The sequence below is a fragment of the Gossypium hirsutum genome, chromosome A04 (assembly GCF_007990345.1).
Source record: "Gossypium hirsutum isolate 1008001.06 chromosome A04, Gossypium_hirsutum_v2.1, whole genome shotgun sequence".
Classification (NCBI taxonomy): Eukaryota; Viridiplantae; Streptophyta; class Magnoliopsida; order Malvales; family Malvaceae; genus Gossypium; species Gossypium hirsutum.
This window is the reverse complement of record NC_053427.1, coordinates 44379975-44452063: the sequence shown is the minus strand read 5'-3', so window position 1 is coordinate 44452063 and position 72089 is coordinate 44379975. Positions and strand designations below refer to the sequence as shown.

General features: G+C 33.2%; 2 protein-coding genes and 1 pseudogene across 11 annotated transcripts; 1 reads left to right on the top strand and 2 right to left on the bottom strand.

Annotated features, from left to right (window-relative positions):
• The first annotated feature begins 10631 nt into the window (after positions 1 to 10631).
• Positions 10632 to 12104, top strand: LOC107948445 (probable F-box protein At2g36090). The gene has a single exon (XM_016882992.2). The coding sequence runs from the start codon at positions 10831 to 10833 to the stop codon at positions 11932 to 11934; it is 1104 nt and encodes a 367-aa protein (XP_016738481.2). The 5' UTR covers positions 10632 to 10830; the 3' UTR covers positions 11935 to 12104.
• Positions 12105 to 51549: 39445 nt separating this feature from the next.
• Positions 51550 to 60190, bottom strand: LOC107947853 (mRNA-decapping enzyme-like protein; annotated as a pseudogene).
• A 1154-nt stretch (positions 60191 to 61344) lies between these two features.
• Positions 61345 to 65274, bottom strand: LOC107948444 (uncharacterized). Of its 10 annotated transcripts, none has more exons than XR_005925512.1 (8): positions 64890 to 65261; positions 64351 to 64441; positions 63898 to 64037; positions 63751 to 63808; positions 63599 to 63647; positions 62339 to 63226; positions 62112 to 62262; positions 61345 to 61584 (listed from the first exon to the last, which is right to left on the bottom strand). XR_005925512.1 is itself a non-coding variant. In XM_016882989.2 (8 exons), the coding sequence occupies exons 2-6, from the start codon at positions 64409 to 64411 to the stop codon at positions 63185 to 63187; spliced, it is 345 nt and encodes a 114-aa protein (XP_016738478.2). In that variant the 5' UTR covers positions 64412 to 64441; positions 64890 to 65274; the 3' UTR covers positions 61345 to 61584; positions 62112 to 62262; positions 62339 to 63184. The 10 variants fall into 10 exon arrangements, 5 of the variants coding, with proteins under 5 accessions (XP_016738478.2, XP_040966988.1, XP_040966991.1 ...); XR_005925511.1 differs by having other exon boundaries at positions 61345 to 61580; positions 63898 to 64061; positions 64890 to 65260; XR_001697389.2 differs by having other exon boundaries at positions 63898 to 64061; positions 64890 to 65259.
• Between the last annotated feature and the right edge of the window lie 6815 nt (positions 65275 to 72089).

The following is a 72089-nucleotide window of genomic DNA, read 5'->3' as shown; positions in this document are numbered from 1 at the left end:
TGTCCCAGAGGGCGGTGTAGTAACATCGATGAATTTAGATTTTGCCTCCCTAAGCATTAATAGAGCAGATCGAAGATGGCAAATCTTATCTTCCCGAGGTAACATGAGAGTAGATTTTAGCCACCAGTCTTATCTCTCTTAGGTAGCAAGAGAACAAGTTGAAGATTGTAGTCTTATCTTCCTGAGGTAGCAAGGAAGCAGACTGAAGATCATATTTATTATTTCCCTAAGCAGTAGTGGAGCAGATAGAAGATGGCGACTCTTATCTTCCAGAAGTAGCAGGGGATCAAATTTTAGCCACCAACCTTATCTTTTAGAGGTAGTAAGAGAACAGGTTGAAGATTGTAGTTTTATCTTCCTGTGGTAGCAAGGAAGCAGATTAAAGATTGTAGATCTTATCTCCCTGAGATAGCAGTGGAGCAGATCAAAGACAGCGAATCTTATCTTCCCAAGGTAGTGGGGGAGCAGATTTTAGATACCAAGCCTATCTCCTTGAAGTAGCAGTAGAGCAGACTAAAGACAGTGATTCTTATCTCCTTGAAGTTCCAGCGGAATATATTAAAATTACAAATCTCTTCTCCCTAAAATTTTATTAGAGCGAAGCACCAATTCCTATCCCTGAAGACACAGTGGGTTAGAATAGGGCTACTTGAAGAAAATGACTGCCAAGAAGCCAAGATTTAGTAAGACCGGGAAAAATTGGTCCTTTAAAGGTCTTTGCTTCATTCTCGTTACACGACAATGAGCAAAGAGGGGCAGCTGTAGAAGGTTTAATATGCCCGGGCCCGTTATAGAAAAGAAAAAATTAATAAAACCAAAATAATAAAAATCCATAAGTCCATCATTACAAACCAATGGCCCAAACCCGAGACCCAAATTGAAACCCAAAATACAGCCCAAATCTATTGACCTAGACTAACCCAAATAGCCCAAAATACCCCAGGCCCAAAACACCAATCCAATTTTTGGCAGAAACCTTAGGTCACCCCCTGAGCCGCAGCCAACAGCTTCGTACGGTTGCCCTCGCCCTCACCTCATGCGCGCCACCATGTGCATCTCCGTACGGCCTTAGAACCTACGAGAAGCAGCAAAAACAATACCAATAACTAAAAATAGACCAGCAAATGTATAGCAAAAAAATCGTGATTTATATTTTTTCCTTTATTCTGTAAATCGGTTATAAAAAGCCAAAGAATCGGTGTAAAGTTTTTACGCATACTGAATACGAAAAAGGCACACAAACAAAATCAATTCAAACAAGATCTTTTGAAGGTGATTTCAAATATGGCTATTTTTTTCCTTTAATTTTTCTCCTTTAATTTTTTATCTTGTTGCATGTTAAAAAAAAAACAAAAAGGAGGGATTTACTTTAGTGATCAGAGCCCATCTTCTTCGTCGCAATTGAAGTATGGATGGGATTTCAAAGTCGAAGCGGGCAACCCTCGAGGTTTGGTCCTTCATGGCACCTCTGCGTTTCGCCAACCACCGCTTAAAGTGGTGTAAGAGCGTCTGAATGAGGGACTGTTGAGTCAGCCAAACGGAGAAAAGAGTTGGGTTGTTTTTATTTTTTTCATTTCATGTGTGTTTTAGGGGTTTTTTTGTTTATAAAAGAGGTGAAACGGTACCGTTTGAAGCCTATTCCAGTGGCTCAAAACGGTGTCACACAGGCGTCATGACCCGAGGACCCAACCTAGACACAGCCAGATCCGCGTGTTTTGGTCTTTGAGGGTTATTTGCGCTATTAATCATTCCCTTTCGTGTTGGCATTTAATTAGGCCTGCTTCAGATTTTCTTTGTTTTTAAATTTCCCCCCCCATAATTTGTGCGCTAATTCAACTTGGTCCACGCCTAAACGTTACGTTTTTGAATTTGGGACATTTGCTTTTTTAATCCTCGGACATTAGTGCGCTTTGTGTTTTAATCCTTAATTCTATTTTATTACTTTATTTATTTATAAATTGTCTCTTTGGTTTTATTTTTATTTCAATTGAGTATTTTTTTTGAATTTCAGCTTATGTTTTTATTCTTTGTAATTCTTTTTTTTAATCTATTTGTTATTCATCTTTTAACATATTATCTTGGATTATTTTATTAATTTTGCATGGTCCTAGTTTGTTATTTTATTCTTTCATTTATTTTTTTTACAATTTATTTATTTAAAATTTTCTTTTATATATATTTCTACGTTTAAAGATTTATATGATATTTAACCCAATACTATTATACATTCATATACATAACTTATATTAAATTATTTTTACTCTAATTACACATTATTGATTTCATATTATTTTATGTAAATATTTTCTTTTAAATCTATTTATGTATATATATATATTTTTTTCTTTTAAATTTATTTATGTATATAATTTGTTTCTTTTAAGGACCCTATTTTAAATTGTATATTTTATTTATTTTAAACGCTTTCATATATTAGCATCTTTGTATATACATTATTTATATTAAGTTTTCATTTTCATATATATCATAAGTTAAATCAATATGTTTTATTTGAAATTATTTTGTATATTATTTATTTCAAATTTTTTCTTACATAATATCTATTTTAATAATCATTCATAAATTATTAGTTTCATTATTTTTATACATGTAAACTATTTCAAACCCTAGCATGTGTTGTTCATTTGTAAGTTTTCATATATTTAATAGTTTTTAAATTGTTTTATATCACATTGACTCTTGGTTTTCATATTGTTTTGTATATTACGTGTCGTTTTTGGTTTTCATATTGTTTCATATTGTTTATTAGTCTTTTGTATTATTATTTTAATTTTAATCTTCTATGTTTGAAAACTTGTTATATTTTATTCTAATCTGTTTTTAGTTAGCCTTATTTTTAGTTTTCATTATTTTTTATTATTTATGTAAGTTTTTCAAAATAGGATGTGAGTTCATTGCTATTATGTGTATCTTAATTTGTTCTTTTTTATGTTTATACTATTTTCATTCATTTGTAGAGTATTTTATTCATGTATATTATTCCATGTATATAATTTCGCCTTTCATTCACGAATGTCGCATTATAATTGAAATTTTCAACTTATTGGTCCAAAATTGGTCATTCCATTTTACTTCAAACAAATCGAATAATTGTATTTCATCGTTTTATAATCGCTCCTATTTAAAAACTTTTCAAAACAAAGTAATATTTCATGTTTGGTGATTCGAGAAATTGTGCCATAACGTGCTGAGTTTCTATTTTCCGTTTGACTGAATAACTAAATATACTTTCGAAATTTCGTCCATGTTTTCTTAAATTAAAAAAAAAACAAAGTAATACTTCATGTTTGGAAGTTCAAGAAATCATGCCCTAATGTGTTGGGTTTCGATTTTTCATTTGACCAAACGGCCACGTATCCCTTTTGAGTTTTCAACGCATGAGTTTCGAAAATCAAGAGATGATCTTAATTCCGAGGGTTTAAAAGGTCATGTCCTAACATGCTGGATATGATATTTTATTTCCTTGGAACAAGAGAATCTTAACATCTAATTCAAGTAATTCAAATTTTTTAGAAATTATATTTAAAAATCTTTTCAAATTTTCGATATTAGGAGATTAATCAATCAATTAGGTACCAATTTTGGATGTTGCGAGGTTGCTAATCCTTCCTCGTACGTAACTGACTCCCGAACCTGTTTTCTTGAATTTCGAAGGCCAAAATCAATATTTTAAAATGAAATATTTTATTAGGTGATCCGATCACACCTAAATAAAAAGGATTGGTGGCGACTCCATAATTCGTTTTAAAGTTGATCCCCGTTTTTCAAATAAAAAATGGTTTCGACAAATTGAGTAAGTTCTCTTGTCCCGTTTTTAGTAATTTTGGTATTTTTAAAACCGGGATATCTTAATCTCTCTATTTGAGGGATTAATTTGAAAAGTTATCAAGGTATGAAAAATGGGTCATGGATGTATATTAGAAGTTTATGGTAGAAAATGAAAGATTATTGATAGATAAACAACTTTTACAAAGTGATTTTTGATGAAAACATGATTTAGGGACTAAAATGAAAAGTTGTAAAATTTGATGAAAAATTCTGAAAATTTATGAATACATGTGCTAAAAAATTTGTAATTGGGCTTTGGTTAGGCTTGGAATAGGGAGTAATTTGCATGAGTTTCATTTTCCGGGCTTAGTGACAAAATCAGAATTTATGAAAAAGTTAGGGGCAAAATGGTAATTTTGCCTAGGATGTAAATTGAGTCCATTTAAATATGAAATGTGTGAAATTGATAGTCAAATTCATTTATATAGATCCAGACAACACTAATTCGAGGTTAGATCGAGGAAAAGAAAAGGTTTCGGATTAGTAGACTTTTTACGCAAACGAGTGTCGAGGTAAGTTCATGTAACTTAATTCGGCATGTAATTATGTTAATTGAATGCTGTGTTTGTATGTAATGTGATTTATGTTGATGTGCTTTACTTGTATGCTATGATGGAAAATTAATACATGCTTGAAATGATGACAAAGGGTTAAGTCTCGATTGAATGTGAATTCCGATGATTATACGCGTTTTCCCAAAACTAAGAAGGTCTGGCATTTGTTGCGGACGGGATTTAGGTCGAACGAGTCCCATTGACCTTGTTATAGAAAAGATTTAGCCTGGACAGGTAATCCCGATATAATACCTTTCGAGCGTACGTTATGATTAGGGTTTAGCCTAGACTGGTAATCCTAATCGAGCTCCTCTGAGCTTACATTATATAAAGGATTTAGCTTGGACTAGTAATCCTGTTATACGATATGTGGCTCGAGAGAGTGTTTCCTAGTTAAGTCCCCTAATGTGTACCCTTGAATAAGGAATTGACGGATTATTGAATCGTACACTTCGAGTGTACTACTTAAGCTTCCATCAGAATTCAATGATTCAATGGACATGAAACTCTTGACATGGCATGGAAGTCTTGAGATGATATGATAATCACTTGAAAGAATATTGCTTGATGAGCTCATCTATGTTACTTGATTGATATGAAGATTTTGGCGACTAACATGTTTGATTGAATGTATGTGATTAGGCAATTAGCCAAATGGATGGAAACATAACATTGTATGCTTAGATTTAATAAGTAAGATTGGTAAGTTTAGTTTCTGTTATATGAACTTACTAAGTATGTAATGCTTACTCCGTTTATTTTTCCCCTATTTTATAGTGCTCGGAAGCTCGCGAGGGTTCGAGATCGTTGGAGCATCGTCACACTATCAACTAGTCATTTTGGGTATACTTAGTAAAATCATTTTGGTATAATGGTATGTATAGGATAACTTGGCCAATAGTGGCTTGAAATGTTATTTTGTAACCTAACCATTAGAATGGCTAGTAATTGTTCATTTTGGTATTACTGAGTAGATTATCATGATATATATTTACACATGAGATATGTTAAGAATATGTGATTAATGTTGTGTAATGCCTAAGTTCATCCAGGGTAAGTTTACAACCACATATGCATGTAATGGTATGCTATGATGAATGATAGAATTGTCTATTTTGAATGGTTGGATTGATTGGTACTGGATGTGTGTTTCATATGCAGGTCTTGGGTAAAAATTTGGGTGAGAAATAGAGCTAGAAATGGCTTCATTTTGTCCACAGGGGCATGTATCTAGACCGTGTGTGACACATGGCCTGGTAACATGGGCATGTGGTTAAACCGTGTGTGACACACAGCCTGGTACATGGGCTTGTGGTTGACAATGTATGACATAAACCTGGTAACATGGGCACGTGGTTAGGCCGTATGTCCCCTGCACCTTAATTTTAAGAAACAGAATGCTCAGAATTGAGCACACGGGCAAAGATATGAGTGTATGTCTCATCCGTGTGTGCCACACGGTCTAGAACACTGGCGTGTGTCTTGGCCGTATGAAACCTGCACCTATTTTTGAATCGAATTAATTAACCACACGGCCTAGCACACAAATGTGTGGCATGGCCGTGTGTGCAAATCAGAGAGTTACACGGGGTCGAACACGACCTCCAACACGGGCTCGAACACGACCTCCAACACGGGCATGTCCCAAGGTCGCACGAGCGTGTCCCTTGGACCACACGAGCGTGTGAGCCCTGCACCTTAGAAAAATTTTATAATTTCGCGAAAAATTCTTAGAGGTCCTGATTAAGTCTTGATTCAATTCTAATGCTCGTATTGGGTCTCAAGGGCCGATCAAGGGACGTTATGGTTGATCTCGATAAATGAATAGTAATTTACGTAGATTAATGAAAAATATTCTGAATGTTCTAGTAATACTTCGAAACCCTGTTCTGACAACGGGTGCGGGTTAAGGATGTTACAATAAAGTTGAAGAACAAAAGAAAATGAAGCAGCTATGTTTTTATGAGATAAATAAGTTAATACATTAAACCCAAATAAAAGAAAATTAATTTTGTTTTAGTAATTTTTTTATTTACAAATAAAAGTAATTTTCTCATGGGAATCACTTTGGTATAATTAAAAGTTATCACTTTCCAAGGGATTTAATTAATCGGGATTTGTAATTTCATTTTATTAAAGAATTTAATTTTTTTGAGATGTTATTTCAATTTTTGTAATTTCGAAATTAACTTTTCTAAGAATGTAAGTTTTTTGGGGAGTTGCTTTCCCACCAATAATTATAAAGTGATTCTCTTTATGATCAGTGGCAAATGGGAAAGTGAAAAAGAATTGTTAAAATTTATTCATCTAAAAAACCATAGATTCTACTCAATTCTGTTGTTCTCTGATCGTTACAACTTCAAATCGTTGTTAATTTCTGTGTAAAAACACTTACGTTATGAAACCATCAGTCATTATTAAAATATTACTATCCCTCCACACGTATAAACTCGTACCAAAATCAAATTATATATTTGCAATTCCACTTATAGTCACTAAATTATGATTTTAGTTTTATTTTAGTCATTAAACTATTAATTTTTATAATTTAGTTATTAACTTTTTCGAAATTAAATATTTTAGTTACTTACTTATTAGTTGTTGTTAGATGAATGACAGGAAATTGATGTGAGTTTTTTTATTGGTTTAGTACCTCTAATGTTTATAAAATTTGTCATTTTAGTTCAAATTCTAAAAAAAATCAATAAATTTAACTTTAAACATTTACAAAATTTATCAATTTAATTCTAACTCTAAAAATTTCAAAAAGAAAAATAGAATTTAAAAAAAAAATCCATATTGAGCCCTTTAGCTCACCCTTTGATTTTTTAGGTGAGCTAAAATCAAAATCAGAACAGGAAGTGTGTCACCGAGGAACAGATTCATTCATATATTTTCTTCTCTGTGTTAAGGTAATTTCACCATATTAATTTAATTGATTTTGTGATTATTTTTTGAAACTCTCTTTCTCTCTTTTGTAATTTTGAAGTATTTTCTGTTAATTGACATCTTTGAGGTCAAGGTGGTGTTATTGCAGTAGATTTGCCATCGATGGTGTTGTACTACCCTAAATTCATTCACCGGCTAGCTGGGACTTGTTTATCTTCGAATTAGGAAAAAAAAAATTTAGAAAAATGCTTCATTAAGTTTTTATTGGTTAGCTTCAAAGGTTTTAAATGATGCTAAAAAAATAAAGCTGACTTAAAAGGGCTAAATTTTTTTTTATTTTTAGAATTAGAAATAAATTGATGAATTTTATAAATGTTTATAGCTAAATTTATTGATATTTTTATATTTTGAACTAAAATGATAATTTTTGTAAACATTGATGACTAATTTTATTTTTTTATATTTAGAATTAAATTAATAGGATGAGTAAACATTAAAAGATTAATTTTATTATTTAACTAATAAAAAGAAAATTATGTCAGCTTCTCATCACTCATTTAATAGCAACTAACATAAAATAATTAAAATAATTAATTTTAAAAATTAATAATTAAACTATCAAAATAAAATGAAAGATATAATCGGTTAACTTTTTTTTTTTTGCAATTTACCCATTATATTAAATCCACAAAATAAAAAATTATCTTACAAAAAACTCACTCCCAACTCAAAACAAAATCTGAATTCCATTAAATTATAAAATAAATAAAAGGGAATGTCAACATCAATCTGAAATTTTTTTTATATGAAAGGCTAATTGTTTGACGTCACAAAAGCAGACAAATTGGAATCCCGTTCAAAACACCTAACCAAAAGCCACTTGATTTAATGTTGAAATTCTACCATTAAACTTTATACCTTGCGTAAGTTGTAAAATTAGTATTTATATTTTAATTTAATAATTTCAGTTTTTATATTTTTAAAAATTAAAAATTTTAGTCTCGACTAAATAATAATTTTTAAATTTATTAAGTTTAATTTTATTTTTTTAAAATTTAATATATCAAACATATTATTATATATGTAATGTTATATTTGTTTACTATTTTTACATATTACTAAAAAAATTAGTTAATAGATTTAATGATTATAGTTTGCGTTAAGACTAAAATTTAAAAATTTAAAAAAAAATAGTGACTAAGAATAATCTAAGTGGTAAACTGGACTAAATCTATAAATTTAGACATAATATAAAACTAATAACATAATTTAATCAAATAAATTTAATTGTTACCATTTGAGTGAGAATTAAAATTTTAAAATTTGAAAAACACAAATGGATGAATTTAAAGTAAAAATATTAAATCAATAATTTAGTAGAATTTGAACTGATTTAGTTCACTATATGTATCTCCATTGCTTAATTTAACCTCTTTAAACCATTAAATTTACACAACTGATTTCTTCTAAGAATATATCCCACTCGAAATTTAAGGTTGAATCTAACATCTGGGTGTGATTTTAATTTGTCGGTTGTGAATTCAAACTTAATAACATAATTAATTACTAAACAAATAATTTCCCCAATGTGGTGAAGTTGGCTTGTAATTTCCTTCAACGTTTATGCTTGTTATTTATAATATTTATTTGACTCCTAAAAATACCCTACTCCCACTGTAATTCATATGTGTTAATAATTAATTATTTTTTTTAAAAGAAAAAAGAAAAAAGAAAAATCAGGATAATTAATTATTCCTCCTAATACGTCATGTTGTACGATAGATAATTAATTATTTGATAATGGAATGGTTAGGAAAATGTCAAACATAAAGATACAAAATAAAAGATAAATGAAAATGATGTTTTTGTTAAATTATCATCCTCTTTTTTACTTTATTATATACAATATCTTTCACGCGTTATATTAACTGAATGAAAATAATTAGATTTTTTTTATTATTTAAGAAAACTGCCATTCTTCTAAGTTAGTTGCGGGTGTTCAAACTTCTAATTAACTTAATTTATTAGATGCTGCTGAGAATATAACAGTAAAAGAAATACCTGAAATGATGTGACATTACTTCTAACATTATATCATGAATGGGAATTATTTTCTTCCTTTACTTTTTCTTTTTATTTGATTTGTACCAAATACAAGTTAAATTTTAGGTTTGTTTTTTAAATTTACGTTCACCTTAAAAATGGGTTTAATTTTTTTTTAATTTTAATCTAGATAAAAATATTAAATTCAAGTTTGATCCGTCCACTTGTATTAATATTTTTATATAAAAATATAATACATCATTTTAATAGTTTATATCTTTATAATTTTTAAAAAATTAAATTAAATTTTTATTATTTTGAAGTTAAAGTACAATATTATCATTACTAATTTAAAATTTTATAAATTATAAATGGTCTAAATGAAAAATTTTCCATTTTAGGGGAGATTGGACCCGGTCAGTCTCCTAGATTCGCTCATGGCTTTTTTGATACATTTTGACAATTCAAATACCCGATTGAGTGTAAAAAAAAAGAGGATTTAATTGTTTTTTTTAAAAGCTTGAGGGCCTTTTTTAGTACATTTTAAAATTTTAAATACTCAATTGAGTGAAAAAAAGAAACTTAATTGCTTTTTTAAAAGAATTTGAAGAATTTTTATACCTTTAAGCCTTAATTTTATTAATATTCTCTTAAAAGACATATGACAATATTTTAGCCGAAGTTTTTTTAATTCCTCTAATAATGGACTAATTATTTTTTTTTCATTTTAGTTTTTTATTAAAATTTAATTTTATGACTTTGATGTGTCATAACTTTTAGAAAAATAATGATAAGAAACATAAATTGTAAAATGTAGGAGGAACAAAGTAGGTTCTATAGAAAAATGAGATATTTAAATTGGCTCTGGTGCTTTTGTGATGGCCTTCTAGAGCTTTGCCAAAGCAGTTATTGACAAACTAAAGGAAAACAGTTTGTAATCGTTATGCATATTTAATTACACTTCTTTTTAATCTTCAATTTTATAAACCAATTAATTTGCACCACAAAATAAAAATGAATTAATAATTTGTCTTAATATTTTTCATTTAATAAAAGTATGCACATTGAAATATTAGCTAAAAGCTTATTATTCAAAATTAATTTTTTGTAATATTTAAAAGGTGGAATTAAGCAATTAATCTTTGTACGTGATTCCGCCTGAGAAATTAATCTTAATTTTAATATAAATATATTTTAGGTGTTGGTAACTTTCACTAAATTATACAAATATCTTTAAAATGGATGATATTAGTTAAAATTGGAAATCTCAGAAAGACAGAAATTATAAGATGGCTAAAATTAAGTTTTATTAAAAAAAAAAAAACCTTTTCGCAAATTGCATGTATCAAGAACAACCGATAAAAGAGCAGGTACTAGTCAAACTACCTGCTAATATATAATCATTTTAAAATTTTAAATGGCACATTTGTTATTTATTGCAAAATAGAGGGCATTTTATAACTTTTGCAGAAATTAGTCCTATATAAACTTCAAGATGCAAAATGCTCTGCTGCAAACACGGAAAGGCTCAAAAACCATGGCCACTACTTCCTCCGCATCGCCACCATTATCTGCATTCTGCTCCCCAGCAATCACCATCGTGGATCAGAACAACGCATCGACCATCTCTACTGTCCATCAAGACATCATAGAGACTCACATATTCACACGACTAGATGGCCCAACTCTCGCATCCGCCTCCTGTGCCTCCACTCACCTCCATGCACTTGCGTCGCAGGAAAACCTCTGGACCGATATTTGTCATTCCACGTGGCCTTCCACCACCTCTTCACGTGTTCGCCACGTCATCTCTAACTTCCACAACGGTCCCCGCTCCTTCTTCTCCGACGCCTTCCCATTAACTATCGAACCCGTGAGCTTCGGAAACTCGTCGGAGAATCCTCCTGATCTTCCAACGGAAATAATCTCGGCCGTCGATATCTATTACAAGAAGGAGCAAATTTTCAGCAAAGTCGTCGAAACGGAAACTGTAAGCGCTTGGTTCAAATGCTCACCGTTTCGGGTAGATTTATTAGATCCCAAAGAAGCTGTTTCCACCCGGATACCAAACCCGGACAAGGACGACACATGCAGGGATCTGGAGGAAGACATGGAGTTGAGCTGGATCATAATCGACCCCATAGGGAAACGAGCGATGAATCTCTCGAGTCAAAGGCCGGTGAACGTACACCGGCACTGGCTGAGCGGGGAGGTGCAGGTGAAGTTCGCATCGGTAGTGGGCGGAGGAGGAATTGGGGCAGCGACAGAATTGGTGCAGTGCGGGGTGGTGGTCACGTGCGGGGGTTCGGCGAAGGGGGAGATGCACGTGAGAGAGGTGAGTTTGCAGTTGGAGGACATGGATGGAATGTATCTGAATGGGAGGGAGAGTTTGGTAATGTTGAGGAGAGGATTGGCGGGTAAAAGGCGAAGAGGGAAGAAGAGGGAATCGGAAAGGAAGAAGGAAGTGGAGGAGTTTTTGGAAAGGAAAAGAGAAAGGAAAGAAAGGAAAATGAGAAGGGAAGGGACCTTAGATACGCTTTGCGTTGCGTTTGGAGTTTCCGCGTTTGCTTCCTCCCTATTATTTCTTTTGTTCAGATAAAAACAGAGAATGTGTATATATCAACAAGTTTAACTCCATTAAATATTAACCTATATTGATGCAACACAAAGGATTAGCTAAATAGCAGACTTAATTTTAGTTTAAGCAAAAATGTAGTTACCTTGTATTAAATATATATATTTCAAATTTTAAAATCAATATTACTTACACTTATTAACGTGCCATTTAGAGAAAAAAGGAAGAAGCTTCATTTAAGTTTTTTATATATTTATTATTGATTTACACAGCGACTCACATATATATGCGTTCTTGTAGCTGTGAAAAAATTGAAGCTAAAATTTAATATTAAATTTAGGCGAATTAATACTGCATTCAACTTCCAATGTCCATTCGGTACTATGGTGCATTAGTGAGGGAAGAGTCGTGTCCATTCGGGAGATTGATTACCGCCTTTATTATTGTACTACGATATTAATAACCATTGAAAAGTTGTTTTTTTAATGAAGACATAAAAGATATAATATTCTCGCTTCAAATGAAAAGTTGTGTTTTAATGAAGAAATTTTAATTTTTTCGAGATAAATTTTTAAAGTATTATTTATTTAGAGTTGACAGTTTTAATATATTTGGTATTATTTTAAGTTGAGATTTTGTGCTATCTTAAGTTGAGATTTTATCTCTCGACTTCATTAAGAAGCACTTGAGATTTCTAGAGTAAAATGACTTTATCCAATCGAATCATGCATGGTACATAATCACCTATTGAAGGGATGTGAGATTTGCATGATTGATAGGGTTTGAACCCTTGCCCACTATATAACATCTAAGGGCACATATGCTACCACTTGGCCTTGAACAAAGTGAGTTTGGTTTAGAATTCGTCCTAAGCACAACAGTGGTGAAGTTTGGGGCTGGAAAATAGAAAGTTTTTCATTTAAACCTTTTAAAATTTATAAAATTTTAAATTAAAAATAATAAAATTACACTTTGATCCCTCCAAAATTTATTGTTAATATTTGGACTGATACTCTTATTGATTTATGATCTAATCAGTTCAATTGGTCAATCTAAATCATTTCCAACAACATTAAAAGACTACGTCATTTTAAGTATAACTCCTAAATTTTCAAATAAGAGGAACATCCAAAATTTCAACTTATAAATTACAATTAAAAATTATAATCTTTGTAATAATTTTTTAAAAAATATGTATCAAAATTAGAATAAATATTTAAAAAGTAGAATATCAATAACTTTTAGAAAGTACTAGTCCTCCTTTATTCCATTGAATTTATGTTAATTTTATAGATTAATTTATTTAATATTTATGAATTTGAGTCGAATGAAATTATGTTTTGAGTTTGGATTTTAGATAATGTATTATTTTTATTTGGGTTTGAGTTTTAGAGAGTACATTCAAGTGTGGATATAATATAATTGAATTTGAATTTAGATATACATATATTAATTAATCCAAAATCAAAATCGACTTAACTCAATCAATTTAATTAAATTATGAAATTGGCTCAATTTGTCAATTAAGTCAATTTTAATCTTTAATTGTAATATATTATATATTACTACATAATATAATAAACTACACATATATAATAATCAATATGTTATGTATTAGTATTATAGTATAGATATAATATTACATAATATGATAATATATTTTATAATTATTAATATATATATACAATTCTTCATATTATTAATATTTTAACAATTTGATTGTTGAATTTATCAGTATATTTTTACTTGACAACACTTAAAATTTCAAAACAATTCAATATATTTATCATATTGATCGAGAATATCGTCTTTATTAATATATACTCCACGATTGAAAGATTTTTTATATTAAACAAATTTTTAAAAAATTTTAATATATTCAAAACTTTACATTAATGATCTATATGAATAGAATATAAAATTTAATGACTAAAATTGTTAAAACATTAATCATATAATGGGTTGTAAAAGTGTGTAAAACTGATTTTGTTTTATACTAATATAATTGAATCCCCTTTACATAATATAATAAACTTAGATAATTAACAACATAACTGTTAATATATATATACATATATATAACTATAACTATTAATATAGATATAACATAGTAATATATTTTATAACTATTAATGTAACTTTTAATACATACATTATATAGTGTTAAATTTTTTTTATCTAAATTCAGTTAAATTGTTAATAATTTTATAATGTTAATATATATCAAATTTTTATGAAGTCTATATAATGATATACATTTTATTAATTATAAATAATACAAATATGAGTATGCACAATGTATTACATACTATATTAATATACATTATAATATCAATAATTATATGTAATTTAGTATATTACATGTATATAAAATAAATATTATTGAAAATTTAATATCTCAATAAAATATATTTTTATTAAATTAAATTTTAGATTGGGTTTTTAACTTTTACAAATTGTATTTGAGTTTTGGGTTCAATTCCTTTTTATTTTGAACTTTAGATTTGGAATTTAATTAGTTCATTTTGGGTTTGAGCTTATAATATATTTTAAATTTAAAATAAATATTTTAAAATATGAATATTAGAGTTATAAACTTAATAAGAAAGCTAAAAGTTATTGAATTATCGGTATAGTTAATAAACAACAAAAAGATATATTCGTCAATTTAGAACATTTTTTCCAAACTTGTACTTTTTCTATATATTATTATAAAAATTTATGCTAATCATATAATGATATTAATTATATTTATAAAATTCATATACATAGCATATAATTATAAATTTTATATATAATAAGCACTTTAATTATTTTATACAAAAAATCTTTATTATATATAATTTATGCTTTTATAAGACAAATTTGAATTGTATTATCATCATAAAAAAGTACAATGAATTATTACATTCAAAATTAAAATAATTGTAACTTAGAAAGTACAAAATTATTTGAATCCATCATAGGTCGTCTAACTTGAACTAATCTAAAATAATCTGAACTCGAAAGAACCTAAACCTATAAAGGCTTAAACCCTAAAAAATTTGAGCATGAGCCTAAGTTGATTCAAGTCTAAAAAAATATGAGGCCGAAATAATCCAAATTTGAAGAAAGTCCAATCTGAGCTTGGCCAAATGCTTATTTGCCACCTTTATGCAGAATGTTCCTTCTCCCTCACTTCAAGTGCAAAAGACCACCAAATATAGAAGCAAGGCCAAGTAAAAAAGTTCCTGAAGAGTCGAAGGCAATAATTCCATGAGAGTAAGACCCTTTACCCCTCTTGATGATCGGTACGAATAGATGATACCACGTTAATCAAATGATTACTTAAAGAAAATTTCTCTCCATCAAAAACAATATTTGGCCATATAATAAATTTTAATAAAATGAATTTCAAAACTTGCAAAGATTTAAACACATTTTAAAATCACTTAACATTATTTTTCTGGGGATAAGATAAGTGTAAACAAAAAAAAATCTTTTGAAGCACTATTATGACTCAAAATGTAACTTTTCAAATTAATTCAAGTAAGAAAATATAACTCCCCAAACCCGATCAGATGAACCGGACTTGAATCTAGGGTGTTATTGCTAAGTACATATGTAACTCATTCAATTACACAAATTTACATCTGATTACAATTGTTTAATTATAAATTCCTCTAAGAAATACATCAGTGTGAATGATACAAGAATTCAATTGGTATACACAGAGAATTTATTCATAGCTATGATTGAATTGATGTCATTGTCTATCATGATTAATCCATGTAAAAGACTTCTATAAAACAACTCATACTCGAACACACCAACAAGCTTGCTCTGTATGCATAATGACCCATGGCTCCACTTCTTCGGCGCAGCCCTGGTGTCGCCCCTCCAGGTGAAGACCCTTAAAACCCACCTAAAACATAACATACAAAGATAAGTTCAACGGAACTTAGTGAGGTAAACACTATTTACCTGAATCATACTTGCACGCCGCATTTAATGTTTCAAAAACCATCTTATTGCTCTTATTCTTCATCTATTCTCTAACAAAAGCTGCATCCATTTCCATTTCTTTATTCACTTTCGTTATCATAGCTTACTCTAAGGCCCTTTTTCATCAGTGCCTTTGAGACCTTACCTACATTCTTCAATCACTAAGCCACAACTCCATTAAGTTTCATAAAGAGACCCACACACAGATGATCAATGCTTCGTTTAGAGCATACCATGTTTACATTCATTTCCAGAATATATTTTCATTACTTCGCTATTTCTCTTTAATTACCTAAATCTATACAAGTCTTAATCATACTAAATACCTTACCCTTATGCCCATGGATACATCTCGTACCTACTGGTCTTACTATTTGCATTTAGGGACAATGTAGGATATTCCAATTCGTAGTACAAGGTCCATCGTAAAAGCGTCTTTCATGGTGTATCATTGGAAGCCTTTCTAAACTATGCCATCGGGGTAGCCCATTTGGTGTGCACCATAAAAACCTTCATTATAGGAGTCACCATAGAGGTTGTTCCTTCACAATTCACCACAATGGAATTTCCTTCATAAATTGCTACTAAGACTTTAAATTTCAAAGATTAGCTTTCATATTGTTTCTTCAGAACCTGTAAAAATTTCTTTTCTTTTAGAGTTCGTCATTTATTCCATTTCTTTTATTCAGGGTCTGCCATAAAGGCGTTCCTTTATATGGTTGCCACAAGGGTCATTCTTTCAAACAATGCCATGAAAGCTCTCATTTCAGATACACCACGAAGGCTTCCATTTCAGATACGGTACAAAGGCTTTCATTTCCTGACATGTTCATGATAGGGATTTGCCTAGATTCACATTTCGTGAGGTTTGGCCCTCATCGTCCTGGGTCACCAGAAAACCCCATTAGGTAATAACTTTCCTTTAGTTTTTTTTATATGATGTCATAACCCAAGCTATGGTCTTACACGATATGGTGCCATGGCAATGGACTCTTCTTCTTAGAGATCGCATTTAAAGTCTCGACAGACCCCTTTTTAACTACGCCGCGGTGAACAGACATAGACACTTATTAGACCTTTCATGCATTAGCACTTTAACATACATCTCAACTTACACGTTCCAGACATGTTTTCACAGTCATATCTTTGACTCCAAATTTCTTATCACATACTCTACACTTGTCAGATTCTTACAAACTATACATGTAAATCTTATCCAACATTCATATATTAGCATATTCATCATACCATTCTTTTCTAATATCAGTTCATGGTTCACACAGTTCGTCATTAGAGTATCTAGATTAAACGAGTATATACACAAGAGTCAGCTTTGGGACTCACCTGATTTTCACCTATAATAGTTCCAAACTCCAGATCCAAACTTCCCTTGTAAGATCAGCAGCAACTTTTACTACAGATAATAAAAACTCATCAGGATCTATTCAAATACCCCCACCCCTTCTTACCATCATTTCTAACACCAAAAATCCCCAAAAATGCCTTGTATAATCCATCTTATGGATCTACGGAGTTAATAGATTTACTCTTTCACAACATAATATGGAGGGTAAAGAATTTTACCTTATCATGAAACATTCACAGGTGAAGATCCAGATCTACAACTTAGCTTAAGTGAAAGAAGGAAATACTCTAAGTTCCTTTAAATCTAGACAAAAATACTTCTTGAAAAAAAAGAAGAAAAAAATCCCCTTTTCTAATCCTAATTATCTAGATATACGACCTTTGTCCCTATGGAAACTTGACACATGTCATAATCCTAATCAATTTGTCGTATATGTGGTTTACAATTGTAGAGAAACGTGTACAAAAACCCAACATAGATATATTTACATATATATAACAATTTCATTGCTTATTTCTTTCCACCCTGTTAGAACGTAACCAATACCGTGACTAACCAAACTTGGCGTACAATATTTTATGGTGATAACCCAATTACCTAAAATTCTTTAATTCATTACCAAGCTCCTCTTATTAACAATTCATACTTTTGTAAGATAATTCCTCTCAATAATCCAATGCCTACCATGCCCCCACTTAACACACCAAGAGCATCAGTTGGGTGGATAGCACTAAGTCGTTCAAAATACTATTTGATTGAACCCAGCAAATTCAGAACTTGCCAAAATTAGGTGTTACAGAAAATGTTAATTCCAAATTCAAAATCAACCTTCAATTTTAACATCTTTTCTATCATTTTTGAGGCCTTAAAATTCATTTTAGACCCTTCCTGAATCCCCATTACGAAATGAAAATGTTCAAGTATCATTCGAAGTTATTTTGGAGCCTAAAATACATTTTGTGGTGTAAGGTAGCATGTCTTGAGACATACACCCTATGCTTTGAGACGTGGAAAAGAGCCTATAGAAAATTAGCTATTGTCTTGACTAGAAGGAGAAGAAATGGTGGTAATAAGAGGAATGCTGGGTGAAAGCTCAAACGAACTAATTTTAATTGGTCTATGACTAGAAGCGGATATTTGCTTTGGCTTCTTTATTGACCTCTTTGTAACACCCCTTACCCGTACCCGAGACCGGGACAAGGTATAAGGTATTATCAGAAAATACGGGTTATAAAATTTCATTTCAATTTAAAACCAACCAAACAGAATCGTATTGTCCCAATTATGGACCTATGAGGTCCAAAACATGTATTAAAAGTGATCCGGGAATAAACAGAGAACTTTAGAAAACTTTAGGAAATTTCTAGGTTTAAGCCTCATACGCCCGTGTAAAGGTAATGCATACGCCCGTGCCCCTTACCTGTGTTGAATTATTGGAATTTATTTTTTATTTCGAACTTGCAGGGGTTTTCAAACTGCCGAACACACGTCCGTGTCTCTCACACGGCCTAGACACGCCCGTGTCCAAAAACCTGGACATTCTATTTATGACGTCATCATCCATCTAGGGGCACACGACCAAGGCACACGCCCTTGTGTAAGGTCATGTCCTCCACACGATTTAGACAAAAGGCTGTGTCTTTACTCGTGTGTTTACTACCATGCATACTGACCTAAAAATTCAAGGTGCAGGGGACACACGACTGAGCAACACGCCTAAAGGGCAGGCTGTGTGTCACACACGGCCTAGACACATGCCCGTGTGTCTACTCGTGTGTACCTTCTTAAAGGCTATTTTCCAAGCCAATGGTCACCCTCAACATCCATACACATTTATAAACTTCAATGGTATTTAACATGGCCTAAATATGTCCACAACCCACCTTGGCATAGTCTATTGCATGTTAACCTTATCTCATTGGTTTAGAACATGCTAGGTTATCCTTTTTGTATTAAGGATTACCACTTCAATAATCACATTTTATACTTGGCTCATTTTATAACTCATTTCCAATTATGACCTAACCATCTCCAAATGATTTGGCCATATTTCACATGTTCATTCATGACATACCACATTTAACCGTCACATGAAACATTTAAGCATAACCATGCACAATTAGTAGGTTTACAACCTACATTGAAATGGGTCATATCCCATGTCCATATACAAAATGAATAAGTATATCATTCAAGCCCTTATATTGGTTAGCCAAATGACACATATAACAAAATGATCAAGAATCCTATACATGCCATTATAACAAAATAAAAGTTTCTATATACCCAAGCAAGACAAGTTGATAGTGTTGACAATGCTCCAACCGTCTTCCAATCTTTACGAGTCTTCAAGCTCTGTAAGACAAGCAGAAATGAAATGGGGGTAAGCATTTACATGCTTAGTAAGTCCGAATAACAGGAAGGTAAACTTACTGGTTGTTTAGCATACAACCATATTAGATATTCATGCCAACATGCATAGTATAATTTCCCTATCACATACACTCAATCATTATGTTAGTTTCATGTCAATACAATTAACATTAATCTTAGATAAGCTCATCATTTCAAGCATTTCTATTTTCATTCCTCATTTTAATCCCATTGAACTTCTCGAAATCTCAATAGATATCTCATTTACCATCAAATCGTGTGAGTGATCATTTTAAATACACACTCCCATGAACCTCGCTCTTACGGCGGGATTACCAATCTAGGCTAAATCCCCCGAAATGTAAGCTCATAGAGTAATGTCGGGATTACCAGTCCAGGCTAAATCCCTTACAATGACATGTACTCTAATAAGCTCAGATCTGAATTACCAGTCCAACCTAAATTTAGACCCTAATCGGATTACTCGTTCGGGCTAAATCTATTTCAGCACACTTATTCTTCGGGAGGCTCGATCACTAAGGGAACACCCGTCTGGGCTAGATCCTTTTTACCTCAATTCATTTCGAGAAATCCATCAAATATCCTTTTATTTCAATCAGGAAATTTCAATTCTCTTTTAAACTATACTATTACAATTCATGGATTATCATGCAATGAATGTCTAAATTGTCATACATTCAAATATATACATTTTGTGTATATTAAGAGTTTACTTCGAGTTTCATGAACTTACCTGGTAATTGCTTTGGGTTCGTATTTCAATTATTCTAAAACCTTTCATTTTTCATGGTCGACCTCTGGAATTGGTTCCTCGAGGTTATCAAGCTTGAAATGTTGAACCAAAACCCTAGCTATGGCTATAGAGAATTTCAGTAGCCACAAGGAAGATGATGGCTAATTTTAGCTATCTTTTTCCCTTTTTATTTCATTTATTACCAAATGCCCAAATTGCCCTTCCTTAATAACCTTTCAAATTTTTCCATGCATGCCCCTTTTTGTCCAAAAACTTAGAAATTGGGAAAATTGCTATTTAAGGCCTCCTAATTAATAATCCATATCAATTTCATACTAATTGCTTCTAGAACCCAAGTTTTTCAATTTATTCAATTTGGTCCCTAATTTCCAATTAGATATATTACACTTAAAATTTCTTCATGAAACTTTAACACATGCTTATTTTCATATCCTAGACCTCACAATAATCATAAAACAAATATTTTAATGTCGAATTTGTGGTCCCGAAACCACTATTCTGACTAGGCCCAATTTTGGGATGTTACACTACTCACCAGCATAAGCCATATTGGAGAACTCCTTTTGCTGCCAAAATACTCTTCCAGGTAAAATAAGGTATATTTCCTAACCTTGCACTCAAGAAATCGATCTCCAGATAATACTTTGCTTTCAAAGTACACACAAGTAATGAATTTGGATAATTAAACAATCTCCAACCCTATTTAGTAAGTAAAGATAAATTGAATTGAGTAAAACTACGAAAGCCCAAACCCCAGTTCTCTTTTGAGATAGACAATTGTTTCCATTCAAACTAGTGAATTCCTTTTTTCCTCGTTCCTTTCACCCATAAAAAATTCACACAAATACTTTCCATCTCATAACGCAACTATTTCGACAATAGAAAACATGCCATCGAATAAGTTGGTTGTGACATCCCGAATTACGGTCTAGTCGAAATAGTAGTTTTGAGACCACAAATATAAAATAAAAATAATTATTTTTTGATTTTTTTATGATCTATGATATGATTGCATATTTGTGTGAAATTTTCATGAAGGAATTTTATGCCTAAAGTGTCCAATTTGACTTTAGGGGCTAAATTGAATAAGGTGTAAAACTTGTGTTCTAGAAGCTTCAGGCATGAAATTGCGCTTGATTATTAGTTAGAGGTCTTTAAATAGAAATTTGACCAAGTTCTAAAATTTTGGACAAAATGGGCATGAATAGGAAAACTTTGAAAAAAAAGCTTTAAGGGCATTTTGGTCATTTGGTTAATAAAAGAATAAAAAGGAAAAAATCAAGCAAAAATCTTGTCCATCTTCTCCGACCTTAGCCAAAATTTTCAAGGGTTCCATAACTAGGTTTTTCAACATTTTCAAGCTTGATTGTAAGTTCTCCCAAGTCTCGTTTTTAATGTTCTTTACATTTTTGAGATCCTTGAAGCATGATCTATCCATTTCTAGCCATATTTTGAAGTAGGGTTCATGTATGAAACTTGAACCATGTGTGGCATGGTTTTATTTTGATGTTTAATGGGGGAATATGAATTTTTGATGTCTGATAAACATCTTTTGCTAAGTGATTTTTAGTGAAAACACCTAAAAAGGACTTGTTTGAAAAAGGTGTAAAAATGAGTAGTAGAAATGTGAAATAAAAGAAAATGTGGGCTGATATGAGTTAGAATATGAATCGGCTAGGATTGGGTAACCAAGAAATTTCATGCATTTCATTTTACAAGCTTAGGGCCTAAAGTGTAAATAAGTGAAAAGTTAGGGGTAAAAAAGTAATTTTACCAAAGTATTGTTATGGGTCTATAGGAGCAATGTATGTATTGAACAAGTTGAATTTGGCATTATAGATAAAGGAAAATGTGATTCGGGTCTTGATCGGGGGAAAAATGAAGTTTACGATGATTAGGCTCATTTCTATCATTTTGTACCGAGGTAAGTTCATTTGCAAATTATGCAACATCTACCATACTTTAAATGCTTTAATATTGCATGTATGGTAAGTACATACATATTTAATGTAATGTTGTATGATGAGTTTATTGCCTAAACTGTATTATGGATTATGCTTGACAATTCCATGAATATGTGATTGGTGCTCTGAGTATTGAACTCGACGTTACGAGCAAGTTCGATAGAAATGTGGTATCGAAGAATCCCGTTTGAACCTTAAGAATAGTTTAAGATACAAGTAACATGTCACTAGGAACTATGTGATCTGAACTCATTGAGTTGTGGTTTGAGTTCATGATATATGTGACATCTGAACTCACTGAGTTGTGGTCTGAGTTCAAGATGTATGTGACACATGTTTTGGCGTCCGGGTACTGGTCTCATATATTCTACCGGTGGCTGGGTAATTCGGTATGTGTTACGGATGCTTAGAAGCCTATGTGAGCAGACCAGTTAGTAGCTCAAAAGTGAGCCAGATATGATATGTGATATGAGGTAGCGTTGGCTACATATGAGGCACCTAGGTGCGAGATTCCAATGTATCTGATAGTATTTCGAGTGTTCAATGGGTAGTTCTAAATGAAGTTCAAAGAGTAATCTTGATGAATACGTCAAAGACGAGAAAGTAATTTATTATGTGCAAGTGGTACAGGTATGTACATCGAATTCATGTGAATGACATGAGATATGATAGACTTATGGTAATAATATATATATGAAGAATGAGTTTAAAAGATTTGATAATATGCAAGATCATGTTCATTATGTTAAATGTATGATTAATACTTGTTTAAGTTGCATTTTATTTGCATGTGAACTTACTAAGCTCTAATGCTTACCCTTTTTCCTTTCTCTTTCTTATAGTGTTGCCAAGCTAGCTCAGGGATCGAAAGACATCGGAGACTCGATCACATTATCAAATGAATATTTGGGTATAACTAGTCTCATCATTTTGAATATGGCATGTATAGGGACTTGGTCTTTTTGTTATATGTCATATTGATTAGCCAAATGAGTTGGCTCATGAAAGTATTATGATTATTTTGTCTATATCCATGAGAGGTGGCTCATATTGATTATTTGGGTTGTAACCCTAATTATTGGTGCATGCATACAAATGTGTTCATGTTTTAATGTGGTTTTGGTTGCTTATGGTTAATAAGTGTGATGGATGGCATGTATGATTGGTTTATAAAGTACGATTAATGTGTATGACAATAAAGGTGATGCAAGTATGAAACTTGAAAGTAGGTTAGTAAAGATGATAAACAAATACGCAATTGGTGTGGAATTCCATATGAAAGCATGATAGTTTAAATAGGTAATATGTTGACATTACCAAGTCATAATTTAACCATGAATGTGAATGCTTGAATAGCCAAGTGTGCTATGTTGCATGCCATCAAGTGAGTGCAAGTATGCGAGTGTTTAAGGGTGACAAATGGCTTGGAAAATAGCCTAGAAATTTTCCACACGGTTAGGCACAAGGGCATGTGCCTAAGGCCGTGTGTGACATAGGGTGTAATACCTTATACCCGTAACCCAAACTGTAACGGGATACGAGGCATTACCTAACTCGATCTCATGCATACAATCGTTCCCCAAATCACCAAGACTTGGTCCAATTTAGAACTTCTTCAATTTCTACTTTAAACCTCTTATTATGGGCTTACGAGCCCCAAATTAACCATTGAAAAGTACCCGAGATCACCCCAAGTCCTTAAATCATCTGTAGAAAATTTGACTTTGAAACAGGGTACACGCCGTGTGGAAGGGCGACACGCCCGTGTGACCAACTTGACATGGTCATGCTGATGGCCCGTGCAGCTCATATGGCCTAAGCAATACATGGACACGCCAGTGTCCTTCGCCCGTGTGGAATTAATTCTAAATGCACACCTATAGGGGTTTTCACACAGCCTGGCACATGCTAGTGTCCCTGGCCCGTGTCCTTCACACGGCCATGACACGCCCGTGTCCTAGCCCGTGTGCAAAAACATAGACATTCTGTTTCTAACATCAACATCCCCATAATGTCACACAGCCAAGAAACACGCCCATGTGCTAGGCCGTGTTCCCCACACGGCTGAGACATACGGCCGTGTCTCTACCCGTGTGTTTACTAACATGCATACTAACTTGAAATTTTTTCGTGTAGGGGATACATGACCGGACCAGACGCCCATAGGGCAGACCGTGTGTCACACACGGCCTAGACACACGCCCGTGTGTCTACCCGTGTAGACAATATAAGGCTTTTTACCAAGCCTATTTGTCACCCTTGTAACAGCCTAATTTTCAGTGGTGTCGGAACAGTGATTCGAGATCACTAAATCCGACAAATGAGTAGGAAATATTATTAATTTAGTGAGTATAAGTTAAATGTGAAGTTAGGAAAAATTTTGAAATAGTGAAATGTACATAAAATATATATATTAAAATAATTAGAATTAAAAACGAGGTATCGAGACCTCAAGAATTTTAAATCGAGCCATAAATATTTTTATAAATATTTATGGAGTGTTAATAAGTTAGTATTAAAGTTTCGTCAAGAAAATTTAAAGTACTGATAGCTAATTGAACAAAAAGGACTAAATTGTATCAAATACAAAATTGTGGGAAATGATTAAATAGCTTAAATGATAAAAGAAAGAGGGTTTAAAAGGCAAATAGACCCGAGGTCTATTTGGGCTGGACGACAAGAGCATGAAATCACCAAGAAAATAAGGGAAAAATTGGAAAATTGTAAAATTTACTTAATAAAGCTAGGACTAAAGTGGAATTATCTAGATTTCTCTTTATTTTTCTGCATTCTTATCAGCAAAAACACCATGGAAGAGTTCCCTTAAGCTGGTTTTTCATATTTTTACTTCAAGTAAGTTCAATTCTTGACTAATTCTTGAAATTTTTGTGTTTTTGTGACTTTTACAACTAGGTCCATTTGTTGAATTCATTAGTTCTTGATTCTATGAAAGAAATTGAAAGTTTCTATGAATATGTGCTGGAAGTATATGATGATTTGACATAGAATTAGAGCTTTAAATTATTTATATGCTGATTTTATTGAAAGAATTGAATAGAAAGTGAATGTTTGGGACCTAAATTGTAAAAGAGTTTGAAGTTAGAGTTTTATGTGGAAATTCTGAATTTCAATAGTTATGAAATAACTTATAATGTCTAGAAAAATTATTAATTGAGAAAATTATCTTAATTGAAGGGTTAATTGAGCAAGGACTGAATTGTATGAATTGTGAAATTTGGGGTAAAATGGAAATCAACATTTTGCACTAAAACTGTTTTGGGCAGCAGCAGTAGTTTAAATTTGAAAAATCACCAAAAATTGTATAAATAGAATTAGAGGATGAATAAAATATGAAATTAAAGATTATTGAGTCTAGATTCTTATAAAATAAATTATGTAAGCAATGGAATTGTAAATAATGAGATACAATAACTTTTGTGAGACAAGGTCAGAATGATTTCGGGTTCCCCTGTTCTGACTTTGGAAAATCATAAAAAAATGGAGAAAAATAATTAAGGGATTAAATTTATATGTTTAAAATCCTTAAAGAGTCTATTTTCAATATAAATAAGAGGGAACATCATCCTAATCACGTACGATGAGATAATTAATTCTTAGTGAAGAAGGGTCGGAACTGTCAGATAGCAGAACAGGGGCAACTTTAAAGAATAAACTGTACTTATTGGCTAAACCAAAAATTCTGAAAATTTTATGGTAGTAAGATAATTAAGTCTAGTTTCAGGGAAAATTAGTGGATCTTAATTTTTAGTTCTGTAGCTTAAGATATAAATTATTTAGTGACTATGATGCAAATGGACAATTTTGAATATATATAAGTAAATAGTGAAATTATTGATAATGTTACTTGTTGCATGTTATATAAATTAAGGATGTGGAATGGAGAGGAGGAAGAGGAAAATATGTATGAATATTCAGCTAGCATGGCTAATTTGTATGTTTTAGGCTCATGGACTAAATTGAATAAAAGTAAAATTTTATGGGCAAATTTGTAAAAAAAATGTTAGAAATGACCAATTTGCATGAAGTGGATTATTTTATTATTTAAATTACAAAATTTAATGAAATTATTAATTTAGCTCAAGATCAGGGAAAAACATGTTTTAAGGATTAAATTGAAAAGTGTTGAAATTATGGAAAATTCTAACATTTTATAGAAATCATAGGTTGTTATCAATTTGTGTGAGAATAACTGGTGGAAATAAGGATTAAGTTGCAATAATTTTATTTTATTTTAACCTAAGGATGAAATCGTCATTAATTAAAAGTTTAGGGGTAAAATGATAATTTTGTTTAGAGCATTAGTTGAATGTATTATAACATGAAATAAATGAAAACGACGATCAAATTTCTTTATAAAGATCTGGATGACTTGAATACGAGACTTGAACGTGGAAAAGAAAAGATATCGGATTAATGAAATATCTGATAAATGAACCGGTAACTCAGGTAATGCTCCGTAACTCTATTCCGGTGACGGATTCGAGTTAGGGGCGTTACAACCCTAATATAGACAACCTACACATAAGCAACCAAAACCAATACAAGACTATCTCATGCAACCAAATCAACCACAACAAACAATATTACATTAGTGCATTTTACTCATCCATGAAAATAACATCTTTGCAAATAAATCAAAATGAATATTAGCTATCATTTAAAGCTTAATACAAAATAAAGGGTCTCCCATCTAAGCCAACACATTTTTCCAACTCTCAATGACACATAAATAAGTATACAACAACAACTTTACCATTTATCAACAAGCTCATGGTACAAAGGAGGGCATAAGCATAACTTACTCATCACTATCCACACAAATCACATAGCATATACCTTGAGCTCACATTTTATACATACCAATTAGTACTTGTACCACTCATAACACAGTTATTCATTAAGCCTCAAACGTGGGTAAGGTGCTGATGCCATGCCCCAGACATGTCTTACACAAGCTCTAGCATATTTGTGCCAATGCCATGTCCCGGACATGGTCTTACACTGACATATCTCGTGGCCGTTGCATGTCCCAGATGTCTTACACTGGCTTACATCTTGAGGCTGATGCATGTCCCAGACATGTCTTACATAAGCACTTGTCTCAATGTTGGTGCCATGTCCCAAACATGGTCTTACACCGGCTCTCATAATGTGGCTGATGCATGTCCTAGACATGTCTTACACTAGCTCACAATAACCCATATGTTATGGCATGAATATCCGATTTATTTCCTAGGTTCACACGGGAACTCTGTTATCTCTATTACCGTCATGCTTTCTCAATTTTACAATCAAGCAATTCATGCTATATTAAATTCAAGTACAATTCAATACATACATTAGCAATGTAGTTGTATTATTTACATACAACTTACCTCGGATTACAAAATGTGGCGATTAATCGATTTAGTCGATTTGCTTGGCTTTCCCCTGGTCTAGGTTTAGATTTGGTAATTCTTGATCTATAATAGCAAAAATGTACTTATTTAGTCACTAAATAAAATTAGGCAATCGAAAATTCACATTTTTGGTAAAATGACCATTTTGTCCCTAAGCTCAAAAATCGATTTTCATCGAACTTCTTCGTATCTTAAGCTGAGCCGAACCCTTTTTACTCTTTTAGTAACTCCAAATTTTCACTATTTCACATACTTAACATCTATTTTACAACTTATGCAATATAGTCCTTTTAGGTGTTTTCATGCTAACACCTTTCACAAAAATTGTTCATAATACACCCATGACTTATTTTCTTCCATAAGAAATCAGCAAACTCTACAAACCCTTTCATGGCAAAGCCCTACACGCTTGATCATTTTACAAAATAGTACCATCATTTGAAAGCTCGTGTTTCAAGGGTCTCAAAAGTACAAAAATATTCAAGAAAAGCCATAAAAATCACTTACTTGCAAGAGGAATGAGTTGCTAAAATTTTTGAAGCTCAAAACCCCTAACAATGGCTGAAAATCAGTGGTAAAGAAGAAAGAATGAAAGAAAAAGATGATAGCTAGGCTTAGGGTATTATTATATCATACATTATGTCATTAACTTACCTAATGTTGACTTTTTAACATTTTTACCTCCCATGGCCGGTGAAGCTATCACAATAGGGTCTAATTGCCCTTTAAAGACCTCAAATTTTTATTCTCTAGCTATTCGACTCCTTTAGCTATCAATTTAGGACTTTTGCATTTTATACGATTTAGTCATTTTTCCCAGTTGGACTTGCAAATGTTAAAATTACTTCACCAAATTTTCCATGGATTCATATAATCATGCTATAACATCAAAATAATAATGGAATAATTTATTCAACTTCAAATTTGTGGTCCCAAGACCAATATTCTAATTAGGCCCAAAATCGGGTTAATCGGTTGTTACACACGGTCTGCCCCATGGACGTGCGATTTGGCCGTGCGTCCCCTGCACTCTAATTATGTAAAACAGATTGCCCAGTAGTAAACACACAGGTAAAGACGTGGCCGTGTGTTTCAGCCATGTGAAGGACACGACCTTAAGACATGGGCGTGTGCCTAGACCGTGTGAAGTCTGCATTTAATTTTTGGAATTTAATTCGCCACACGACTTAAGTACACAGGTGTGTGACTTGGCTATGTGACCTTACTTGGTTGCTGACATCATAGTCAGAGAGTTACACGAGCTGAGGACACAGGTGTGTGTGACCACACGGCCTACCCCCACGGGCGTGTGACTCCCCAAAGTTGGAAATTTTTCTAAGTTATCTTAAAGTTTTCTAAAGTTCTCGGTTTAGTCCCTAATCACCTTTGATGTATATTTGGGGTCTCGTAGGCCCATAAAAGGGATAATTTGAATATGTATGAAGGAAATTAATTTGAACGAAAATTTTATGGCTCGATTTTATATGTGTGCTTGTGTTAAAGTCCAATAACGCCTCGAATCCTGTCTCAATTTTGGATACGGGTAAGGGGTGTTATATTTAGTGGTATCAGAGTTACGGTTTAGTCTGTTCTCGGGGTACGTAGCATGTATTTGAGTCTAGCTATACATGCCATATATAAATCGTGATAGTGTAACGACTCCTGATGATTTTAAATTGTATTTTTCATATAGTAATGGATCTCGACAAAGCAGTGGCGGATAATATTGAAAGTAACGCGCCTGCTCCCGCTGAAGGAGTAGTGCCGTCTGATAGTAGATCCACAATTGTTAGTAGAGGAGAAAGAGGTAGAAAAGTCTTTCCCTATATGATGGATGCCTGGTACACGGAGTTTGTTTGAATGAACCTAAACGATCAACCTCCTTCACCCCCTCTAAATCCCCAACCCGTACCCCAAGTGCCTCAAGGTATGAACTTTATGAGATTTTATAGAACCCTAGTTGATAAAATTTGAAAGTAAGGAGTCGAGGCTGAGGCTAGAGATATAAAGAAGAGGTCGATGAGCAAATCACTTCCATCCCAGTCTAAGAAATCCAGAGATATGTATTCCCATTCTTATGTTTTGGCTAGGCATTCGTACATAAATCGTAAGAAGCAAAGTTCAGGTTTTAAGTTTCAGGCTATATCTGTGGCTAGTATGGGTAATGATAGAGCTTCCAGATCTGAGTGCCAACAATGTGGTAAAGGTCATCTTGGTAAGTGTAGAGTGAGCGATGGATCTTGTTTCAGATATGGTTCTCAAAGTCAATATATTAAGGACTGTCCTGAGATGGTCGAGAAAGAAAAATTTCAGAATACAAAGTCGGGTAGTACAGCTACAAAGGGGAGACCCTCGAGAAATGTCGGTAATACGGCTAGTAGTAAAAACGTAACAAGGGATAAAACAGTGAGATCCAAGCTAGAGCTTCGGCTAAGGCCTATGCCGTAAGTGTGCGCGAGGACGCATCTTCTCCCGACGTGATTACGGGTACTTTTTCTCTCTATGACACTTCTGTTATTACCTTGATTGACCCTGGTTCTAATTATTCATATGTGTACATGAAATTGATATCTAGTATGAATATGACTGTTGAGTCTACGAAATTTATGATTAAAGTGTCAAACCCGTTAGACAAGCATGTTTTAGTTGATAAGGTATGTAAGAAATATCCTTTGATGATTAGAGATCATTCTTTTCCAGCAGACTTGATGTTATTACCATTCGATGAATTTGACGTTATATTGGGTATGGATTGGTTGACACTTCATGATACTATAGTAAATTGTAGACAAAAAGTTATTGAATTGAAATGTAAAAGTGGTGAAATTCTACGAGTTGAATCAGATGAGTCAGCTAAGTTGCCAATTGTGATTTCTTCGATGTCTGCTTAGAAATGTATTAGAAAGGTATGTGAAGCTTATTTGACTTATGTGTTGAATACAAGAAAGTCTGAGTTGAAGATTGAATCAGTGCCTGTTGTATGTGAGTATCCGGATGTGTTTCCGGAAGAGCTGCCTGGATTACCTCCTATTAGGGAAGTTGAGTTTGGTATTGAGTTAGCCCCTGATATAGCACCTATCTCAATTGCTCCTTATAGAATGACCCTGATTGAATTGAAAGAATTAAAGTCACAATTGCAAGAATTGACCGACAAGGGTTTTGTGAGACCGAGCTTTTCACCGTGGGGTGCTCCGGTGTTATTCGTGAAAAAGAAAGGCGGATCTATGAGGTTATGTATAGATTACTGACAACTCAATAAGATAACGATTAAGAACAAGTATCCTTTGCCACTGATTGATGGCTTGTTTAATCAATTGAAAGGAATGACGTGTTTTCTAAAATAGACTTGAGGTTCGGTTACTACCAGTTGAGAGTGAAAGACTCAGATGTGCCGAAAACTACCTTTCAGACGAGGTATGATCACTATGAATTTCTTGTCATGCCTTTTGGTTTAACGAATGCTCCTGCTGCATTTATGGACTTGATCAACCGCATTTTTCGACTATATTTGGATAATTTTTTTGTTATTTTTATTGATAACATATTGATTTATTCTTGTGATGAATCTGAGCACGCTGAACATTTTGAGAACTATTTTGCAAACCTTGAGAGACAAGCATTGTATGCTAAGTTTAGTAAAAGCGAGTTTTGGCTTCGAGAAGTTGGATTCTTGGACCAAATTGTTTCGGGTGATGGTATTAGAGTTGACTCGAGTAATATCTCGGCTATTGTTGAATGGAAACTGCCGAAGAATGCAATTGAGGTTAGAACCTTTCTAGGCGTGGCTGGTTATTACAGACGATTTGTTAAAGGGTTCTCCATGATTGCTACTCCGATGACGAGGTTGTTACATGAAGATGTCAAGTTCGAATGGACAGAAAAGTGCCAGCAGAGTTTTGAAAAATTAAAGGCATTATTGACCGAGGCTCTGGTTTTGGTGCAACCCGAGTCAGGTAAAGAATTTGTGATTTGGGGTGTGTACTTTTGCAAGAGGGTAAAGTAGTAGCTTATGCTTCGAGACAGTTAAAGCCTCACGAGAAGAATTACCCGACACATGACTTAGAGTTGGCCGCCATAGTGTTTGCTTTGAAGATTTGACGGCATTATTTATTCAGTGAAAAATGCCATGTCTTTACCGATCACAAAAGTCTTAAGTACTTGATGACTCAAAAGGATTTGAATGTGCGGCAACGAATATGGTTAGAACTGTTAAAAGATTATAAGCTTGTGATTGATTACCATCCGGGTAAGGCGAATGTGGTTGCCGACGCTTTGAGTAGGAAGTCGTTGTTTACCTTTAGGGTTATTATGAATACACGGCTAACTTGGTCCTATGATGGTTCGATTCTAGCCGAGTTAAGAGCTAGACTGACTTTTCTTTGACAGATTTGTGATGCTTAGGAAGTTGATAAAGAGTTGCAAGTTAAGAGAATTCATTTTGAGTCCAGCAGCGAACCGTATTTTATGAGTGACTCCAATGGTTGTTTGAGATTCCGTGGTAGGATTTGTGTTCCAAAGGACACTGAGTTGATTCGTAATATTTTACATGAGGCACACAACGATTTTTTGTTAGTTCACTCGGGCAGTACAAAAGTTTATAATGACTTGAAGAAAATGTATTGGTGGAATGGTTTGAAAAGAGATATCTCGGAATTTGTATCGAAATGCTTAGTTTGTCAGCAAGTAAAGGCTGAACACCAATTACATTTTGGTTTACTTTAGCCCATCATGGTTCCCGAGTGGAAATAGAACCGGATTACTATGGATTTTGTGACAGGTTTGCCCTTAACTCTGAGAAAGAAAGATGCGATGTAGGTTATTGTCAATAGACTGACTAAATCAACTCATTTTATTCCAGTGCGTACCGATTACTCACTTGATAAGTTAGTCGAATTATACATTGGTGAAAACTTTAGACTTCATGGAATACCTATATTGATTGTATCGGATAGAGATCCGAGATTCACTTCACGATTTTGGAAAAAGTTACAAGAAGCTTTGGGTACAAAGCTGAATTTTTGTAGTGCTTTTCATCCACAAACTAATGGTTAGTCTGAGCGAGTAATTCAGATATTGGAAGACATGCTTCGATGTTGTGTATTGGAATTCCAAGGTAGTTGGGAAAAGTACTTACCGTTAGTGGAGTTTGGCTACGACAACAGTTATCAATCGAGTTTGAAAGTGGCATCTTATGAGGCATTGTACGGACATAAGTGTCAGAAGCCATTGTATTGGACTGAGCTCAGAGAAAATCAGATTCACGGAGTTGATCTGGTCAAAGAAACCGAAGAGAAAGTGAAGGTAATTTGAGATTATTTGAAAGCCTTTTCGGATAGACATAAATTCTACGCAGATTTGAAACATAAAGAAATTGAGTATCAAGTCGGTGAAAAGGTATTTTTGAAAGTGTATCTCTGGAAAAAGGTTTTGAGATTTGCCAAAACGGACAAGTTGAGTCTTCATTTTATAGAGCCGTATGAGATCATCGAGAGAATAGGGTTGATTTCTTATAGGTTGGCTTTACCATCAGGGTTGGAGAAGATTTATGATGTATTTCATGTGTCTATGTTGCGACAATATAGATAAGATCATTCACATGTGATTTCACTGAAAAAAGTTGAGATCCGACTGGATATGACTTATGGTGAGGAACTGGTTAAGATTTTGACATGAAAAGTTAAACAATTGAGAAATAAAAGTATTGCCTTGGTGAAAGTGTTATGGCAAAGACATGGGGTTGAAGAGGCTACATGGGAGCCTGAGGAGGCCATTAGGAAACAATACCCAAACTTTTTTACCGGTAAGATTTTTAGGGACTAAAATCCCTAAAGGTGGGAGAGTTGTAACATTCTGAATTAGGGTCTAGTTGGAACAGTGGTTTCGAGACCACAAATCTAAAATAGAAATAATTATTTTATGATTTTTTGATGATCTATGATATGATTGCATGTTTGTGTGAAATTTTCATGAAGGAATTCTATGCCTAAAGTGTCCAATTTGACTTTAGGGACTAAATTGAATAAGTTGTAAAACTTGTGTTCTAGAAGCTTCACGCATGAAAGTGCACTAGATTATTAGTTAGAGGTTCCTAAATAGCAATTTGACCAAGTTCCAAAATTTTGGACAAAAATGGGCATGAATAGGAAAATTTTGAAAAAAGGCTTTAAGGGCATTTTGGTCATTTGGTTAATAAAAGAATAAAAAGTAAAAAAATCAAGCAAAAATCTTGTCCATCTTCTCCCACCTTAGTCGAAATTTGCAAGGGCTCCATAACTAGGGTTTTCAACATTTTCAAGCTTGATTGTAAGTGCTCACAAGTCTCGTTTTTAATGTTCTTTACATTTTTGAGATCCTTGAAGCATGATCTATCCATTTCTAGCCATATTTTGAAGTAGGGTTCATGTATGAAACTTGAACCATGTGTGGCATAGTTGTATTTTGATGTTTAATGGGGGAATATGAATGTTTGATGTGTGATAAACATCTTTTGCTAAGTGATTTTTAGTGAAAACACCTAAAAAGGACTTGTTTGAAAAATGTGTAAAGTAGAAATGTGAAATAGAAGAAAATGTGGGCTGGTATGAGTTAGAATATGAATCAGCTAGGCTTGGGTTACCAAGAAATTTCATGCATTTCATTTTACGAGCTTAGGGTCTAAAGTGTAAATAAGTGAAAAGTTAGGGGTAAAAAGGTAATTTTACCAAAGTATGTGTTATGGGTCGATATGAGCAATGTATGTATTGAACAAGTTAAATTTGACATTATAGATCAAGAAAAACGTGATTAAGGTCTTGAACAGGGGAAAAAAAGTTTACGAGGATTAGGCTCATTTCTATCATTTGGTACCGAGGTAAGTTCATTTGCAAATTATGCAACATCTACCATACTTTAAATGCCTTAATATTGCATGTATGGTAAGTACATACATATTTAATGTAATGTTGTATCATGATTTTATTGCCTAAATTGTATTATGGATTATGCTTGACAATTCCATGAATATGTGATTGGTGCTATGAGTATTGAACTGAACGTTATGAGCAAGTTTGAAAGAAATATGGTATCGAAGAATTTTTTTTGAACCTTAGGAATAGTTTAGGATACAAGTGACATGTCACTAGGAACTATGTGATCTAAACTCATTGAGTTGTGGTATGAGTTAATGATATATGTGACATCTGAACTCATTGAGTTGTGGTTTGAGTTCGTGATATATGTGACACATGTTTTGGCATCCGAGTATTGGTCTCGCATATTCTACCAGTGGCTGGGTAATCCGACATGTGTTGCGGATGCCCGATAGCCTAAGTGAGTAGACCCGTGAGTAGCTCGAAATTGAGAAACATGTGATATGTGATATGAGGTAGTGTTGGCTACATATAAGGCACTTAGGTGCGAGATTCCAGTATATCCGATAGTATTCCGAGTGTTCAACGGCTAGTTCTAAAGGAAGTTCAAAGAGTAATCTTGATGAATACGTCAAAGATGAGAAAGTAAGTTATTATGTGCAAGTGGCACAGGTATGTACATCGAATTCATGTGAATGACATGAGATATGATAGGCTTGTGGTAAGAATATATATATGAAGAATGAGTTTAAGAGATTTGATAATATGCAAGATCATGTTCATTATGTTAAATGTATGATTAATACTTGTTTAAGTTGCATTTTATTTGCATGTGAACTTACCAAGCTCTAATGCTTACCCCATTTCCTTTCTCTTTCTTATAGTGTTGCCAAGCTAGCTCGGGGATCGAAAGACGTCGGAAACTCAATCACACTATAAGTTGAATATTTGGGTATAACTAGTCTCATTATTTTGAGTATGGCATTTATAGGGACTTGGTCTTTTTGTTATATGTCATATTGATTAGCCAAATGAGTTGGCTCACGAAAGTATTATGATTATTTTGTATATGGCCATGAGAGGTGGCTCATATTGATTATTTGGGTTGTAACTCTAATTATTGGTACATACATGCAAATGTGTTCACGTTTTAATGTGGTTATGGTTGCTTATGGTTAATAAGTGTGATGGATGGCATGTCTGATTGGTGTATGAATTATGATTAAAATGTATGACAATAAAGGTGATGCAAGTATGTAACTTGAAAGTAGGTAAGTAAAGATGATAAACAAATATGCAATTGGTGTGGAATGCCATATGAAAGCATGATAGTTTAAATAGGTAATATGTTGACATTACCAACTCATAGTTTAACCATGAATGTGAATGCCTGAATAGCCAAGAGTGCCATGGTGCATGCCATCAAGTGTCTGCAAGTATGTGAGTGTTTAAGGGTGACAAATGGCTTGGAAAATAACCTAGAAATTGTCCACACGGTTAGGCACACGGGCATGTGTCTTGGCCTTGTGTGACACACAGTCTGCCCCATGGGCGTGTGATCTGGCTGTGTCTCCCCTGCACCCTAATTATGCAAAACAGATTGCCTAGCAGTAAACACACTGGTGTGTGAAGGACACGGCCTTAGGACATGGGCGTGTGCCCAGGCCGTGTGAAGTCTGCACTTAATTTGTGGAATTTAATTCGCCACACAACCTAAGTACACGAGCGTGTGACCTGGCCGTGTGACCTTACTTGGTTGATGACGTCATAGTCAGAGAGTTACATGGGCTGAGGAAACGGGCGTGTCTCAAGCCACACGGGCTTGTGTGACCACACGGCTTACCCCCACAGGCGTGTGACTCCCCAAAGTAGGAAATTTTTCTAAGTTATCTTAAAGTTTTCTGTAATGACCCAAAATTCACGGGTATCGAAAAAGTATAATATCGGGCCTCTGTCTTAGTAAACTGAGTTCGTAAATAATTATTACAAATATTTATGAGTCTAGTAGTGAGCTTAATTAAATTTTAATTAGGTGAATTTAGCTTAATTAAGAGTAATTACGGAAAAGGATTAAATTGAATAAAGGGTAAAAGATTAATTATAGATTAAAGAAAAACTTAAGGGGCTAAATAATCAATTAGACTAATTGCTTAGAATGAGGCGGTTAATGAGTATAAAAATCTTGAGGTTTTGTTATTAATCTATTATTATAATTAATAATAATAATAGTTATTATGGTTTTCTATTTAAATATTATTATTATTATATTATGAAATAAAATAAATTAAGATAAGTGTATGGTGATAAGATGGTACAAGTGTAATAATGTATATATATACACTTGTATTATAATTATTTATTTACTTAAAATTTAAATTAAAATATATTTATTAATTAAATAAGTATATTATAAAATTTTTGTATGATAAATAAATAAAAGAAAGATAAATGGATGGTCATGATAATATACAAATGTAAAAATATTTATATGTACAATTGTGATATATGTATTTGTTATTAAATAGATATTTATTATAATTATTATAGCTTTATATTAAATTATTAAATTATTATTATTATTAAAATAAATTAAAATGAAGACAATTGTATAACGATTAATGGTACATGTGTAATATATATATAAATACACTTGTAATAAAATAAAATATTTTCTTATAATTTAAGTAAAAGATATTTATGAATTAAATATTATTATATTATATTATTATAATGTATTATTATTATTAACTAATACATATATATGAAATAAAGTAAAATAACAAAAGAAATAAAAGGAGAAAAGAAACAGAAGCTTTCGAAATAGGGGGAAAGGAAAGAAGAAAAGAAAAAGAAAAGGAAAAACTAAGGTTTTAAAGTTTGGAGTTTAATTTGGTAAGTTAATTAAGTCATTTTCTTTTAATTTTGATGTCTTAGAAGTTTTAGAACAAAGTTTTGTAGAAATTAAGTTGAGATTTTGGAAGTTCTTAGGTTTTTTAGTATAGTTCATGTTGAACAAATGGTTGAATTAGGGATTAAGTTGATAGGATTCTTATTTAGAATTGATTAAATGATTAAATTGTAAAGTAAGCTATAAGTTTTGTGTTTGAAGGACTAAATTGAAAGAAATTTAAAATTAGAGTTTTATCATGAACATTGGATATTTATGTTGAATATGATAGAAAATTGAGTAGAAATAAAGTATGGAATGAGTTAGAAAAGTAAGTGAACTTAGTTAGGATCAAATTGAAAATAAGGTAGAAATTGAATAGAAATTCAATTTTTCAATATAAATTAGTGATGTATTAATAGTACAAATTATTTTAATTTTTTTAGCTAGCAAAGAACCTGATGCATCAACACCGAAAGAAAAAGAGAAGGTTATTGAGGAGTAATCGAGCAAATCATGGTTTGTATTACTATAATTCAAACTACTATTTATTAAATGTTATATTTAAATTTATGTTTATGGTAAGTAAAATTATAAGGTAAGTATCAATATTGAATTGAATGAAATTGAGATGAAGTATGATTATGTATGAATATTTGATAGTATGTTGTTAGAAAGTGGAAAATTGTATCGAATTGAATTGTACATTGAAAGTGAAATTGAAAATGAGAAATGATTTGAACACCCTATTAATTGGTCGGGCTGAGTCAGATATAGTTGGTATGCCATAGGATTGGAAGAGTACGAGAAATTATCGGCTTTGCTGATCAGGCACTATATGTGTCGTATCAGGCACCACGTGTGTCATTTCAGGCACTTTATGTGTCGTATACTGCTTCTGATATACTGATTAGGTACTGAGTACCGTTTTAGGCACAATATGCTGTACTGGTGTGTTTGGTTGGAATCAGTGTATCCGCCATAGTTCGGGTTTGTTAATAAGGTGAATATTTGAAATGAGAGAATTGAATAAATTTGATTGATCGTATGATTAAAAGTATGAGAAAGAAATTGTTAGTCGATTTGTGAATTGAAATTGTAAGTAAGATTTGGAAACATGAACCTAAGGTTCATGAATTGATCAAGTTCAAGTTATTAAGATATGATATTGTTGATGAATTATTATATATGAAATATGAAACTGAATGTAAATTAGTTCTTATGATTTATAAATTTCACATGTTTAATGTTATATGATTAATATTTATAATTCATTAAAGTTATATAGTTTGAATTATGGTAATACCACTAAGTACGAAATACTCAGCGTACGGTTATTTTCGTGCCCAGGTCAGTAGAAGTCAAAAGTCCCGGTTCAACATCCAAATCAATCCCGACTTCAGTACAACTTTGGTGATGTATTTTCTTTTCCTTTTGGTAAACGTGGCATGTACCTAGGTCATATATAAGTCATATGATTTTGGTTATAAAGTGTGGATGGTTTGTAATGTTTTGAACTTAGTTTTAAGTGAAATGGAAATGAGTATATTATAAAATTTAGCATTAAACTTCAATAGAAAAATAAATGAAGTTATTAGTCAATTTGAATGATATTATAAATGTTTAATTATTAGATTACTATGTTAATGAAATAGTTATTATATAAGTGTATTTGAGTATAAATTGTTTTTGGATTGGTTGCGGTTTGAAAATTGCAGGGAAGGTTAGATTTTTATAAAGGGGTTATACTGAGTTTTAAAAATAAAAAATTTATGAAAAATTTTCGGAGTACTCGAACAAGTCCCATTCCACTTCTAATACATATTTTGGGCCTCGAAGGTCCATCAAAAGGACTTAATCGTTAATTTATAATATGTATGCTATTTATTTGTGAATTAATCGTAAATAGCCAATATGTTCGGTAATGCCTCGTAACCCTGTTAAGGGGTGTTACAGTTGTTGGTATCAAAGCTATTTAGGTTTAGTCGATTCTTAGAGTAAATCAAGCTCAGAATTGAGTCTAGAGGTACATGCCACTGTTTAGTCGGAACTGAGTCGAGATTTGGATGCTGACTTATTTGTTTATTTCTATTTTATAGATAAAAGATGTCAAATGAACGCATAAATGATATTGACCAAGAAGTGTATACCGGAGATGATGAATCGTACGGATTAGATTAAACAGAATCAGTAACACCTAGGGTAAACCCGATGAGAAATCAACCTTCTAATGTGGATAGAAGAAATGATAGAGATAGAGATGATTCGTAATTGTTGAGAGTTATTGCTGATGCCTTATAAAGAGTAGCGGGGACTGCTCCTGCTACTACATCTGTACCTACTCAGAGACGGGCCCCAATAAAAGAATCAATAAAATACGGTGCCACTGAATTCTTGGGTCTGAAATAAGTCGATCCATCCATAGTAGAGAATTGGATGGAATCGACTAAAAAAGTTCTACAATAATTGGAATGTACCCCCCGAAAGTGCTTGATCTGTGCTATTTCTCTACTGCAAGGAGAGGCTTATCTGTGGTGGGAATTTTTAATTCGACATCTGCCAACTGAACAGGTAACATGGGAATTATTTTAGAAAAATTCCAGAAGAAATACGATGGGAAGCTGTATATCGAAGACAAGAAGCCAGAATTTTTAATGTTGAGACAGGGTGATATGTCAGTGGTAGACTATGAGTGGGAATTTTCTAAACTCATTCGATATGCTTCAAAGTTCATACCGACAGAGGCTGATAGTTGCAAGCGATTTTTACAGGGTTTATGAGATGAAATCAGAGTATAATTGGTATCACACTGAATCACAGAATTTGTAGACTTGATTGAAAGGGAAAAAATGGTAGAGAAATTTCTGAGATTGGATAAAAACCCTGAAATGGCTAGATCGACCAGAAAACGGGTTGGAACTCTAGTTCAAATCCACTACCAAAAAGATCTAGAGAATCCAGGGGTGGTTGGAGACCTAGTTTTAGATCGGACCGAGGTGATAGAAGCCTGGGAAAACAAACGATAGTATCTACCGGTAGTGTGAGAGGTCCACCCCAGGATGTAAAAATTTCAGAATGTGAACATTGTGGGAAAAAGCATCTGGGTGAATATTGGAAAGTGATTAGAGATTGTTTCCGCTGTGGGTTGAAAGAGCATTTTGTTAAAGACTGTCTGAAGAATAAAAATGTTACACCTGCAGCATCCCAAAGATCAGTGTCTACTACTCGAGGCAGAGGTGGAGTGTACAAAGGGGCAATAATATAGTTACACAGTAGTCAGAAGCTAGAGCACCAGCTAAGGAGTATGTGGTTTGGACTTGGGAAGAAGGTGATGCACACGACGTTGTGACAGGTATATTTTTACTGTATTCTAAACTTGTATATGCTTTAATTGATCTGGGTTTGTCAGATTCATATATTAATTCAAAATTGGTCAAGTCAGGGAAATTAAAATCTGAGATGTCTAGATTTTTAATAGAAGTGCCTAGCCCTTTGGGACAAACAGTGTCTGTGGGTCGAGTTTGCTAGAGATGCCGTTGATAATACAGGATAAAATGTTTTCTGTTTATTTTTTTATCATGCTTTTCGATGATTTTGATGTGATATTGGGTACGGATTGGTTATCTGAACATGGAGTGGTCTTGGACTGTCATAAAAAGAGATTCAGTATTCAGACAGACGATGGGGATAGAATTGAGGTGAATGGCATCCGTACCAGTGGCTCGACAAGCATCATTTCGACGATAAAAGCTAATAAATTGCTTCAGTAGAGTTGTACATCATATCTAGCTTATGTTATCAATTCTGATTCGGTTGGTAGTCAGTACAGCAAGATCAGAACTGTATGTGAGTTTCCAGATGTTTTCCCTGAACAACTACCGAGCTTACCACCTGACAGAGAGGTTGAATTTGCTATTTAGGTTTATCCGGGTAACACTCCAATATCTATACCTCTGTACTGTATGTCGCCTACAGAATCAAAAGAGTTAAAAATACATTTGCAAGACTTATTAGACCGTGGCTTTATTCGACTGAGTATATCTCCTTGGGAAGCCCCGGTATTGAAAAATATGGATCAATGCAGCTATGTATCGATTATCGGCAGTTGAATAAGGTAACAATTAAGAATAAATATCCATTACCTCGCATTGATGATTTATTTGATCAGTTGAAAAGAGCTTCTGTATTTTCGAAGATTAACTTCAGATCGGGCTATTATTAGATGCGGTATTTTTGGGACATGTGGTATCTACTAATGGGATTAGAGTTGATCCGAAGAAGATCGAGACGATTGTACAATAGAAGGCACCAAAGAATGTATCTGAGGTACGTAGTTGTAGTTTCTTGGGATTAGCTGGATACTATACAAGATTTGTTAATGGGTTTTCGAAAATAGCATTACCGATGCCAAAGCTGCTACAAAAGAATGTTCCTTTCATTTGGGATGATCAGTGCCAGAGGAATTTTGAAACTTTGAAACAAATGTTGACCGAGACACCTATTTTAACCTTACCAGAGTCGGGAAAGGACTTTGTTGTATATAATGATACATCTCTGAGTGGTTTGGGTTGTGTATTGATGCAGGATAGAAATGTAATAGCTTATGCATCTCGACAGCTAAAGCCACTTGAATGTAACTACCCGGCACACGATTTGGAGTTGGCTGCAGTAATCTTTGCATTGAAGATTTGGAGGCATTACTTGTATGGTGAGAAATGTTATATTTACACAGATCATAAGAGCCTCAAATATCTATTGTCGCAAAAGGAGTTAAATTTAAGGCAAAGATGGTGGATTGAGCTTCTGAAAGATTATGACTGTGTTATAGATTATCATCCGGAGAAGGCAAACATAGTAGCTTATACATTGAGCAGAAAAGCTGCAGATGAATTACGAGTAATGTTCACTCAATGATGAAAAGTTAGCATTAATGATGATGGAAGCTTATTAGCTGAATTAAGAGTTAAGCCAGTAATGTTTGATCAAATCAGAGTAGCCCAGTTAGAAGATGAAAAGTTAATGAAGAAAAGAGAGATGGTACAGAATGGTATGGTAGAAAATTAAAACATTGATAAACATGATTATTTGAAGTTCGGAAATCAGATTTGTGTTCCAGTTGCTTCTGAGCTAAAAGAGTTGATCCTTCGAGAAGCACACGATAGTGCCTTTGCTTTACACCCTGGTGGAACAAAGATGTATCATGATTTATGAAAGTTATATTGGTGGCTAGGGATGAAGAAAGATATAGTCGAGCATGTTGGTAAATGCCTGACTTGTCACTGGATAAAAGCAGGACATCAGGTACCAACAGGTTTGTTACAGCCTATTACTATTCCCGAGTGAAAATAGGATTGTGTTACTATGGATTTTGTTACGGGATTGCCACTATTAGCAACTAAAAAGAATGCCATCTGGGTAATTGTGGATCGGTTAACAAAGTCAGCTCATTTTATAGCAGTTGGAACCGACTGGTCATTGCAGAAGCTTGTCGAGGTTTATATCCAGGAAATTGTTAGATTACATGGTATTCCAGTATCGATAATTTCAAATCAGGATCTTCGGTTTACATCGAGATTTTAGAAGCAGTTACATGAGTCGTTGGGTACGCTGCTTAATTTTAGCATTGCATTTCATCCGCAAACTGATAGACAGTTCGAGCGGGTAATTTAGATTTTAGAAGACAACTTGAAAGCTTGTATTATTGACTTTGAATCAGGTTGGGAACGTTATCTGCCACTAGCTGAGTTTATTTATAATAATAGTTTCCAATCTAGCATTCAAATGGCTCCATATGAAGTTCTATATGGTCGAAGGTGTAGATCGCCTGTATGGTGGACAGAATTGAATGAAAGAAAGGTGATTGGGCTAGAATTGATTCAAGAGACAGAGGAAACAATTAAGAAGATCAAAGACAAATTGAAAGCAGCTTTCTACAGACAGAAATCCTACGCACATTTGAAACGGCGAGATATAGAATATTCTGATGGTGATAAAGTGTTTTTTAAAGTGTCGTATTGGAAGAGAGTCTTGAGATTTGGCCGGAAAGGTAAATTGAGTCCACGTTATATCGGACCATATGAGATTATGGAAAGAATTGGGCCGGTTGCCTATCGATTGGCTTTACCTCCAGAATTATAGAAGATTGACGATGTTTTCATGTTTCGATGCTTCGGAGTTATATATCGGATCATTCTCATGTTATTACCATAGAAGACATTGAAATTTGATTTGATTTGACTTATGAAGAAAAGTCGGTTCAGATATTAGCTCGAGAAGTGAAAGAATTAAGAAATAAAGGGTTCCTCTAGTAAAAGTGCTACGCAGAAATCAAAGGTAGAGGAAGCAACTTGGGAATCGGAGAAAACTATGAGAGCATAATATCCTTACCTCTTCTCAGGTAAAATTCGAAGATGAAATTTATTAACGGGGAAGAAATGTAATGACCCAAAATTCACGGGCATAGGAAAAGTACAATATCGGGCATTCGTCTTAGTAAACTGAGTTCGTAAATAATTATTAGAAATATTTAGGAGCCTAGTAGTGAGCTTAATTAAGTTTTAGTTAGGTGAATTTAGCTTAAATGGAGGAGGACTGCATAATATAGATTATACGTCCTTCAACCCTAGCACCGATGAGGAACAAGTCCACTATATGGGTACTAATTCTAGACCTCTAAATAACCCGTATAGTAACACTTATAATGCAGGTTAGAGGAACCATCCCAATTTCTCGTGGGGTGGTCAAGGAAATCAAAGACCACAACATCCTCCAGGTTTTCAACAACCACATTACCAACAAGATAAGAAACTGAACCTTAAAGAGATGCTCACAAAATTCATCTCGGTGTCAAAAACTCATTTTCAAAATACCAAAACAGCACTTAAGAATCAACAAGCATTGATTCAAAGGCTCGAAACTCAAATAGGACAACTTGCTAAGTTGATTTCTGAATGACCACAAGGTAGCCGACCAAGTAACACTGTAACTAACCCAAGGGAGCAACTTCATGCCATTACTGTGCACAATGATGAAGGGTTAATTGAAGCTGAATCGAAATCGAGGCAAGATAATGTGGTAGATAACGGTAAGGTTGATGTAAGTAAATAGTATAAACCTTGTGTACCATACCCTAAGGGGACAAGGAAAGACCACACAGACGAACAATTTGGTAAATTCTTTAAATTATTAAAAAAATTACATATTAACTTACCGTTTATTGAAGCTCTTTCGCAGATGCCAAACGCAATGAAATTTTTAAAGGAGCTCTTGGCTAATAAACGAAAGTTAAATGATGCATCGTATGTGGAATTAAACGCAGTTTGCTCAGCCATTTTACAAAATAAGCTACCCAACAAGTTGAAATATCCAAGGAGTTTTACGATTCCTTGCTTAGTTGGTAGTTTAAATGTTAACAATGCTTTGGCTGATTCAGGGGCAAGCATTAATTTCATGCCTTATAAAATGTTTAAACAACTTGGTCTTAGGAAACCCAAACAACCTAGGATGAGCATTCAATTGGCAGATAAAACAGTTAGATTTCCTAGGGGTATTATTGAATACGTGCTTGTCAAAATTGATAAATTTATATTCCCAATTGATTTTGTTGTTCTAGAAATGGAAGAAGATAGTGACGTGCCTTTGATTTTAGGATGACCCTTTTTAGTAACTACTAGGACTATAATTGATGTTGGCACAGGAAAACTAATACTTCATGTAGGAGATGACACGATTACTCTCCAACCTCGTGATTCGATTAAATTATCTAGTAAGCAAGATGGTTATACAAGTTCTATTAATATAAATAACATTATGGCTCAAACTTCCTTTTAGGAAACCCCTAGGACGAACGTGATGGACAAACATTCTAGTCCATGTGACAAAAACAGAACGAGTCATGAGAACGAAGACTACAAATCGATGAACTAGACGAATGGCAAACACATGTCAAGGAGAAACCAAAAGCACACGATGAATCAAAGCAACACCACGACAAGCGTAGGGATGAAGCAACGCAATTTAAGGTCGGGGACAAAGTATTGTTAAATGAAAAGGACCCCCGAATTGCTACTTTAGAGCACAATACAAACGGAGAAATTCCCATCATGGTACTGAAAACCTTCCCACATGGTACAATCGAGGTAACACATACTGAATTCGAAACTTTAAAGGTAAATAATACTCGACTCAGACCTTATTTTGATAAAATTGATAGTAGAGGTGAGGAGTTTCAACTCCTCAATCTATTGTGACAACACGAAATTAAGGTAAGTCAAGCTTAGACTTTAAATAAGTGCTTCTCGGGAGGCAACCCGAGCACTAACACCACTAACTAGCTCATTTTAACTATTTTTCATATTTTTTTTATTCAATAACAGTGACCCATATGGCTTGGACACATGGACGTGTCCATGACCTTGTGGAAACAGGGCTAAAAACCCCAAGTATCGAGCCACACGGTCATATATTCGATTCACACAGTCGTGCGACACAGCTGTGTGAAAATTGGAGCAAAATTTTTAAATTTTTAACAAGTTAGAGAGGTACACGAAAAAGGCACACGGCCATGTGTTCGGACACACGGGCGTGTGGGATACCACACGAGCGTGGGAGAAGCGAACAACGAAGAAAATGGTCGTGCGACACAGCCGTGTGAACCACACGGTCTAGACACAGGGGCGTGTTCCCAAGCCGTGTGACGATTGGACATTCAATTTTCGCGACAAACACAAGCTAAAATCGAGCCACACGGGCATGTGACACAATCGTGTGGCCCAACACGGGGCCTTAACACGACTGTGCCCGTATTTTAACCCAAGCCCCTATTTTATTTTTTTATTTTTATTTTTTCGTTTTCTCTCTTGTCTTCTTCCCCAGTCCCTACCGCCTCAACCCCCCTCTCTCACCGTTCGGTCACCAGTGTTTCCCTCAGAGCACAGCCTTCATTAAGACCCCCTCCTTAGCCCCAAACGAAACTCCCCTCACCCTCTTTCCCCACCACTACCACTGAGTCACCGACCTCCTGCTGCCACTTTGACAGATTTATCTAAGCAACTCACTCGCTTTGAGCAGTAGTGGTTTCAGCGGTTCAGCAGCACCGATGCCACTCTTCGATAGATTTTCCACTACTTCCACATCTCTCCTTCGGCACCGTCGACCCACGAGGCATCTGATGATGAGGACCTTTGAGTCCCTTTATTTTACTATTATTTTATTTTTATTACAATTCTATTTTGTCTCCTATTTATTTTTGAAGACTTATGTTTTTTATTTTTATTTTGAACTATGTTTATCTTTATAATTATTATTAAGTGATCCCTTAATTCTCTCCCACAGTGGTGTTTATTTTCTTATTAGTACCTCAGAATCATGTCTTTCATTCGGCTTTCTCTACAATTCTGGCTTTCGCTCTTCCAAGGATTTTATCCAAAAATTCAGGGCAGTCTCGCTTCTCTCTCTCTTTTATGATATTATGCTTCTATTGCTATTATCTATCTTTGTACATTGAGGACAATGCACATCTTAAGTATGGGGATGTTATTTATGTGATTATCAGAAAATCCCTGAATTTTTATCTTGTTCTCAAATAATTTTCTCATATCATTATTAGAGTAAATTCTGATTGGTTTATGATTTTTATTGATATGTTTTCAATTAAATCATAGGTAACTGTGCATTGATTGTTTAAACTTTAAGACATTAGAGAATCAAGCATGATAAGTTGACTTTTGAGAAGTAAAATTGCTAGGTTGCTTCCCTAAATCAAGGTATGATCTTGAAGTTTTGAATTTGCAGGATTGACATCAAATACCCATAAATTTCGTGAGATTTTGAGCCTTTCAGAGCATATATCTTTCTTGCTCACTGATTGTTTTTATGAGTATGTCAACATTGATTTGCTATTCTAAAACTTGCATCGATTATACATGTCGAGACCACACCTTTGATTTGATATACTAAAATGATAAAGGCACTTAGGTTTTAACCCATTTACCCCATAAAAAGCCTACCCACATAAGTGACCCCTAGTGAACCCCTTTGAGCCTAAACTATTATTTCTCGATTTTCCCCTTAATATTAACCCACAACTTAACCCTTTTTGATTTATTAAGAATTTCTCCCTTTTTATTGATTCCCTTTTTATCGAGATTTAATTTGATTAGTTACCTAATTATGTTCATTCATTCCGGTTGCTGAATTATTTCTTACTATGTATTTTCCATTATTGTTCTTATTCTTAAAAAAAATGTATATTCATTCAAATTAGATATTGTTCTAAAAAACTTGGATAAGTTATCATATTGAGAGAAAAGCTCCCTTTATTAGTTTTGGTTAGTGTTAATTCTGGCACTTGTTTGTAATTCAGTTATTAGCTTTATTTTTCTAAGTTTGGTAATTTATTAAATTAATCTCAATATTAACCCACCTTTTCAGCCTTTATCCACACCTTTAACCCAAGCCCCATTATAACCCTGTTAAAGACCTTTTGATTTGTGTATCATTTCATTATAGTGGGCAAGATTTGATATTCCTGCAAGCCTCTGGTAATAAATTTTCATGTTTGACTATTGAGTGCTTAATTATTGAACCTTAAACACTTTGAGTGATTTGAGTGAATCATTAGTGAGGATGTCAACCTTGTTAATTTGAAATTAAAGGTGATTACTTAGATAAAGGGGGATACCTATGATTTTATGATTGAAATACTCAATTTGGATTATTTGAAACTTTAATGTTCTTATAGTTAAGCTTTTAACGTATGATTACTTGTGGATTATTTCGAACATTATTGATGAGAATTATAAGTTGAGAATGATTTATTTTATTTGTGAGTTGAGGATTTTGCTTGAGGATAAGCAAATGCTTAAGTGTGGGGATATTTGATAAACCATAATATATACATATTTTTACCCCATGCTTGGCATATTTATGGATGATTTTTCCTTGGTTTCATTGAATTTGATGCTCCTAATCCTTTAATTTCATGTTTTATACTCAGGAAAGCTTACGAACAAATTGGGAATAAATCAGTGTTTCACACGGCCTAGGCACTTCCACACGGGTGATCCACACGTCCGTGTATGTCATACGGGTAGACCACATGCCCGTGTGTCATGGCCGTGTTGACATTTATCCAAGTCAGAATTACACACGGCCTGAGCACCTTCACACGGGCGTGGCACACGGCTGTGTCCCTGTCGAGCCCAAGTCTAGTTCTACTCGAAAAAGGCTAATTTTGGGTTATTTTGGGCATTCAAAAGTCTATATAAAACCCTAGAAGAGGATTAGGGAGGAGACACAGAGTTGAAGGCTGAAAATAGTCAAGGACAGCCATCGGAATCACCTCGGAGGCAGGATCTACATCAAGGCTGAAGATCTCCATCCAATTTCCTAGAAGTCTTTGGGTTTCTTTATGTTTTGTTGTTTTCCAAACTTTGAGATGTTTTCCATTATTATTATGAACTAAACTCCCTAAATACCTAAGGGAGATAAAACCTAAGATGGATATTATTATTATTATTTAAGTTATATGATAAATACTTGTTCTTATTCTTAATTGTGAATTTAACTCTTGCTTTAATATTCCAGGATAGTAATTCAAGTTTTTGATGTGCTTATTCAATGGAGAAAAAGTCCTTGTTTAAGAGTAGATCATTCATAATTAAGCAGAGTTGCATGCAATCCTAGAGATAGGACGACATAAATCTGTCGGATTAGAGTCAAATCTAATAAGGGAATCCATAGATCAAGTTAATGCGACAATATGGGTTTTAATTAGAAAGAGATTTCAATTAATCAACCTAGAGTCAGTTGTTTTTTGTCTCGAGAGAGATATTAACATAAATCAGGGATTTCTACGGATTAAGTCAAGTGAATAAATCGTCTAACTCAAAGGTAATAAGTGAAGTCTAGGTGAATTCTTCCTTGGGTATTGTCTTCTCCATCGGTTTTCTAAAAAGTATTCTCCAACTTTAATCTCTGTCGTAATCTTTTTTAATTAGATAATTAGTTTTAAATAAAACATTTGCTTAATTTTTAGGCCAGATAATATAAAGATAGTAATTACTAGTACTTTTAGTCCTCGTGGATACGATATTTCCGGTCTCACCATAACTATACTACTGTTCAATAGGTACGCTTGCCTTAAGTTAAACTTTTAATTAGTTTCACGGCCATCACCATCCCAAACTAACGAACCCTCTATCCAACCGTTCTCTAATATTAGTCTCCGGTAAGTTCACCATTTCTCAAGTGAACCAAGGTCTCGAAAAATCTCCATCCACCAAATTGCATTCCTCTAGCACTTATCTAAAGTTTTCCATTCGCCTTTCATCCTTTGGGATACCTTCTTTTTTTCATATGAATATAATATCTCATTAAAATCACCACAAATAATCTGAGGCATATCACAATTTCTTTTTAGGCGTCGAATCAAATCCCAACTTCCCTCTTTCTGTGTCTTACATCCGAGGCTCCATAAAAACCAGTAAATATCCACATCGAACTATCATCACCTTCTTTGATAATGGCATCAATATGATTTTTAGAAAAACTCTTAATGCTAACCATATCATTGCCATTCCATGCGAAACTAAGCCCCCTTCGAGAACTTTTCGCCTAAACATCAATTCCATTTATAAAGCCATATTTTCTACGCACCTTTTCCATATGCCCACCATCTAATTTTGTCACCATGAAGATGACAACTTTTAAGGATTAATAGACTTCAACATGAATTGAAACCTTCGAATTATCTACATACTCCCTAATCCGCAGATATTTCAATATAGAATTTTTATTATACCCGGTCAACTTGCCCATTAGCAGCCACCAATCCTTGTTGAATGTGAGCATTATTTTACTAAACAATAATTCCTTGTGAATTAGATAACTTAGAAACATTAGGAACTAATACATTTATTTTGGGCATTTTCTTCCTTTCAACATTCACTATTGGATTCTTTTCAAGATCATGCTTCGTATTAATTCTACCCATTCCAATAGAGGATCCAATTGGATTCAAATTAGGAATAATTTGGGATCCCTCAAAATTAAACCAAAAAATCAGGTTAATATGATTCCTCGGATTGTTCCCCCAATCATTCCTTGAATTACTCCTTTAAAAAATACACAAATGTTAAAACTTAAAACAAACTTCCAAATCTAATGCTTCCAAGTTCCAACAGTTTGAAAGAGCTAAAAGCAAAAACTTATCTCATAAGTTGACATAATAGAGGTCACTCTATAAACACAATCAATCTTATAATCATTTATAGCAAATAATGAATTCTGGCAAAGGGAAAAGTAGAACTAAACACAAATTAACCAACCCTCAAACTTGGTTTTTAATTTCCCTTACACATCTTAGACTTTTACTTTGATGAATTAGGCATTAGGTAAAAAAAATATACCTACACCTTGTCCACCATTAATGATTATTATGGATCAAAGAACGTTTCAAAGTTGAGGTACCTAATTGAAGAAAGTAAAAGTAAATAGTGCACATGTAACATAAAAAATAACCTTTTGAAGCTCAATCTTTATAGTACTTAGGCATTGTGCATCTTTAGCAATGCATGGTAGAACATGCCAATGAATTGATTATCTTGGGTTAAGAACAACAACAAAAACAAAAGGTTGTCAATAACTAGAAAGGAAGCTTCAAATTATTGTATATACACATGTATGTAACTTGGAGTTTACTATTGACCTTCCAAGCATACCACGTAGTTACAATATTTAAAATCTAAGGAAAAATGTTCATCAATACTTACCAATAGGTGCAAAGATATTCACATATTGCATCTATTATATTTTAGGGTCATTTGCATTTTCTGCTCATAGTATCAAGAATAACAATTTTTTTCTTTATATCTGCTTTTTATATGTATGCATATGTGTATATATATACATATATATGTCTTTGGCTGAATGTCTTAATTAATCATCATACATAAGTCATAACTGCTATTAGTTAACATTACAAGTTAAAATAAGAAACAATATACAAAAACTGATAAATACCTAAGCAAGCATTAGTAGTGCATCACGAACTTTATCCTTGCGCAAAGTAGGCAATCTAGCAGGAGTGAGAGATGTAGGGGAGTAGGTGGTGGAAAGCATTGATGCATTGGAGTGCCATAAGGACGTTGTAGATTTAGGGGTGGATGAAGAGCAAAAGCAGTTGGAGATGATGTAGAAATAGGTGGCATCATCAAAGAGGATAATAATAAGGAATGATACAAAAAATTAAGAAGGCTTAAAAAGATTGGTTACTTGGTTGTTGCTACTTACTAAATTGAGCAAAGGTGGAGTAGAAAGAGGAAAGGGTGACACTGATGGAGTGAGGGTTGTAGTGGAGATGACAAGTAGTGTGTGAGAGTGTAGAGGGGTGGATAAGATAAAATGGTAAGGTTGTATTGGTTTTGTACCATTTGTAGCATTAGTTCCAGGATTCATAACAACCTAAAGTTAGTGAACCAAATAAGTTTGAAATCAGTCATTAGCCAAAAGGTGAGTGTCAGTAGTAGTCTTACACTAAAGAAGTTAACAAATAATGAATCTTTAGGAGTATTAGTAGCAGGAGAGGCAGTTTGAGGTGGCTCTAAGGGACCTTTAATTGCTGATATGCCAGGAACTGTTTCTAGTTCCTCAAATTCACTACATTATAGTATGATACAAGCTTAGTGAACACAGAACCATAAGAAAACAAAGATATTAATATTGGCTAATCATGACATTACAAATTTACCCATGTGACTTAGCATGTCATACAAGTTTTATCTATTGAATTAGATTTTGGAAGAACCTTTAACCCTACAGATGAGGCCAGTTTAGACTCATTGTCATAACAATAATTTTTTCAGATAAACTTCTTCTCCCACTCACCTATTTTAAGAATATATGTGACCCTTCAAACCGGGCCTAGATGTTACAGCCCAATCCAAACGATTACATAGGCCATAGAAATAGAGAAAACCTTGAGTTGAAAAAAATGGATCTAATCTTTGAAAAGGCACTTTAATATTCCCTTTTTATACATTGTAGTAAAAATATTACTTCGAAGGAAGCCTTACTTATTATTGTAAAAAAAATTTTTAATCATAAAAAAAATATTTGATTAATTGAGTTTGAGGGAAGCAAATTTTATTAAGAAAACCATTAAAATGTTTAATCCATATAAATAATCCATGCAAAAACATTCAATGTCTATAGTTTTAAAAACAAAATATCTCATGCCACAGTTTAATAATTTTCCAAAAAATAAAATCCAAAATATAATAAAAAAGCTTATAAAAGTCCCAAATCATCTTAAAAATCCATAACCAAGAAACTATTATTTCAAGAGCTTCTTTGGTGACCGATTCTGAGTCCTAGTTACAAGGATTACCTGAGACACACGAGTAGTATGGGTGAGCTATAAAAGGCTCAGTGTGAGATCGAAACAAAATATATACACAAACAATATGACATACATTTCAACACATCGAATAACATATCCAAAATAATATGTATACAATTTTCACAGAAATCAATATTACATATAAAAAAAATCAAGGCATACTTTTGTAACAATACACATTTTGAAGAATTTCCTACCCATCTCCGCTACACACCAATATCGAGTTCCCCAGAACTCGTCCATCCAATAACACACCATTTGTTGACAAACCACTGTTGAAAACGATCACATAGCACATTGTGGACAAGCCACCATATAAATGACAAGAATAACCACATGGCACATTGTTGACAAGCCACCACATAATTATCGATAAACGACCACATAATTGTAGATAAACTGCCACATATCTTCATCCTTTTAGGAATCCCACCCCATGCATATGATATGGTCATTTTCTCATTTTAATCAATTCACATTAACATGTTGTAAACATGTTTTACACATAGGATCAAATATCACATGGTTATATTCATATTCTCATATTTACATAACGGAATCATAACAATAACACATAAGCCATACATCATATGTCATCAGAATGAGATCTACACATATATTAATACTACAAAGATGCAATTTGCACAAACATCACAATCAAATAATAACATCACATCACATAATATACTTTTCAATAACAACGAAAAAAGTCACTTGGGTTTCTCATTGATGGGGTTGTCAACCCTCTTTATAAGTATTTAGTGTAGCCACTTATAAAAAATTATTAACATACTAATATAATAAAAATAAACACTCATCACATAACATAAGTTAAAGATCCCACACCTTTTTGTAGATCTAAATCGTACACTCCCTTTGTAGAAGTCTCACATGAATCTAGTCCCAATCACAAATCTAATCACATGAATATCTTTTTTTAGTCACAATCTAATGAAAAAATAAGTCCTTTAATATAAGATCTAATGCAGGAAATCTCATTAATACTTTCCCTTAATTCAAACGCTCAGATCTGTTACTCTCACGATGCCATACAATTGGTTTCTCAAAGGATTGTTATTCGGTCCTTCATAACACATGGAGATTGAAAGTTAATCTCAAGAAAACAATTATAGTTGAGTCATTTTTTGAGAAAGAGGAAAAAAAATAAAGAAAGACGATGATTCCATCACTTTGTATAACTTACACTACTAAATAGCACAACAAAGTCGGAGATGAATCCTGGAGAAACGTTTAGAAGTTTAATGATCTATAAGGGATCATGTGATCGGTGAGATATATACACAAGTGGAGTGAAAAAAAATTAAATAATGAGTCAATTTGAAGAAAAAAGTGAAATAAATTGGAAATGAGAGGAAAAGAGGAGAAAAACCCAAAACCCAGTGACAATTGACGTCGACGATAGTGACGGTGGCAATGGTAGTGGTCTACCGGTAGTTCATGGTGGTGACAAAAGATGGTGATCGGAGGAGAAGAATGAGAGAAGACGGGTATGGACGATGGTGAGGTGGTGGTGCAACTAAGGCTCACAGCGGAGGAATTGAAGCAAAGATGAAGAGAAATAGTGGTGGTTGCCAAAAAGAGAGAAAATGGTAGAGGAAAAGAGAAGAAAAGAGAATATGGGAGGAAATGAGGGTGGTGAACGGTTTGGGAGGCTTTTGGGGTGGTCAAAACCTTTGTTTTGGCAAGAAAATAATGAAAAGAATGAGAAAGAACAAATGAGCAGAAAAGGGGATGTGTCTCACAACTTATGGCAAGTTTGACTTGCTAAAATAGGAAAGCAATCCTCCACATAAGACAACAAGGGGATGGATGATTTGCATCTATTGTTCACATGGGAATTGTGCCAAAAATAGAAAATTAAAACAAGGGAGTAAAGGGATTCGAACTAGGGACCTCTAGGATAGTTAAGGAGCTTCCTACCACTCAGCCACAACACTTCCTTGTTTTCACAATTGCGTAATTAATTTAAAATATAGGAGATTATAATATCACTCTTGTATAATCAATTGAAAAGTGGGATGTGACAATATACTTCCAATTTGTAACTCCATGCCATTACTGTTCTCTACTCTCCAGTTCTTGCTTCATATACTCCCAACTCCCTACTTACTATTTTCTTAACCTGCTACAACATTTGGTACCCTAGAGTCCACTCTATAGTCCCACACTCCAACTCTTTATCACCTTAATCCTTGGTTGCAATGCTACCTCATGTCATGCCTGAAGTTCTACACGTGCAGTATGGACAATTTGCAAGACATTATTTTGTTCAATATAACATATAGTGCTAAAAGCATCAGGCATGAAGGGTTAAACAAAAATAGATATCCTATGAGCTGCATGGCAAATTTAATAGTTAACTATGTTCCAAGGCTTTAGAAAAACAACAACTTATAGATGATTCAAAAAAGTCATTACCTTTTGCTTGAAGATACTTTTGGCTTTGTAGGGAATTTTGAATATGCATGAAGTATTTTGTGAATATAACAAATACGACGTTAGAGTTCAAACCTCCAAAAGGAACAAACATGGAAGTTCTATTAGTGAAATCATCTCTAACAAAAGTATACTTACATAAGTTTTAACAGATTACTTTCATGGCATTTCATAAATTAAAAAAGTTTTAAAATCGCTCTAATGAAGAGGAACCTCTATTTTAGATATTACCAAAGTTTGTCAAATTACACATAACATACCATTATGCATATCATCAAGTCACAACTCTCAACTTGATAGTTTGTGGAGCTATTATCTATTCAACATATTAAAGTTCATTGACCTCACTTATCTATAATTTTGTTACCAAATTTGTGAAACAAAAAAAAATTCAATCAACCAGAAGAGTATTGTCAAATAAAAATCCATCAAGTGAATGCTTCAACAACTAAACCCTTCCTTTTGGGGGAGAATAATGATAATGAATAAAGCATAGCATATACAATATAGAAAAAATCTAACCTCGGTGTTTGAATTCACTTCAGGTAACTATTCTCAAAGTCAATTATTAAAAGTCTGTAAAATTTGAAAAAAGAAAAGAACTAAAATAGAAAGAAAGATGCTATACCTACTAAAGAGGTTTGCAACATCCTCACATTCACGCGAATTATAGAACCAAATGCCATTAACTTCCTGTGCTGCATTTCGGTACAACAAGTATGGAACTTGAACCTCATACTCAAAATCTCCTAGTAAATTCTCCACTAAATTATTTGTTTGTTAAAACTAGCTTTAGTATTAAATAAGGCAAAAGAAAAAAGTCCATGATCTTTCATTAAGATTAAGAACTTTGACCTGTATTATGTCGATTCATTACAATGAACTGGAACCGCGGTTGCATATTCCTAAAAAATTAAGGAAACAGTCAGAAATCATTACTACAATTTAACCAATTTCCTAGGTTAATTACTTGCTTCAAACAAGCTAATGCTTAAAAAAAAGGCTCAAGCACATTAACTAATTTTACCTTTTAACAACAAAGAGAGATCCTTCAACATTTTTTTGACTCTAAAAAATAAAATAAAAAACGAGAATTATTTAAAACACAGATGTCATAACGTTGCCTACATAAGAGTAAAAGGGCCTAGTAAGCCACCTATTGTCACAAACCAATTAGAGTTAGGTTGGTTAGCCACTTATCATCTAAAAGTCTAGAATTAATACTATAGAAAAATCTAAAAAGTCTAGACTCGATCTCATCACCAAATTTCGGGTTTGGGAGTACGGTTACGTGTGGGGAAGGTTATAGCACCCCCACAACGCCTATCCGGGGATAGTACTACGAGGTCTTAGAAGCTAGGTTTTTTCCATTTACGCATATTAATATCTTAATTTAGGCTAAAATCTTATTGAAATCTTAAATAAAAACTCTAAAGAAAATGCCTCTGATTTACTTGTAACTCGATTAAGATATGTTCACCAAACTTATCTAATTTGAAACTTAAATTAGAGATTTTTACTTTTAACGGGAACTCTAAAGGATTCCTAAATAATTGTAATAAAATACCTTCAATTCCTAAAATTAATTCTATTTTAAAATTCTAAAAAAAAACTAGAAATTACCAATGAATTAAGAGAAATATTAAAAGACATCTACAACTTGTTCAATCTTTTATTATTTTTATTTTTTAAAAGATTTAATTGATAATGTTGAATCTATCAAGATCTTATGAAAGTATCCTATGTCGGGTTTATGATTTATCTTACTTTAAAATTCTTGATGTAAAATTTAAATTCGTTAAAAATCCTAAAATAATATATTTTAAATAATATTTATTTGCTTTCTTAAAAAGATTCTAAAATAAAATACTTAGAAAGACTTACTCATGAATTACAATTCACCTACAAAAATATTTAGCTTTAATCTTGAATAAAGTCCTAAAGAATATTTACATATTAATTTAAGATTTTAAAGAGGAATCCTATACGATATTTAAAATTAGTTTAAAACCCTAAAAAAATCTTACATATTATTTATAATTTTTCTAGGGTAAATGATAAATAAGATCTTAAAGACTAACCTGGATTCAAATGTAAAAATCTTATGGTTTCATTAAAATGTAACACCTACTTAACTAACTTCATGTCAACAATTATAGGATGGAAAAATGACCTAAGGTTCCCTCTTTTAAAACGAATAATAATAAAATATGAAAATTAATTAAATTGACTAAAGTTAATGAAAAGTTAAAACTCTTACAAAAATGGCAATTAATAAAAGGAAAACTTAAATAAATGAAATAAATAAGACTTTTACATGATGATGATAATAATAACAATAAAACACCTTATTCATAATAAAATAAAAGAATCAAAGTAACATAAACAAATAATATTAAAATATATGTTAAGGAGAATGTGTAAAAAAATATATAAATAGACATGAAAATAAATAAAGATGAAATAAGTATAAATAAAAATTATACAAGTGTGAATAAATATAAAACATTAAAATAAAATGCATAATTGACATTAAATATATAAGGTAATGAAAGGTAAGATATAAGTGTAAATAAATTATTAAAGATGGAAACAAAATGACATAACTTGATTTTTGGGCTAAAAGATAAAAAATGTGGAAGGCAGAGGACTGATGTAGCAATTAATTTACTTTTAATTTTTAAATTTCGGATTAAATCGAAGGTTTGAATAAATAAAAGGGTTACCGGTGTAAATAGGCCAGAGAGTGAGGGCGATGCTACAAAAAAAGGGTATTTTTGTGAATTTAAAAAATAAGGGGTGAGAATAAATTACTCATTTTTGGCACTTATAAATGGAAAAAAACTATTCATTCTTTCATTTTTAACCTCATTTAAAAAAAAAACTTTTCCTCCTTCTATGTTGGCTATAACTCCACCAACAGAGAGCCCAACGACTCTCCAGCCTTCGGTGGTAGAGCTACCATTTTTTTTTTTGTAAAATTAAAATCTTCTTAAAAAAATCACTGCTTTTCTTAAAAATCCAAGCTTTATTTCGAAATAGTTGGAAAAAATCAAATTTTTATTTTAAAATTTTTAAACTTTTCCTTTAAATGAATAAAAAACATATTTTTATTTTTAAAAATCTAAACTTTCTATTTTAAAAAAAAATTACAATTTTTCTTAAAAATAAAGCTTTATTTCGAAATAGTTGAAAGAAATCGAAAATTTGTTTTAAAAATTTAAACTTTTCCTTTAATATGACTAAATCTAAACTATCTTCTTTTTAAAAAAAAATCAAAACTTTTACTAAGATCAAACCTTTTTTTTTTTAAAAAAAAACCTAATAAAGGGGAAAGAGAAAAAAAGGCGATTTTTGGGGCTCCTAGGGGAGGAGGACCGACAGTTCAGTGACATCCCCTTCATCGGAGCCCAAAACACGATCCCTCATGATATGTATATGGCAAAAAAAAAGAAAAAGAAAAGGAAAAAAAAGAAATATAATGCTTATTGTTTTTTTTTACTTTTTTTTAAGAACGAAATATGAAAAACCTCTTCTTTCTTTATTTTCTTTAATTTCATTTCATGTATATATGCTACTTTTCAATCTTGTTTATTTATAAAAAAAAAAAAAAAGACAATACTAACATTTAATTATAATAATAGTATCATAATTTGGGCCCTTGATAGGCCCAAAAAAATAAAAAATAAAAGAAAAACAAAAATATCTAATTGGGCTCAGACAAAAATATTGTCCACAACAAAGGAGAGTGAGGATATAAAACTGAAAAGTGAAAAACTTGAAAATTCTAAACTAGACTAGAAACGAAAAATTAAGATTCCAAAGATTGAAAAGGAGAGTTGTGACAAAGCGAACCCATTGATTACTATCGATGTTGAATTCGTAGAAGGTAACGTGAGCGGCAGTTATCAAAGTCTCTTCAAGGATCGATTCGTTGGAGAACGGTGAGATTGAGTATCTTCGTGGTTTGTTGATCGATATTAGGCATCAATTTTCTAGTCTCAGACATTTTCTGATTGGATTAATTTGAAAACCTAAACCCCAACTTCAATTGTTTTGATGATCTCCCGGGAAATTTAATTTTCCTTTTTGATAGCTTAACGTTAAATGATAATTGGAGTCCCTAGATAGTCTGCAGTTAGCAGTTTCCTTCCTTTTTAGATTCTAAATGACTAAAATAACCTTTTTCCCTCTAAAATGTTACACATGCAAAAAGAAAAAGTAAAATGGTAAATTGCGTCCGTAGCTACCTATTACTAACTTTATTTTTTAATTATAAAATGATAGTTGAATTTATTAATTTTGTCTTCTTTTTTTTTTTTAAATTCGTTTTTGTTAAATGACTAAGGATAAAAGATGGCATGGTTGTTAATGCATTATGCACACTTTTTTTTATTTCCTCGTAATATCCGCTTGTTTTTTTTATTATTTCATATTTTAAAAAAAAATTAAACTTTAAATTAATTTTTAGAGTTTCAAAATATTTCTTTGATTTGAGGCGCTCAAGCTAGCACATTATTGGGAGCTAATCAAATTGTGCTAAAAATGGATATTATTGTTGCAACAACACAAGTGAACGTACAGGAGTTGGATCGTACTTGCAATGCAATAGCAAAGGTTTCCAAGATGTTGTTGCAATTGGATTGGATAGTTAAAATTCGTCATGTTTACAAAAAGGGTAATAAGGTAGTAGACACACTAGCGACTCTTGCTTTTTCACGACACTAGTATTTACATGTTTTCAAAGCCTCCGGATGAGGTTACCTTAATGGTGTTAGTACATTATCAGCATGTTTGGTTGGTTGTAATAACCACTCAGTTCCAAGTCTATTTTGAGTGTTACAGTATTTTGTTAGTTTAGTTGGTCGAATGTTATTCAATAGAATAACTCATTATAGGACTATTCCTCAAAGCCTTTGAATAGTCATTTTTTTTACTTCATCCTCTGTCGAAACCATTTTTTTGAAAAACGGGAATCGACTTTTTAAGATAAAAGTTTAGAGTCGCCATCAATCCTTTTTAATGAGATGTGATCAGATCACTTCAAAACGTGGTCGTTTTTCAATAAACAGATTGATTTATCAAAACAACGATTTTGGTCTGTGAAAATTGGAAAAACGGGTTCGAGAGTCGATTACGTGCGAGGAAGGGTTATCACCCTCGTCACGCCCAAATTTGGTACCTAATTAATTATCCAGTGTCTTAATGTCAAAAATTGAAAATTTGACAAGAGTTTAAAATACGATCCTTCTTAGTATTAATGCTTTTTTAAAGTATTTGGATGAATTAAAACGTATGTCAAGGACCGTTTCATCTCAAGGTAAAATGTTATATCCAGTACGTTAAGACACAAGACCTCGACCTTCGAGTATGAGCTTGCCTTCTATTTCATTTAAAACTCTTGTATTTAAATTTTAAAAAGGACACTACAGGAGAACAGACTTCTAGTGGCATTTTTTTTTGTCTTTAGCGGCGTTTTCATAAGCGAAGCAAAAAATGCCTCTATAACAGGGGCCGCAAAAATTTGTGGTGTTTATTTAAAAAAATGCCGCTAAAGACCATGACTTTTAACGACGCTTTTTTTATAAACGCCGCTAAAAACCATGACCTTTAGCGGCGCTTTTCCAAAAACGCCGCTAAAGATCATACTTTTAGCGGCGCTTTTCCCACAAACGCCGCTAAAAATCATGACTTTTAGCGACACTTTTCCCACAAACTCCACTAAAGAACATGACTTTTAGCGGCGCTTTTCTCACAAACACCGCTAAAAATCATGAACTTCAAAAAAATTATTTTATTTTAATTAAATAATATTTATTTCTATGTTAAATATTATATTATGTTTAGTTTTTGAAATTTAAACTTTAAACAAATTTGAAATTTTAAGGATAAATAAAAAATATTAATTAAATTAAATTTTCCATTAAAATTTAAACTTCAAAACTAAATATAAAAATTAATGAATTTAAATTTAATACATAAACATTGATTCAATATGTAATTTAATACATAAAAAAAACACACAAAGTATTACAATTTCTAAAACAAAATTCATCCTGGTGAGAATATAATGCCAAATCATCATCACCTCTCATTGCAATTCCTGCATATATAACTTAGTGAAGTTCTTTGATCTTGATCTTGGTTAAGACTTGTTCCAGCAATAAAGAAAATTGTTAAACGGAATCTCGGTCACCTGACTGAGCAAAACAAGGAAATTAGCTATACCATCTACTGTAATGAAAGTGAAATCAGTAAAAAGTAAACCCATAATAAAAAAACTGATGCTAGGCTAATCGTAAATGCTATTGTAGCTGTAAATAAGTGACAAGCATAAGTCCAGTTTCATGTTTAAGGGACTCATGTCAAAATCAAACTGGTAATGGATAAACTCGGGACTCATCAAGATAAAAACATTGTTACATTAGCAATCAATCATTATTGAAGAAAAAACAAAAGTGAAAATCATGTGATTAGCAATCAAACATTGTTACATCAACATGTTTTAGGTTATCAAAAATGCATCAAACAGATAAGCCAATTATGTACTCATACATCATTTTGTTCATGTTTAAGCATGCATATGTTTGTTGGTAGAACATGAAGCATACAAGTTTAAGGAACTAGAAGAGCTTAGGATAGTTTTCAGCGAGGATGAGAAAGAAGTTTGAAAACAGAGAATATAAGACTCTTCAATACTGAAGAAAAGTAAAGAAGTAAAAAGCACCTGAAGCTGTAGTGCCTCAGAACGATAGCTGTGGAAATAATTTTGGCCTCAGTGCTCGACTAAACTCAATACCAGCTGTTACACGGCCAATGCTCAGGCTGCTATTGTCATGTTGGTTACCATGCACAAGTGTGCCTGGGGTTCTTGAATTCTTTAAAAAAGAGAGAGAGAGAGCTCAATGTAGAAATCAACCTTCCAATTATTTAAAAAGTAAAAGCAAAACCCACCTGGATAATTATTGTTCTAGATGTCCTCTTATCATCTCCTTCAATCCATGGGTTTGTATAGTTAATGCGGAATATAGAGTCGATTTGGCCCCTTTCTAAGGAAATATTAAGCTTTTGGTTTCTTCCAAACAAATTTCTATGAGAATATGCAAAGCTGCACATAGGACATAACAAATGAGACAAGATAAACAGCATAAAACATTGCATCAGATATATATAGAAGACTCAAATTCCTCTCCCTTTAGTCTCAAGAACAATAGGACAGAAATCAAGCAATGCTAAGGGCTCAAAGCGACATAAACAGGTCAGTGAGATGAAACATAACGGTCCTGCAGTAGCAGCAGTCTCCAAGACTGCACTATGCTGCTACGACCCTAAGAATTTGAATCAGAATTGTAATAGCCAAAAGAAACATAGTAACAGTCTTAAAATACATTAAGCATAGTAACATGTTTATTTCATCATGCTTTGAACAACAATAAACAATCATTAAGCATTATATTAAATCAACTCTTTAACACATTCGAACAACTTAAAATACATCATTCGAATATCATAAATCACAACTTTCAGACACCATAAATTGCAGCATTTAACACCTAAATTTTCAGCATTTAACACATAAAATGGTTTTCTCTTTATTAAACACTTATACGACCTTCAAAGCCAAAGTATGCACCTGTAAGCCAAAGTATATCAAGAAGTCACTTAAGTAGATATGCTTAACAGAATTAAAAGAAAGAAAAGAAAAGAACAAGTCTCATCCTTCAAGTCGAAGAAGGGAGCCAAATAACTATAGTGTTGTCTGCAATGTCTGATTACTGTAGTCCAGTTCCATGTATGTAGCTAGAAACAGATCGAACTGCTATCTGTATCTTCCTTATGTACCTGTTAAGGAAGAATATGCAAGTGTATCAGAAAAACAATGAAAATACAATGAGTTACTCGCCAACCATTTGTATCTAAAGAAAAAATGAAGAGAGAAACATAATTGCGCATGGAGAGCATTAAGAATTCGCTTATACACCTTCAAATTACTTTACTTAAAGGTTAAACAATACAGTTAAATATCAGTTTAGTAGTGATGGTGGTTAGACCAAGCAGGGTTAACACTCTTAACTACCAGTTGTCGAAGAATTGGTTCAGGTTTTAAAGGTCTTACCTATTAAGTGATGATTAATAGAGAAATGGGTTTAATGCAGTACCAACAACAAGACCATATATAAGCATATTGATTGGCTATTCCAGTGAATATCTAACCTTGATATGCACGTAGATTGGCAAGTGAACTCTCAATAATAGACAGATCCTGCAGAAAAAGAAGAAAAACAAAAAACAAAGATATCAACCTGAGTTAAAAAAGTTATATGCTATGCTTCTCATAATATAAAGACCCCATTAGACAACCACACCTTTCCACTAATTTCCTATTGATGCATACCTCGATTGATCTCCTTCACTATCATCGTTCTAGAAAGTTATGAAAAACATGTTAGTAGATTGGTAAATCAAAATTTAAATGCAGAAGGAATACTCCAGAGGTTTTTTGAAGTACTCACCAATCCAGAGTCCTGGTCACTGCAGGACCGAATGTATATGTCTTGGCCACCATAGTAGATCGATGAACTTAGATGACATGGTTCTATTTGCTCCTGATAGATGGAACCCACTCTTCCATTTTCTGCACTTCGAACTTCACCTGCATGCCCTTTAGAATGATTACCTGACAAGTTTGGATTGATTATTTAGAGAGTTTTCAAACAAAAAAAAAAAGAATTCAAGAACCAGTGCAGTGCATCAAGTCATTGAACGACATAAAATAAGTGTATTCAAAACACGAGCAAAGAGTATAATCTAATTTCTACCATAATCTCTTAAGTTACCAAATAGTGTTAAATCAAATACCAGAGTTATAAAGACTCTAGCAAGACAAAAACTTGAGCAAATTCTTGTCCATAAATATACGAATGATTTTAATAAAATCCTGAAAAGGCTAAAAATGATGTACAAACCATTGGTTGTAGGCTTTGCATTCCGGGGCACATTCAGGGAATCCTGTGGTAAAGCCACCATACCAGGACGAAAATACCTTCCTCCTGACACCTAAACCAACACCAACATGGTGTAATTAACAAAAACTAAAACTTCAACGATCGAAACAGAAAAGAAAAGCAGAAACAGAAAATTGGGCTGAAAAGAGAACTTACATATGAGATAACACTGGCAAAGAACTATACAAAATATGTTAAAAAACAATAGAACAAGACCAATACTAAGAAAAAATGTCAAGTCTTTGTTTCCTTAAGCATCAATAACGTTTAGAGAAGATTAAAAAAAATTTCCACTCGTAAAAAAAAAAGAAGAACAAAAATCTTTAAAACAAAAATCTTTTATTCAGCATCAAATAACCCAATTGAAAGAAGAACGGATTCAACCTTTGAAGCTTTATGTGACTAGAAACTCCATTAACAATAGAATTAAAGTCCAAAGAAATGAAAGAGAAATCAAACCCCATAAAGATATAACTTTTGAATACGATAAAAGAAAATACCTTAGATTGAGGAGACAATAGAGCCCTTAAAACCTCATTACTTGTATGTTGTTGCAAATCTCAGCTCCTCTGCTAGATTCAAGATCTCCATGAATACTAACAGGATTTGTGAGCTTTTGGTTCTGTAGCCTTCCTAAATAAGGATCCAAAACTTCGATTATCATATTTTTTACTATGCTAAACAAGTTATCCCCTGTGATTAATTGCTGCATTTGGTTCCAAGGTATCGTATGGGTTTTTTCAAAACTAAAGGGAAAGGGAAAGGGGAAGGGGAAGGGATCGTATGGGTTCCAAGGTAAACCGATGAAAACGACGTGTGTGAAAAGGGAGTTTTGAGGATACCAATTTTAGGGGGAAATTTTAGGGTTTCGAAAGGAGAGGGAATTTGGTAATAAAAAGAGGCCATTTTTTTAAGTAAAAAAACGCCACTATTGCTTATTTTTTGTGGCGTTTTTTATATAAATGTCACTAACCTCTATTTTATACATTTTTATTTTTATATTTCATTTTTATTTATTATCAATATTTTTATTTATTTATCAATGTTTTTTTAAATCTAATATTTAAATATATCAAATGGTTTAGATTAAATATTTTTGAAAATAAAAGCATTAATCTTAACCTTTAACCTTAAGTCATAAAACATAAACCCTAAACTTTTACCCATTAACCTCTAACCCTTACCCCCTATCATCTAAACTTTAAACGATTAAATTTTAGAATATATTTTTATAATTTTGAAACGATTAAATCAAAAATTTTCCATTATTCAAAGGGATGAAGTGCAATTTTACCTTTAGAATTTTTAAAAATTTCAAAAAATCGAAATGGAAAATTTTTCATTTTAGAAGGGCAAAGACCCTTTCAACCCCCTACTTATGCCCCTAAATATATATTAATTATAGGGTTTAAGATTTAATTGAATATGATTCACTTGAGATTAACATACTACCATGGCCATTAAACCTTAAACCATAAAACCCTAAATCATAGACCTTAAATCTTAAATATTAAGCCCTAAACCCAAAAATAAATTTAATCAATATTAAGTATTGCTTCCGTAATTTATTATGAACATAAGCTTTTACATTAATATCTATGTATATACACATCAACATCCATATGATGTTTTTTGGGGTTTAAGGTTTTAAAGGTTATAGATTAGTGTTTAGGGTTTTATTAGGTTTAGGGGTTTAAGAGTTTAGGATTTTAGAGTTAATTTGATGATAATTCATGTTTAGATAATAATATTAGTTATTAATTTTTGCTAAAACAACCCTAAAATCATAATTAAATTACATCCATAAATGAAAATTTAAATAAATTCACAATTCACAATTGGCGTTGAATGTTAATTGCTAAGACTCAGTCAACAGTTGGGTGACATCCCAATACCATCAAACATGTCATCTAATTTGTATGCCAACACACCAATGTTGTTCAATTGTAGTTCATGTTTCAAAGGTTTAGACATTTTTCTTCCCTTTCAAACCCCATTCAGTTTTAAGCTACACTCTTTCAAATTGAAATTCTTTAATTGTATGTGATATCGTTTCAAACCCCTTTCAGTTTTAATTCCATAATTTATTATGAACATAAGCTTTTACATTAATATCTATGTATATACACATCAACATCCATATGATATTTTTTGGAGTTTAGGGTTTTAGGGGTTATAGTTTAGTTTTTAAGGGTTTAGTGTTTTAGGGGTTATAGATTAGTGTTTATTATTTTTTGAGGGTTTAGGGTTTTAGGGATTATATGACTTTTAGCGGCGTTTTATCGAAAGCGCCGCTAATGCTCTGGTTTTTAGCGGCGTTTCACCAAAAGCGCCGCTAATGCTCTGGTTTTTAGCAGGGTTTTTGGTAAAACGCCGCTATTGCTCCGTGTTTGATAATTTCTGCGGCGTTTTTTGATAAAATGCCGCTAAAGCCCTATTTTCCTGTAGTGGGACATTCGGATATTTAGATCAAACGGAAAATCAAAACCCAGTACGTTAGGGCACGACTACTCGAATTTCTAAATACAGAATATTGTCTTTGTTTTATTTAAAACTCATGTATTTTAATTTAAAAGGATAATTGGTTACTTAGATCAAACGAAAAACTGAAACCCAGTACGTTAGGACACGATTTCTCGAATTTCCAAATACCGAATATTGCATTTACTTGAAAAATCCAGACAAAAAATAATAATAAATAAAATAATATAGAGATAAAAAATGGAATAACAAAGAAAATTCGAATGAAAATTTAATTTAAATCGGGAGTGGGGAAATAAACACATGTATAACAAAATATTGAATGAAATAGTTTAAAAATAGAACGGATAATAAAAATAATAGTAATAAAAATAAAAAACTATAATGGTAATAATATTAAAAAAGGTAAATATATAATGATGATAATAATGTTAAAAATAATAATAATAGAAACAATAGTAATAAAAGTAATAATAAAATAGAAAATAACAATGATACATTAATAATAATATACGTGCTAATAATAATAATATAAAAAAAGGAAATAATACTATATTAATAAAAATAATAGTAGGTTAATAATAGTAGTAATAAAAAGGTAAAAGTAATAATAAAATAATAAAAACACTATTACGTACTACTAATAAAAAAAAGAAAACAGCAATAGTATATAGAATAATAGTAAAAGTAATAATAATAATAATAATAATAATAACACTCTCCCCCTCCCTTCAAAATCCGGCCATCTGTCTGGCCTTACTCCGGTCACCGGACCCCCACGCGCCGCCTTGGTGTCACCATACACGACGGTCAGACCTCACAAAAAACCTCTTTTGCTTTGATTTTTGATTAATCTCGTGTATTTCTTGTATTGAAAGTCTCTATTCGAATCTCTCTCTTTTTTTCTCCAAAAAAAAACACTTTACAATAGTTTTGAATGGCTTTTATAGCCAAATTTTACAACTGATTGCCTCTTTCTTTTTGCAGGCAAGTGGGGTGATGGAGTTAGTAAGGTGGTTTAGTGGGGTGGTTTAGTAGTTGGTTTAGTGGGGTGTTAATTGGGCTGTTAATTTATTTGGTGTTTTGGGCTCTGCTTGTTGGGCCCGGGCAAAATTTGGGATCTACAGCTGTCCTTCTTTGCTCATTGTCATGTAACGGGAACGAAGTAAAGACTTTAAAAGGGCCAATTTTGCCCGATCTTGCCGAGTCTTGATTTCTTTCGGGCTTCTTTTCTTCAAGCCGCCTTGTTCCAAACCACTGCATCTTCAGGAGTGTAGGAATTGGTGCTTTGATCTGCTCCAATGTTATTTTAGGGAGAAGAGATTTGTAGCTTCGATCTACTCCGCTAATGCTTAGGGAGATAAGATCTAAAATCTTCGGCCTGCTCACTGCTGCTCAGAGAGATAAGGCTAGTGGCTTAAATCTCTTCCCTACTACCTGGGAAAATAAGATTCACCGTCTTCGATCTACTCCACTACTGCTTAGGGAAATAAGATTTGTAATCTTCAGCCTGCTCCACTGCTGCTCATAGAGATAACGTTGATGGCTTAAATCTGCTTCCTTACTACCTCGGGAAGAGAAGATTCGCCGTCTTCGATCTACTCCACTATTGCTCAGGGAGATAAGATCTACAATCTTCAGACTACTCACTGCTGCTTAGAAAGATAAGGCTAGTGGCTTAAATCTACTTCCCTACTACCTCGGGAAGATGAGATTCACCGTCTTCGATCTACTCCACTACTTCTTAGGGAGATAAGATCTGTAATCTTCAGCCTGCTCCACTACTACTCAAGGAGATAAGGATGGTGGCTTAAGTCTGCTCCATTGTCGCTACATGGAAATAAGATTTGCCATCTTCGATCTACTCCACTACTACTTAGGGAGATAAGATCTGCAATTTTCAGTCTGCTCCACTGCAACTTCAGGGTGATAAGACTTGTATCTTGAACCTGCTCCGCTGCAACTTTAGGGAGATAAGGCTGGTGGCTTAAATCTGCTCTATTGCCACTACATGGAGGTAAGATTTTCCGTCTTCGATCTGCTCCACTACTGCTTAGGAAGATAAGATCTGTAATTTTTAGTCTGCTCCACTGCAACTTCAGGGTGATAAGAATTGTATCTTGAACCTGTTCCGCTGCAACTTCAGGGAGATAAGGCTGGTGGCTTAAATCTGCTCCATTGCCGCTACATGGAGATAAGATTTTCCGTCTTCGATCTGCTCCACTACTGCTTAGGAAGATAAGATCTGCAATTTTCAGTCTACTCCACTGCAACTTTAGGGAGATAAGACTTGTATCTTAAAGCTGCTCCACTACAACTTTAGGGAGATAAGGCTGGTGGCTTAAATCTGCTCCATTGCCACTATATAGAAATAAGATTTGCTGTCTTTGATATGCTCCACTACTGCTTAGGGAGATAAGATCTGTAAATTCACCGATGTTACTACACCGTCCTCTAGGGGATATGTCTTGTAGACTAGATTTCAGATGCCTATGTTTATACCAAATGATTAGGATGCTATGATCAGAATGAATCAGATGCTCCTAACCAAATGTGTTTTGAATGATATGAATGTAGAAATGTCATGAGAATGATTCCAAATAAACACTTAAACAATTAGAATGCAACTTTTGCATTTTACGCGATTTAGTCCTTTTTGCTTAATTAACAATCGAAACGATAAAAATTTTCAACGAAACTTTAATACCATTTTATTGCCACTTTGTAATTATTTATAAAAATATTTATGACTCGGTTTATAGAAACGAGGTCCTGATACCTTATTTTCTAAACCCACTTGACCTTAGGGTCATACCACTTGAACTTAATAAATCCCTTATAAAACAAAAATCAAAATATCAAAAGCCTTTTTAAAATCACAATTAGCTTGTAAATATTAGATATAATATTTACAAACCTACTCATTGGATTTGGTGGCCCCGAAACCACTGTTCCGATTAACCCTAAAAAAGGGCTGTTACACAATGTCTGCTAGAAGCTTTTGACGAGATCGGCCCAATAATATCCATGCCCCACATAGAGAAAGTCTATAAAGGAATGAAGGAGGCACATGAATCTTGTCTCGATAAATTTGGTATTTACAGCATAACTGATGCGATCCCCTTTCATGGTGAATCAGCAGTACCCGAACCTCATGATTTGCCTGGCCATTATAAAACTATTAGCATGTGTTCTTCAAATACCCTTATGGACCTCTTCTAAGATTTTCTTAACCTTAACAACAACCACAAGTCTTAGTAGCCTAGGCTTATCTTGATACGATCATGTGAAAACATCTTTGAATTCTTGGAATAACTCAATGACATCTCGCTTTGTCTCTGTAGTGATATAGGCTCCAATCTCCGCCTCTTGCTCACAATGTCCATTGACCTTTTGTAATGTAGGATCTGTTTTTTATCTTGTTCTACCATCTTTAATGAATCGAAAGATGGGTTACAATCTTTGTCATCTTCCAAATCCTGAGATCCTTCAAGACACATATCTCACCCAAAAGGCAGATTCCAAAGAATAAATTATTCTAAGGATGATTATTTCTATGGTATAATCATGAATGAAGAATAAAAACATATTAAAAGAGAGTCCAAAGAACAAAAGAATATATATAAAGAATAAAAGAATATTTACTCAAAAAGATGCATTTTATTGAAATAAAGATTTTAGACACAAGCCTATTTCACAAAAGAATTCTTATTTGCTCCTAAGCTTAGAACAATAAGTGTGTTCTGAACATTACTCCGAATTGGCTCTAAAAAATATAGAGATCTCTTCCACAGTCCTATTGCTCAAAACACTCCCAGGTACGAAAGGGCGAATGCTTGATAAATTCTCTTCCCCGGCTCCCTTTTCAGATACGATATTAAATGTTCAGAATCCCCAATATCCGAGCCCTTGGCTTCTTCAAATAATTCCAACTCTTTATTATCCATTAGACCCTGCACCAAAGTTTTGAATTCAGCGCACTCCTGGTTTTCATGACCATCTTCAACGTGGAATGCACAGTAGCTTCTCATCCCTTTGGGTATCTTCCCCGAATTTTGGATGATCAACCCTATATCTATCATTTGTTTTCAAATCCAGTTCAGTGGGGGTTTTTACTTCTGCAATTTTCTTCTTGATTCTCTTCCCCACATTTTCGATTATCGCGTTTACCCCCTTATCAGCATGGTTTGGTAACGGATTTTCTACCCCAGACAAATCATCCAATTTTACAATGCCCATTTTGATAAGCCTTTCGATTAGCTTTTTGAAAGTGGTGCAGTTTTCTATCGAGTGTTCTGTGATTCCCGCATTATAATCACATTGGGCGTTCGCGTCGTACCATTTAGGGAACAGAGGCTGCATAGGTTCTGAGTAGAACGGAGATACTACATGGACATCAAACAAATTTTGGTATAACTCCCTATACGTCATCAGGATGTGAGTGAATTGGAGTTTTTTTGAGCTCGACCTCGAGTTGGATTCTTACCTTGAAGGGCCTTGATAACTAGTAGTCACGGCTCTCGGTTGGCCAACAGTGACCAATTTAGAATACCCTTTTCTCACATTGTTCACTTCATTTTCATTTTTCTTCGGGTTTGATATTTTGGTGTTGTCTCCCGCGTCTATTTTCCCACATCTTATTGCATTCTCTATCATTTCACCATACATCACTACGTCCGAGAAACTCTTAGTTGTGCTTTCCAGCATGTGATTAATAAAAGGTGCCTTCAGGGTATTAATGAAGAGCATGGTTGTTTCCTTCTCTAGCAGTGCCAGTTGGACTTATGTGGCGACTTCCCTTCACTTTTGAACATATTGCCTAAAGCTTTCGTTTGGCTTTTTCTCTATATTCTGCAACGTGATCTTGTCAGGCGCCATATCAGTCACATGGCCATACTGTTTCATGAAGGCGTGTGCTAGGTCCTTCCATGAATTAACTTAGGCATGATTCAACTAATTGTACCATTTGGCCATAGCCCTAATCAAGCTGTCCTGGAAACAATGAATCAACAACTGGTCATTGTTGACATATCCTGTCATCTTTTGACAGAATATTGTAATATGAGCTTCGGGGCAACTAGTCACATTACAATTCTCAAACTCCAACATTTTGAGCTTAGGAGGGAGTACCAAATCTGTGACCAGACTCAACTCCTTAGCATCAACTAGCGCTTTCCAACGCCTTGAATTTCTCCTCCAGCCATTTGTATCGGTCCTCC

Bases quoted from the DNA above. Each gene is read 5' to 3' on its own strand.
- LOC107948444 (XM_016882989.2), bottom strand. From the start codon at position 64,411: ATGGTGGCTTTACCACAGGATTCCCTGAATGTGCCCCGGAATGCAAAG. The intron at 64,062-64,350 runs GTTTGTACATCA...CAAACTTGTCAG, and splicing joins TGCAAAGCCTACAACCAATG to GTAATCATTCTAAAGGGCAT. The intron at 63,809-63,897 runs GTGAGTACTTCA...ATAACTTTCTAG, and splicing joins GTGACCAGGACTCTGGATTG to AACGATGATAGTGAAGGAGA.
- LOC107948445 (XM_016882992.2), top strand. From the start codon at position 10,831: ATGCAAAATGCTCTGCTGCAAACACGGAAAGGCTCAAAAACCATGGCC.